At 43.0% G+C, this 58,850-nt stretch overlaps 2 protein-coding genes across 4 annotated transcripts; one reads left to right on the top strand and one right to left on the bottom strand.

The window, feature by feature from the left end:
• Window positions 1–8,352: 8,352 nt before the first annotated feature.
• Window positions 8,353–25,198, bottom strand: LOC125147534 (ATPase PAAT-like). Of its 2 annotated transcripts, none has more exons than XM_047824618.1 (6): window positions 24,873–25,198; window positions 24,074–24,280; window positions 22,969–23,041; window positions 20,207–20,413; window positions 15,419–15,873; window positions 8,353–9,696 (listed from the first exon to the last, which is right to left on the bottom strand). In XM_047824618.1, the coding sequence occupies exons 1-6, from the start codon at window positions 25,034–25,036 to the stop codon at window positions 9,462–9,464; spliced, it is 1,341 nt and encodes a 446-aa protein (XP_047680574.1). In that variant the 5' UTR covers window positions 25,037–25,198; the 3' UTR covers window positions 8,353–9,461. The 2 variants fall into 2 exon arrangements, with proteins under 2 accessions (XP_047680574.1, XP_047680575.1); XM_047824619.1 differs by lacking the exon at window positions 24,873–25,198 and adding an exon at window positions 24,462–24,741.
• CUZD1 (CUB and zona pellucida like domains 1) lies at window positions 25,114–58,503 on the top strand. Of its 2 annotated transcripts, none has more exons than XM_047824616.1 (9): window positions 25,114–25,446; window positions 46,941–47,091; window positions 48,980–49,194; window positions 51,100–51,250; window positions 52,015–52,232; window positions 52,936–53,108; window positions 54,158–54,546; window positions 55,337–55,605; window positions 57,946–58,503. In XM_047824616.1, exons 1-9 carry the CDS (start codon window positions 25,206–25,208, stop codon window positions 58,119–58,121), a joined length of 1,983 nt encoding a protein of 660 aa, XP_047680572.1. In that variant the 5' UTR covers window positions 25,114–25,205; the 3' UTR covers window positions 58,122–58,503. The 2 variants fall into 2 exon arrangements, with proteins under 2 accessions (XP_047680572.1, XP_047680573.1); XM_047824617.1 differs by lacking the exon at window positions 25,114–25,446 and adding an exon at window positions 43,403–44,924.
• Window positions 58,504–58,850: the final 347 nt, after the last annotated feature.

Genomic DNA, 58,850 nt, shown 5'->3' with positions numbered 1-58,850 from the left:
AGAATTTTTCTTCTCCATCCATTTGTCACAATTGTCAGGGGTACCTGGGAAGTTTAGGGCTGGAGCCAATCAAATGCATGCCACCAGCCCCAAACTAGAGTTCTCTGGCCCTGTCCCAAGTTCCTGTCTAACCCCTCCTCTCCTAGGATTGTTAGAAATGTAAAATCAGGTTGCAGCAAATAAGGGAGAGTGAACTACAAGCGTGGGTCACCCAGCGGACCGCTGCAGGCCCATCAAGTGCAGAGCATGATCGGGAAGGTGCCACAGAGGGCCACCCCCCAGGTTCTGGAATTTAGCTTCTAGCTCACAGGCTTAACTTCCCTAGGATGGGAACAGCACTGCTTCTGAGGACCCATCTCTCCCCCATTGGAAGATTCCTCTCTCCCAAAGTTAGTTATCTTTAGTCTGATCTACACTCCGTTGTGTGGGTGTGCCCCAGAATCTTCATACAGCTCAGCTCCCCCACAATCCTACAGGCCCACCTCCTTGTCCCCTAGGCCAAGCACAGTGAATGAGACAACACAGTGAGAGGTCCCCCAACGCAGGTAAGAGAGTGAGAGAACACTGTGAGAGGTTCAGCCTATCGTCTGAGTCTAAGACCCAGACTTGTCAGAGCCTCCCCCACAGTCTGCAGTGTCTGGGACAGAGGGAGGGCCCGGCCAACGTGCTGAATAAACTGGCTGAGGGTCACACTGAGAGGGTAGGTGAAGCAAAGCAGCACCCAGCCACCCAGCCGAGAACATTCTACTTATGAGCTCACAGCCCTAAGCCAGAAGGGGAAAAAAACCAAGGTTCTACACTCACCTGCCTTTGCCTTTTCCAACCCACTTGCCCTTCCTGGCCTCACCCAGGGTGGGGCCACAGGGCAAGGAATGACCTTGCTCAAGCAGAGAGCCCCAGGTATCCTATTTGAGGGGGTATTTTTCACTCTTACCCACATCACTCACTTCAATGCGTTGGCTACTTTGTAGTAAAGACAGATGACAACAGCCATCAGCACAAATGTGACAATCAGTAAGCCGCCACCAAGGGCGATGATAATCTTGAGGTCAAGCATCTCACACACACCTGGGCAGAGAAGTGCGGGTGAGCAGTGAACGTGGCTTCCCTCCCCACACACCCACCTAGCACACACTTCCTTCGGCAGGGGAATCATGAGCCCCAAACCACAAAGCCTTACATGTGTAAAACATGCAGGAATCTTCCCGGGGAGGCCTAAGAGAACAGGCTGACCGAGAGGGGAAAGGGTTTATTTGTGGATGAAATGCAACTGAAATGCAAAGTCCAGAGAGAAGGAAATCGGGAGAGAAAATGGGAAGAATTTCTCCCTTTCACAGGCCCTCTCTTGAGCAGGTAGTTTTACTCCCAAACACCTGGGTCTCATGTACTATGTTCCCTGATACAGTCAGGAGTGACCCCGTGCTGTTCATCAAGTTTAAAACTTGCCATTTCTGAGAATGACCAGGGAGATGTCTGTTTTCTTTCTTCCCCAAATATCATGCTGTGCAATGCTGAGAATACGCAAACCCACACTGTAAATAATATGTTTTAAGGAGGAAAAGGTCTTAATTCTCCCACTCCGATGGTCATCTTACGGTTTAAGGAGATTCTAGGAGCCCTTGTCCCTCATTCTGTCTCTTGAGGACACCACAGGCCCTTTGGCCATTTTTTCTGCTAAATACTGCCAGGGAGAGGTGTCTGGGATCAGCAAGTTGCTTAACACTCTGAACTTGGGGAACAGGGAGGCAAGAAAGAAGCCTAAATAATTTTAAGTGCTGAACATACTTACGACAATTAACCTGTCCAGATCTGGATGAAGGCCAACTAGTAAAAAAAAAAAAAAAAAAAAAAAAAATTTAAATTTAGGGAAGACGATATTTTATGAAACCTGTAATTTGAGAAAGAAGGATCGAATCATCCTTGCTAGGAGGAATTAAGATCCAAGGTTGAAGAACCCACTTTAGAAGCGCAGCCACCGTCCAGCCCCATGTCCTATGCCACAGGCATGTGACATCGACTCTCGGGATACCAGCTCTTCACGGAGTTCTGAATTCTGTTGCATGTGTGGGTACATGTTAGCACCCAGGAAACAGAAACACCATTTTGAGCCATTTAATTCTAAGTCTTTCCCTTTTCAGGTCTTACTTCCCTCACACTGATTTTCAGGATTTGACTGCTCCTCAAAAGCAGGTTTAAGATTTCAATTAAAAAAAAATAAAAAGATAGAAATACAGGGAGGCTTGGGGCACCTGGGTGGTTCAGTTGGTTAGATGTCTGACTCTTGATCTTGGCTCAGGTCATGATCTCACGGTTCATGGGATTGAGCCCCGAGTCAGGCTCTGTGCTGACAGTGTGGAGCCTGCTTAGCATTCTCTCTCTCCCCCTCTTTCTGCCCCTCCCCTGCTCGCACACAAGTGCACGCACACACAATCTCTCTCAAAATAAACAAACATTTTTTTAAAAAGATATGGGGAGGCTACAAACCTTTTTACACTTCAAAGTTCAGTTATAGAAGACTGGTTGACTTTATGCTATAGCTACACAATGAAATAACATAATGCCATTTACTAGGATTCAAGTATATGCTCATTGACATTGGAAGATGTTCACACTTGATTGGTGAGATACAAGGGTCACAAAAATGAAAAGTTGAATAGGACACCTGTTATAGTCAGCTGTGTATGACAGAGGCCCACAGCCAGCCAATCTAGTAACATTAAGAGGAGACTCTGGGTGCAGACGAGACGGCTTGGACTTGTTTCTCCCTGCCTCTCTATCTGAAGTATAACTGTAACCCCTGGAAAAAAACCAAGAGTCAAAGAAGAACTCTGCAAGTTGGAAAGGAGAAGGCCAACGGGGTAGGGACCCCGGGCCTGGAAGAGCAACACAACAGCGGAACAGAAACAGGTGATCCAGGCCGGTGTCTTCCAACTCTGAATCTGGCGACAGAAGGTGGCGCCAGTGGGTGTGCTGCTGTGGGATTTAATGCAAGACAAGTGAACATCCTCAAGCTAGCGCCGCCACAGTGGTAAGGTGCGTGGTGTGGCAGCCCCAACTGACAGTAAAAGGTCAGGGGAAGTGACCTGCTTCCTCACTGGTCCCAAGACTCCGCTCTTCTGGGGGACACTGGGATGGCCAGTTGACAGCCCAAAGGGGATCCACCATAAGAAGCATCTTTGTCCCTGTGGGCCAGATTCCCTCCTCCCACTTAGATCTACCAGATGGTGCTAGCCTGGGGAGTCTTCTGCCCCTTCTGGCAGCACTGTCAGGGACCTGGGGGCCCCAGTGACACTACAGAAACTGAACAGATCAAAACAGCACTGCAAAGCCTCTGGACATTAAATTGTCATTAGAACGTCGCCCCACAAAAGTAGACCAGGACCTGCATGCTAAATCGAAGCAGGGTGACTGCCTGATAAAATTAAAGATCTAAGTAGTACTTAGCCAAAACAGCCAGGATCAATGGAAAATCACCCGTAGGACCAAGAGACAGAGAAGTAACACCTGAATGAGAGAGGATCGTAAACTGATGCTATCAGCAAGATGAATCACATGTTGGAGTTATCCAAAAAGGATTTAAAGCAGACATCATAAAAAAGCTTCAACAATCAGTAACAAATCTTCTTGAAACAATCAAAATATAGAAATCTCAGCAAAGAAATGGAAGTTATAACAAAAGAACTAGGTGGAAATTACAGAACTGAAATGTACATTAACAGAAATTCAAAGAAAAAAGCAAAAAGCCTCACTGGATCGACTCACTAGCGGATGGAGATGCCAGGACCAAATCAGTGAACTTAGGACACAGCAAGAAATGTACCCGGTCTGAACAAAAATTTGACAAAACCTCAGGGACCTGTGGGGCCATGACAAAAGATCCAAAATTTATGTCATCAGGGTCTCAGAAGGAGAGGAGAAAGGATGGGGCTGGGTTTCCGAAGAAATAATAGCGAAACACTTGTCAAATCTGGCAAAAGACACAGATTCAAGAAGCTGAGAAAAGTCCAAACAGGATAAAGTCAAGAAAATCCATGGCAAGACACATTGGAATTAAACTTACAAAAACTAAAGACAGAGAAACAAACTTGAAAGCAGCGAGAGAGAAACAACACACTGCCTACAGGGGAACACACCAATTCAAACGATGGACTTCTCATCTGTAACCTCAGAAGCCAGACAGATGTAGCACATGACATTTCTCAAGCACTGAATGAGAAGAACTTCAAATTCTATACCCAGCAAAACTACCCTTAAGGAATGGACAGGGGGTAGGAGAGATGTTCTCAGATGAAGAAAAAGAATTTGTTCCAAACAGATCTACCCCTTAAAGAATGCTTAAGAGAAAAATAAAGTGAAAATCACTGAGCAAGTGATGGGGATGGAGAGGAGTAATTTAGGGAGGATCATCAAGAAAGGCCTTTCTGAGGAGGCGATATTTCAGGAGAGGCCTGGAAAAAGGGAGAGGGCAAGCTGAGGAAGTGCATTCCAGGCAAAGAAAATACTGAGGACAGACTCCTGAGACTGTAATGGGTTTGGTGTGCTCAAGGAACAAGACAAAGGCTGTTGGGGTAGAGTGGGATGCGTGCAGGGGAGTGGCAGGAGGAGACCAGTCAGAAAGATTAGCCAAGGATACCATTTGGTGGGGGTTTAAAGCCCTAGTGAAAAGCCTAGACTTTTTCTTTTGCTAGTTACAGAACATTTTTGCAGTGTGTCGGGGTTTTAGGAAAGAACCCACGTAAGCTGGCTACAGAGCCTGTGCTTTTAGACACAGACCAATGGTTCTCAAAATGAGCGGGCTTCCACGCCAGCTGGAGGGCTTCAGGAAATGCAATGGGTAGCCCCACCCTCAGAGTTTCTGATTCAGTATGAAGTGGGGTCCAAGAATCTGCATTTTAGTAAGTTCCAAGGTAATGCTTGATGCTGTGGTTAGCTGAACTAGACTTGAGAACCACTGCTCAACATGATTGTGACTTCCCTTCTGCACTTAAGACATGATATAGAAGAGGGACATCAAAATTGCCCGAATAGTAATGATATTAAGAACCATGTGTGTCGGGGCACCTGGGTGGCTCAGTAGGTTAAGCGTCCAACTTTGGCTTAGGTCAAGATCTCACAGTTCATGGGTTTGAGCCCCGCGCTGGGCTCTGTGCTGACAGCTCGGAGCCTGGCGCCTGCTTCAGATTCTGTGTCTCCCTCTCTCTCTGCCCCTCCCCTGCTTGCACTCTGTCTCTCTCAAAATAAATAAACATTAACACACACACACACACACACACACACACACACACACACACACACACGTGTCATTCTTACTGTTTAAGAAGACAAAAAGAGAACACGGTAGAGAAAGGGAAAGAAGAATTTAACATTTGCCATATAACATCTTCCATATACCAGGGGCGTCATGTTCAGAATATTATAAACCTTATCCCATAGCATGAAGGAGGCTGTGAGATCTCCCCTTTTACGGAAGAGAAAACAGGTCAAGAAAAAGGCAGAATCACTCATCCAATGTTACACAGCAGGTGAGGGACTAAGGCGGAAGGAGACTTCAGATCTGCTCACCCTGGTGTATTTTCCTCTAAGCCATCTTGAAAATATGTCTTCCAAGGGCATTTGGAGAAACACTGTCAAAATGGTAGAAAACCATGTAAAAGATGCTACGTTTGCTTTACCTTGACAGAGGTGGCCATTAAAGAAGAGCTGTTCCTTTTCACAGCCTTGGATTTCAAATGTCAAAGGGAATCAACTCGAAGTAGGAAGATCCCACCCCACAATCCACACAGGCCTGGGGAACAGGAGAGGTGGATTCCAGGCCCACCTTCTTCCCATAACTTGTCAAAATTGTTGGCAAAGCCATTCAGCTCCCTGGACCCATTTCAAGACAGTGGGCGCTGTGTGGTTTGACAATGGTGGCGGTGGCGGCAGCTGCTAGTCTTTGAGACGTTTCAACGTAAACAGACACATCACGCGTTGTAAATTGTGATAACGTAAGCAGTCGGTCCCTCTGCTGGTGGCTCATCTCCAGCTACACGTGTACTCTCTTCACAGTTTTCATCCCCATGGAAAGTGTGAAAGTGCAAACATTAACATTTTTGATGGAAACTCTACCAACAGGTCTCTGCTAGGGAAAGTCTGCAGGAAAAATAACTACGCTCCATTTGTCATTTCATGGTTCAGAAATTCTGACTCTCAAGAAGTCAAAGTTGCCTGAATCTTGCCCTCCTTCTCTTCTGGAACCCCTGGTTCTCATTTAAACATAAACTTTCAGGAGCATCTCCTAGATACACAAGGCTAACACAGACACCTGCCCTGGGTGTTTGAAATCGTGAGTCTGTTTCTTCAGAGACAGCCATTCATTAAAGCAGGGGTTCTCTGACTCGTGTGCATAAAAATCACCCGGAGAGCTTGTGAAATCTAATTCCTGGGTCCCACCACAGATTCTGATTCACTGGTTCTGGCATGGAGCCCATGACTTTGCCTTTCTAACCAGCTCCCACATGAGGCAGATGGACGGGGCTGATCGGACGGCTACGTGTTGAAGTGTATTGTGTGACAGACTGAAGCAGACTCTCTAGGTTCAGCCTGTTTCATAATAACCCTGAGATCCTTTGAAATGCCTACTCCTCCCTGCAATGCCATCTCAGTCCCTGAAATGTCTGCTCCTCCCTCCGGTCTCATTCATAAGATCTGCGTTGGGACTGGAGAAACTTCAAGTTTGACAGCTTCCCTAAGCGATTCTAACGAAGACTGGAGAGCAAATGATGAGAAATATGGACCTAATTTCTTAGGCAGTCAGATGTTACGTGGTTCTGCATTCACAGCACCCAGATTCCACTGCAACCCAAAGCAGAATGCCAAGAAACTCTGCAAGTGGGTTCAGGAGCAAAGCTCCACTCTGGTTTGCTTTCCGAGGCCCAGAGTTGAGGATGCCACCCTCCTCTTAAACTGCTGAATCCTTGGTATGGGCGGATCTCCAGAGTGGAGCAGTCAAGGCTCTCCGAAGCCAGACCCGGGCCACCTTTTCGGGCCTTACCTCTAGCCACTACCTGACCTGCATCCTAGGCTTCAGCCGGCCTACACCATTTTACACCCCCTTAGAAGGAGCCTTCGTGTTGGCTGTCTGTGTTTCACTTGTCCGGCTGCTTGCTTACTTACTGGGGAGGGGAGGGGAGGGACCGAGGGTGTCTTCACGAAGGCTGCATCCGAGCTGAGCTGTGAACCACAGTGTAGGGTAGGGAGAGGTGGGAAGCAGGGGAGGAGGGCTCCCGTGTGCTGGCACCAACAGTCTGAGGAGCCACGGGAGGGAAGGACAGTCGGGAACAGTAGGTCAGGCGGAGGTGGCTGATGAGGCTGGAAAGCTAGGCTGGGGCCAAATGAGGAGGAGCCTCAAACACTTGACTCTGCGGCCACACCTGAAGATGAGTGACAGGGCCGCAGCCCTGCACCGAAAAGACTGACAATCCAGTGATATGGGATGGAGACCTCAACGCACCCCCATGGGGAGGAGGGAGATAGAAAAACACTCCAAGTGGTAAAAATGTGCAAATGAAAAGACATAACCCTCACCTTGATTTAATTTCTTGATCACCACACATCCCCTGCAGCTACTTTAAACCGCAGCAGGCCTGTGAAGGTGCGTTTGCTCGTTCTGACTTCGCACATTTGGCTTTTACAGGTGGAGAAAAGTTACAAGGAGAAAAAGACTTCACAGAGACTTTGTAAATACTATGTATGGTCTCCTGCTTCTGTTGAGCAAATTCTGGCAGTATTTTCTTAGGAAATAACAATAAAGCAATTATTACAGAAAAACATACTCATGTACAGCAATTTACAAGTGTAAGAAAATCAGTATCTGTGAATATCTAATATATATATATAGTGCAGCTTAGGCCTTCATTAACATGGAAAAACTGAGAAATGGAAAATCAGGAATTAAAGCTCTTCTAAATTACTTCTAGTACCATAATCATGAATATTGTATTATTGGAATCATTTTATAAGACATACTTGGTGTTCTAATTGTAACTCTATTGAGATTTCCCAGCCAAAGAACAGACCGCAACTATCAGAAGCTGCCTAATTGTTAACGAAAGGGTTTGGCTTTAAGTGGCACACCCTTCTCCTGAGAGCAGGAGGAAATGCTGTTTGGGGCGCCTGGGTGGCTTAGTTGGTTAAGCCTCTGACTTCAGCTCAGGTCATGATCTCGCGGTTCATGAGTTCGAGCCCCGCGTCGGGCTCTGCTGACAGCTCAGAGCCTGGAGCCTGCTTCAGATTCTGTGTCTCCCTCTGTCTCTGCTCCTCCTCTGCTCTCTGTGTCTCTCAAAAATTAATAAACATAAAAAGAAATTTTTCTTCAAGAAATGCTGTTTAATGGCTACATATGTGGTGATTAAATTAGGAAAAGCTTGATAAAAGTGGTACAGAGACCTCCTGTCACTGAGGTCGGAGTGAGTCGTACATGAACATTGTATTGGTTCTCACTATTTAAACAACTAAATTCACCAAAACGTTAAACGAGTATAAAACATCTTTTTCACGTAGACCAAATATTAGATGAAATGAAACTATTTCTATTTACTCAAGACAGTTTCCAGAGTAGACGCATTTATTTTTTAGATGCAAATATACCACCCCTCAAGACATATGAAATCATTGTCATTTCTGAAAATTATGTCTGCCAGAGAGAACCGCGAGCTCCTTGATTCATAGGCCTTAATCCTTCTGTGAGAGCCTCAGTGCTTCACGCTGGAAACATATCAGAGAAGGGCTCTGGAAAGAAGAACCACTATCAGCTCAGAAAACAAGAGTTCCTTATGCTTTCTGAGTTTAGTGAGATCAAACTCGTTTTCCACCAAACGCTAACCTAAAGTAATAATCTTAACAAAGGCCAGTTCTGATTTTTCTCTCCTATCCACATAGAGCTCCAACATGACAGAATGCAAAATTAATGGCCCCATGTAAACTAATGTTGCAGAAACATCACATCAAATTTTTTATCTGAAATAAACAATATAAAATGTAATTATGTGATTGAAACTAAAGGTTGTGATTCTTAAGTACTCAGTTTTAGAAAAAGAAAAATGTATCAAATACTGTATTTTTTTCACACCCTTAAAACATAAGGTTTTTGTATAAATTAAAACAGCACTTAAATCAAACACATATACAATACAGACTCATGAATTGCAATAGAAATCCTTGAAAAGTTTAAACACTTAAAAAAGTAAATAAAAGTAAACAATAAAAATACTGCAAATAATTTATAACCCTATCGTGTTGTTAAATCTTAGCGCACAGTACCGGATTCACAGTAACAAGGAGAGCTAAAATGAACACTGAGGTCACCGTACGTCAGATGGTGATCCTCAAATGCCATTAAATACTTGCCTTGAACTTGTGGGGTTTTGGCTTTCTAATAAATACGTAATAAATATCTGTAGCGCACGGTCCGTGTCGAGCACTTATCTTTCTCCGTTTGAAAGTCTTTCCCCAGAGTCCCACTGTCGGAGGGCCATCCCGGCGGGTGGGGGGCAGGGACTCTGCAGCACGTCCATCAACAAAGCCATCTTTGTATCTATGTGCTTCTGCAGTTTATGTATCCGCTGATCAATGTAGTCCACAAGCTTCTTTTCCATCAGTTCCATATTTTTAGTAAGGACCTTTTCCAAGTAGGAGCACACAGGCTGCTCTTCCGTGCTACAAATAAATTAAAACACACACACACACAATATAACAATGATTCCTGATGTCATCACAAAAGCAACCAAACTCTACTAAAACAAGCAGCCAACACACATTGCCGAAATCTGCCTCCACAGCTGTGCTGTCTTCGTACAACATATTTCCAGGTTCCAAAAATACACATGGAACAGGCAACCACGACCCTGAGTGCCCAAAGTATTCTGAATCTTTAATTCTTTAACCATCTAAGCATACAACTGAAATGAGAATATAAAAATGAAGAGAATTTCTACCCTCAAAGAACAAGTCTTTACAAAGGCTCTGATTTTAAGCTCCAAATCAGAACAGATACTGTCCGATTTTTTAAGCTCTTCACATGTCTTCTAAGAACTTCCCTAAACAACCCTACAATTTAAAGTTTTGCCTTTTGTCACCATCTAAGTACCAGAAAGTTCTTTTCTAACCTAATGCGAAAACATGTAGAAATGAAATGTACTGGACTGGGCAAACAGAAATAAAAATAGTAAAAAGCACTCCAGTTCCTCAAGTTCACAACCAACCAACCAACACTTCAGAGTGTGGTCCACAAAACCCTGGGGTCGCCATGACTTTTTCAGCTTCCATGAAATCACAAGTATTTTTATCCTACTACTAAGATGTCATCTGAACTTTTCATCCTCAGATTCTCATGAAGGTACAGTGACATTTTCCAGAGGCCACATAAGGTATAATGTCACTGCTCTGATAATCAACACAAGTTATGGTTGTGTATTCTTCTGTTTCTTAGACTTTCCTAAGGTAGTAAGCTTAGGGTATAAATATTTTTTTCAGAGATTAACTCAGTTTGCTCTTGGTACCTCTATGGTCTTACTAGCTATTGATGATATATACTATAATGCAACATACAGGAGAATGCGACCAAAAAAACTAACAATGATTTTATAAATTTAAAATAGTACCATCGTTATGAAACCTTTTTAGAAAATATATTTTTCACAAAAATTGTCATATTACTATAGAATGGGCTTATTATTTTTAAACAAATGAATTTTTTATATATTCTACATAAATAAAGGTTCTTTAGAGTCCTCAATATTTCAAAGCGTAAAGACCAAAAAGTTTGAGAACACCACTCTAGAATATAGGAGGGGGTTTTTTAAACTGTGTTTTGTTTTGTTTTGTTTTTTTCCAAATAACTATAGATTTCACAGGAAGTTGTAAAGACACTGCCCTTCACCCACTGGTCCCAATGGTTACATCTCCCCTAACAATGGCAGAATACAAAACCAGAAAACTCATGCTGGCACAGTGCACGTGAATGCCGTTCTATCACGTGTGCACACATTCTCGTGAACGCCACCAGCACAGTCAAGATGCACAACTATTCCTTAACTAATGATCACCGACCGTCACGCTGCTCCCTATTGTCACCTCCACTCCCCTCAGCCCCTCCATCGCCAACACCTGACAACCACCAATGTGGTCTCCACGTCTAAAATCTTATTTCGGAAATGCCGTACAGATGTAATCGTACAGCGCGTGGCCTCTTGAGATTCTCTTGTCACTCAGCGTCACGTCCCCAGGAGCCACCTAAGCTGTTACGTGTGTCAGTGGTTTGTTCCTTTTTATTGACTAGCAGCCTGTGATATGGATATGTCACAGTTTAACTGTTCATCTATTTTAAGACATTCTGCTTGTTTCCAGTTTTTGGCTATTACCTAGAAATAAAGCTTCCATGAACTGTGCATAGGTTTTTGTGTGGACGTAAATTTCCATTTCTCTAGGAATAATGCTCAGGAGTAGGATTGCTGGGTCATGTAGTAACTGTTGTTTCCTTTTCAAGAAACTGCTACAGTATTTTTTATAGTGGCTGCGGCATTTTTACCCCCACTGGCAATGTAGAAGATCCAGTTTCTCCACATCCTCATCTGCATTTGGTATTGTTACCATTTACTGTGTTTATTTTAGCTTTGGAGTAACTGTGTAGCGGCATCTTGCTGTGGTTCTAATATTCATTTTCCTAGTAGCCACAAAGTCAATGATGATCATCTTATCACCTGCTATTTGACATGTGTATCCTTTCTAGGAAAATGGCTCTATGTCTGTTGCCCACCTTCTGATTGAAGTTTTTCTAATGTGAGTTTTGACAGCTATTTATTAAATATAAGTCATTTGTTAAACTTGTAATTTGCAAACATTTTCTCCCAGTCTGTAATTTGTATTTTATCCACTTATCTGGATCTTTTATGGGCATAATTTTTAAATTTTGATGGGATTCAAGAGATCAAAGTTTCCATGACTGTGATCTTGGTGTCATCTAAGGAGTCTTTCCCTGGTCTTAGGTCCCCAAGCTTTTCTCTTATATATTAAGAAAGCTTTATACCTTTATGTTTTGTTTTATGTCCACGGTAATTTTCGTATAAGGCATTTAGGTCATGGTTCACTTTTTGCCCTTTGGATATCCCATTGCTCTCGCACCACGTTAAAAAAAAAAACAAAACTACGCTTTTTCCACTGAATGGCTGTTGCACCTTTGTCAAAAATCAGTCAGCCATAATTGTTTAGGGGTACTTCTGTGTGCTCTATTCATTTTTTTATTTGAAAACAAGAGAGAGAGCGAGAGGGAGAGACGGGCTATGAGGGAGAGAGGGGCTATGAGGGAGAGGGAGAGAGAGGAGATAGGGGATTGGGGGAGAGGGAGGGAGGGGGGAGGGAGGAGGGAGAGGGGGGAGGGAGAGGGGGAAGGGAGGGGAGGGGGAGGGAGGGGGAGAGAGAGAGGGAGGGATGGAGGGAGGGAGGGAGGGAGGGAGGGAGAGAGAGAGAGAGAGAGAGAGAGAGAGAGAGAATGAATGAATGAATCCCAAGCAGGCTCCATGCTCAGTGCAGGGTCTGACACAGGGCTCAATCCCTTGAATGGTGAGTTCATGACCTGAGCCAATATTAAGAGTTGGACAGGCATTTAACCAAATGAGCCACCCAGGTGCCCTGTATTTTCACATTTTAGAATAATCTTGTCTACATTTATAAAAAATGTTTTTGAATTTTGGAAGGAATGCCATTAAACCTACAGATCAATTTGGGGAAAACGGACATTGTTACTATTTTGAGTCTTCAAATTCATGAACATGTATGTCTCTCCATTTATTCTGGTCTTCTCTCTTTCATCACCTATCTTATAATTTTCAGTCTATAGATCCTACACGTTTTGCTACATTTTTGTTTTTGCAATTATTTTTCATAGATTTATACATTTTACATGTATTTACATGTATTTTTATGTATCTCATTTTCTCTGGAGCATCTAATTTTGTCTCAGAGCACACTGGCTTCATAAAATGAGTTGAGAGGTCTTCCCTTCTCTTTTTTGGGGAAGTGTTTAAATTGGGTTCTGTAAAGGTTTGGTAGAATTCTTCAGTGGAACCACTTGGGCCTAAATATTTCTTTTATGTTAGTTTTCAAATTGTGAATTCAGAACTTTCAGTGGTTATAGGACTATTCTGTTTATTTCATCTTAGTTAAGTTTGGTAGTGTGTGTTTTTTTGAGGAATTAATCCATTTCTTCCAAACTGTTAAAGTTATGAGCATTAAGTTACTTGCAATATTCCTTTCTTTAAAAAGTTTATTTATTTTGAGAGAAAGAGCGTGCGCACGCACGTGTGAGGGGCAGAGGGGAGAGCGAGAATCCCATTGTGGTGCTCGACCTCATGAACTGCGAGATTACAACCTGAGCCAAGATCAAGAGTCGGATGCTCAACTGAGTCACCCAGGTGCCCCATTCCCTTTTTCAAATGGACTTAGAATGTGTAGTGACATCTCCAGTTACATTCTTTTTTTTTTTTTTTTTTTTTTTAATTTTTTTTTTTTTTCAACGTTTTTATTTATTTTTGGGACAGAGAGAGACAGAGCATGAACGGGGGAGGGGCAGAGAGAGAGGGAGACACAGAATGGGAAACAGGCTCCAGGCTCTGAGCCATCAGCCCAGAGCCTGACGTGGGGCTCGAACTCACGGACCGTGAGATCGTGACCTGGCTGAAGTCAGACGCTTAACCGACTGCGCCACCCAGGCGCCCCTCCAGTTACATTCTTTATATGGGTGATTTATATCTTCTATCTTTGCCTGTATTGCTAGCCAGTCTTACTAAAATTTTGTCAATTTCATTGGATTTCTTCATGGATTTTCTTTACTGTTTCCCTGTTTTCAATCTCATTGATTTCCACTCCTTGTCATTCATCTTCTTTCTATCTGCTTTAGGTTTATGTTGCTAGGCTTCTAAATTACAAATTCAACTTCTTGAATGGTTATGTAGGACAATTCTGATTATTTCATGTTTGTTGAGTTGTACTTTTGTGTTATTGAGACCTCTCCTCTCTTCTAATGTAAGCATTAGTGCTATCAATATTCTACTCAACACTTCTTTAGTAGCTGCATTCCACGGTTTGATCTACTGTATTTTCATTCATCTCCAAGTATTTTTAAAATTCCTAATGGGATTTCCTTTTTGAGCTGTAGAATATTTAGAAATGTGTTGTTGAATTTCTAAGTGTTTGGATCATTTTGCTGCTGCTGTTGTCTTTGTTACTGATTTCTAGTTGGTTTCATTTATGGTCAGAGAATATACTTTGTATGATTTCAATGGTTTTAAAATTGGTTAGGCTTACTTTATAACTCAAGAAATAATCTTTGTGATTCTTCCATTGGTACTTGAAAAAAAATGTGTATTCTGATACTGTTGGTGGAGCCTTCTATATGTCAATTAGATCTTGTTGGCTGGTATGTAATTCTTTAGTTCCAAACTATTCCAACTGCCTCACTATCAGATGAAAACTCTAAATTAAGGGAGATAAAACTGTGGCAAAGTGGGTAAGCCAAAACTATGACCTGAGTCCTGAATTCCTGAATGACAAACTACACTTATGTAAAGGATAGGGAACATACTAAATTCTTTTATTTTTTTATTTTTTTTTTAATGTTTATTTTATTTTTGAGAGAGAGAGACAGAGCGTTGGGGGGGGGGGGGGAGGGAAGGGACAGAGAGAGGGAGACAGAATCTGAAGCAGGCTGGGCTCTGAGCTATCAGCACAGAGCCCAATGCAGGGCTTCAACTCACGGACTGTGAGATCATGACCTGAGCCAAAGTCAGATGCTTATTAACCAACTGAGCCACCCACGTGCCCCAGGAACATACTAAATCCTTAACCACTGCTTAATCAAACCTGTGCTGCTAAAATATGAGATTATAAGATCAGGGGATAAGAGCTGGTATACTACAAATAATTATTATCCAAATATATATAGTTTTGATTATTCCAAAATTAGCCCAGGTCAAACATGATCTACAAAGAAAATCTATTATAATGACATGCTTAACATACCGAGCTCAAGAACAGAAAAAGCATAAATAAATAAAAACACAATGTAAAGCTTATGAGTCTACAACTCCTTGGTACTCATTCAAACAACTTTCTACTCCAACCTCTCTGAGGTTATAATCCTTCCACAAAATCCCTGAGAAGTGCTCAAAACCTCCACTTTCAGGCACTTCTTTCAAAGCAACCAATTCTACTTTGTATAATAGTTATTCCTTGTAAGTGTGTTAATGGTAAAATGTGGAAGCTCCTAAAATTATCTTTGGAAACACATTTTTAGGCAGTGTGCACGGAAAAAGTCTGTTTCCCTTCAGGCCATTCACACACCTACCTAATCTAAACCACATTTGTCTCAAAATAAAATACTTACGCAACACCAGCAATGTCTTCACCAGCCTTAGGGACGGTTTCCTGCCACTTGGTGTTACGTCCCACGCGGAGATGGCTAACGTGACTACATAAACTCTGGAGAAAAGGCAGCAAGTCAGAGTTAGGTATATTCGAGTTGTCACTTGCTTTCTTTGGTAGGAGAGAAGAAACCGCATTTTTGAGGTCATTCTCAAGAAGAACATGGCTTGGTGACACAGTTTTATACTCTTGGAGGCTCGTAGCCTTTCCGCCACCGGGTGGCTGCAGACTTTGATCGGTGCAAGCTTTCAAGTCTTCAGTCAGGTTTCCAGAGGTCAAGCCGGTTCTGAAAGGAAAAGGCGTGGACGGGGACTTGTCTAAGGCCCCCGAAGTAGATGATGACTGCAGGTCAATCCCACGTCTGTAGCCAGGATTTCCCAAAACCGACTGAAGCTGCTCGCCAACGGGAATACGATTCTGAGCAAGGTAAAGAAATACACGTCTCTGTTAACAGTCATGACAGCTAACTTTGGGGGTAATGACTGTGAGGCAGGCAACGTGCATTCTTTCATTTGACCCTCAAAACGTCCACACGAAGCAGGCTACGATTACTACCCCCATATTGAGTGGAGGAGACCCAGGCTAAAGGTCACTTGTCTACGGTAACACAACTGGTTAAGTGGCAGAACCGGGCATGAACCTGGGCCACCTAACTCCACAGTCCAGGCTTTTAATGATTTCTCTGTAGTTTCTCCCTAAAGGAAATATTAAATATCAGCATGCTTGGCAAAACTGCATTAACATTCACGTCTCCGCTACAAAGGCCTCCTTAATTTATGGCGATAAAATATACTACTCAACTGAGTCACAATAATTGGTAATTTTCTTAGAGTTAAATATTCCCCTACTTTCCACATATGGTAAACTACTCATTTTTACTTAGCCATGTCTTTTGCAATGAGTTTTTCATGGAGGCCACATAGTCACTTAAAATTAAATGTACTACATACTTTTGTGACCTTTTCAATGAATAAAATGAGCTACCTTTGGCTGTGTTTCTTTTCAGAATTTCCAGGAGAATAAGAGTTCTGTTTTGTGGCCTCAACCAACTGCCCACGCAGTATTATTTCCTGCGAAGATTCTGGCTTACTTTGAAGGGAAGGCTGTCATATCTCTGCTATGCTCTTCAATTTTTCCACAGGAGGAAAACATAACTAAGTGTTAAGACATAAGGCTCTATCCTAAAATCAAAACAATAGAACTGTATGATGGGTTCTTATCAGGATATATCACCCCATAGTTCCTGCTGTTTAAGAGCTTGTGAGAGAAGGACATCTGGGTGGGTCTGACTCCTGATTAAGTGTCTGACTCCTGATTTTGGCTAAGGTCGTGATCTCACATTTTGTGGGTTCAAGCCCTGTGTCAGGCTCTACACTGAGTGCTGACAGTGCAGAGCCTGCTTGGGATTTTCTTTCTCCTCTCTCTCTCTGCCCCTCGCTCCCCTTGTCTCTCTCAAAAATAAACAAATAAACATTAAAAAAAAAAAAAAAAAGAAGGAGGGGCACCTGAACGGCTCAGTCAGTTGAGTCCGACTTTGGCTCAGGTCATGATCTCACAGTTCATGGGTTCGAGCCCCACATCGGGTTCTGTGCCAACAGCTCAGATGGAGCCTGGAGGCTGCTTTGATTCTGTGTCTCCCTCTCTCTCTGCCCTCCCCGGCTTGTGCTCTGTTTCTGTCTCTCAAAACTAACCGTTAAAAAAATTTTTTTAGAAAGTCCAATGTAAATGTATTCGCTATGCAAATTTTCATTTTCTGTTATTTCTTAATATTCGGATCATAAGAAAATCATTGCTTTTTAGTCATTTTTCCCCCTCAGATCAGGGCTCTTTGGGTGATTTTTTTTCTCTGTATGAAGTATCAAGATATTCACAGGTCAGTCTATATGTCACTAGAGTAAATGAACAAACCTCAGGTGCCTGGTGGCTGTTCTACTTCTTTTTTTTTTCAATGTTTATTTATTTATTTCGAGAGAGAGAGAGAGAGGGCTCATGTGTGAGCAGGGGAGGGGCAGAGAGAGAGAAGGAGGGAGAGGGTGAGAGAGGGAGAGAGAATCCCAAGCAGGCTCCACACTCTCAGCGCAGAGCCCTACTTGGGGCTCAAACTCCCTAACTGTGAGATCATGACCTGAGCCAAAATCCAAGAGCCAGGTGCTTAACTGACTGAGCCACCCAAGCACCCCTTCTTCTACTTCATGTCAGTTTGTTCAATTCTTATTTTTACTTGTCCTATCATATATTATTTTGAAGTCACATTAAGTCCTTTTGAAAGCGAACAGCTAAATACATATTAAATAATCTAAAGAACTCACTCTGCCAAACTAATTCCACTTTGAAGAATCTACCCTAAGGAGATATGGGAACAATTTACAAAAATAGACACTCAAATTCCTTCTATGTGTGGCTACTCATGCTACCAAAAAAAAAAAAAAAAAATCTAAAAAGCTTAAAATATTCATGAATCAACGACTGGTTACATTGGTTACATACCACAGAATATCCATAAAATCACAGAGATATTGTTTTATTGCTTAATAAGAGGCCCATGATATCCTGTTAAATGGAAAATTTTACTGAGCAACATGTACAGTATAAAAGCATTTACATAAAATTGTGCCCGTATACTTACACATGAATATATAAAGAGCTATGTATATGTGTGGGTATATGTAATTTCATCCACATGCGTGTGTATACACACACACGGATTTCTGAAAAACAGTTTTCTCTCTCTGTATGTTGTAGGACTTATAAAAGTATGAATTTTCTATAACTTTTATATTATAAAAACCTCCAAGATGTATCACTTTTCATACTCAGAAAAAAATAAAATTATAAAGTCATTTTTATTTTAAAGGGGAAAAAGTCCCATAATATAAATTCTGAACAATTTAATGTTTTCTCTAAGAAAATGGGGCATAGCCTTTCATTCAGGTAACTTTAAACAACTGCTGTATGTTAGGTACTTTGATATAGAATTCCTACTTGGTTACTCTAAATTACTAGAGCAAAAAATAAATCAAAGCTAGTATATCTGAACTTCAAATACAAGAAAATAAGGAATAACTTTAACATTTACTGCGATACAACAAAAGTCTGTATTGTCACATCAGACCTGCATGACTCGTGAGTGTCAACCTTTAATAAAGCTTTCAAGGAAACAAGCAATCCCCAAGGCACGGGTGAAGCAGGGGGAGGTCTAGGATTCTGACACAGCACCCCATGTCCTTTCTTTCCCCTTGAGGACAGGCCCAGGCCCAGTTCAAATTGACATATGAAGGCTGTAAACAGTGTGTGGCTGACCACTTTCGTAGCAGGCATGAAACATCCCCATTTTATGCTCGGATAATCACATGGTTCATGTGGCATTTTCCAAGAAGCCATGCCTTAGATTCCAGAGATTTCTGGTTTGTTAACAATAATCAGTCCTAGACAATCAGGATCCACTCCACAAATACGGATTCTCCCACATTAGGATGTTGAAAAGGCGACAGAACGGGACCATCTTCCTTCCCCAGGGTGTCCCCCCGAACTTCCTCCCATGAAGCGGTGGGAGGAAAGCTAGTAACCACGCAGTGTCTATAGTATTAACCCGTGAGCGGTGACTGGGACAGTTTATGTAGAGTTTCTACATGCACAGAATACTCTAGAAGGATACACACCGAACTGTTATCAGCAGTTACCTCTGGGGAACGGGATGATAGCTAGGAAAACACTTTGACGTTTTACTCAATAACCTTCTGCACGGATTCAAATTCATGGCAAAGAAAACGAGTACAACTTAAGGAATAAGACCTTAAGATTTAAAGACATGTACCTCTCTCCAAAATAACTCTACCATCTTTTTTTCCCCCCAAGTCAAGTTTTTAAAAGATAGAAATCAGTGAACTAGTCATATTTAACCATTCATCTCTTCTATTTACAAAATCTTTTGCTTTTGAAAACTTTTTTAAAATCTTCAGTGTTTCTCCACAGAATCTTTGCACTGAAAGAGTTATTCTCCAACCGCAGTGTGCATAAAATTAACATAGCATACTTGTTTAAAACACTGATTCCTGGATCCCACTCTGGGAGACTTAGTAGGTGGAAAAGTGTGGCCAGGATATGCATTTTGTAAACACTGGAAAGGATTATGATATAGGCGTTCTGTGGATCATACTTAAAAGACACACTATTCCTAAACCCTTTCAAATAGTAGTCTCAGGAGCTTGACAAGTTCTTCCATTATTCTCAATATTCCTTTACACAACTCTCCTCCAATTTCCTCTTTATCTCTATACTTGAGAAAAACTTTCTAAATTGCTCAAAATAGTGCCTTATCTACCAACAAGGTGCTAAATGAATAAATTCATGAAAAACTGTGAGGGTCTGTAGTAAGGTATTTTGTACGAGGGGAAGTCTACAAAAATGCTATTTTACAAAAGCAAAGAAAAGATTTAAGTCAATACATGTCCTTATAAAAAGCCGTCCCTCTGAAGTTAAACAAAAAAATTTCTTTTTACATTTATTTATTTTTGAGAGCAGAGACAGAACGTGAGCAGGGGAGGGGCAGAGAGAAAAGGAAACACAGATTCTGAAGTAGGCTCCAGGCTCTGAGCAAGCTGTCAGCACAGAGCCCGAAGCGGGGCTCGAACCCATGAACCGTGAGATCATGACCCGAGCTAAAGTCAGATGCTCAACCGACTTGAGCCACCCAGGCGCCCGGATCACTCAAATTTTTACGAGTCCCTGGACAGAATCCATTTCTACCTACCTGCTGCTGAAATCTAACCATATCCATCAGTTGCTGAGCTCCAGGTGACAACTTTGACCCCATGGACTCCATGATAGTCTGGACCCTCCGGAGGTCTATCCTTGATCCTAGAGCAGGAGAGCTTGTTGAAGAACTGGCTGAAACCCGCCTCATGTGTACCACAACTTTACTGATGAACACACACTGCTTTTCACCAAAGGAGAGCAACTGTTACAAAACAAAGAAGTTTCAGAAAATGATAGTAAAAACAATCATCATTTAAAGTTACTCGTTACTCAAGAGTGAAGCATTCAAGAATCAAAAAATTAAATACATTTTCATGTTTACATTTTCTCTAGCATAGTCATAGAAAAAAAATTAAAATTTATCATGAGGCTCAGAAGTATTTAAATAAAAAAGCCCTTTCAAAGTAACAGACTACACATAAAATAGCAAATGGGGATGGGAAACACAAAATAACATTTACTCAGTTTTTTTTAAGGGATTAAAAATAAACTGTACCAATCTGAGAACTTCACATACTGCAACTTGCAATGTAAATATAAATATTTAAAGCAAAATAAGGCTGTCTAGAGCCCATGCTACGTTGCTTCTGAAATACTAAATGTAAGTCAGTGCGTTAGAAGTCAGAACTGTAAGGGAATGTCAAGGTGATCTAATATATAGCTTGCTACCTTACATATTTGAAAAATGAGTGCAGAGTGATTTTCTAACTTGTCAAAGGACACCCAGGTAGTAAAGGTCAGAACTTGGGACGTAGCTCTGCCAGCTTTTACCCCAGTAGTTTTCCCAGTGCTTCATGCTGCCTCATTTTGTCCATGTTTCTGAACCAAAAGACATTTTATGTGTGACATGCACAACAAAGTAGCGAAGTGGAAAGGGACTAGGATTTAGAATCAGACAGAACTGGGTTCCATGACGACTCTACTTAGAGCCTGTGTGATCCTGGGAAAAGGCAAAAACCTGAAATCAGGAGTAAAATGAGGGAGGGTAATAACGACTTCACATAGTTGTCCTGAGAAGTACGTGTTAAAATTTCCAGTACTGACCACACCGATTAAGGGCTCAAAACTGGGCACCAGTAGCTATTATTTTTATTTTAATTTTCATATGTTATTGCCCTGGAAGAAGTCCTCATAAGATCCCCCTAAATGAAACAGGTCCTTGCACTCCCTCCTACTTTCATAGAACAGTCACAAAACATTCTCCTTCAGAGACACACAAGCCCATGTATCACACAAAGACACAGGTGAACACAAGTCCACGATCAAAAAACTCAGTGTGACACGAAAGATTGGACTGTCATCAACAACTAAATAAACATCTCCTCAAATTTATACACCTACATTCCAACCTCCATGTGATCTCTTTCATGCTTTTTGATTCTCAAGTCTTCCTCACTATTGAATGTAGGACATATTTTGCACACTTTTGGACGTGTCTTGGCCACTATACTATTAGCAATATGAGGGTTTTGCTCCAATTTATTTTATTTCCGTTAATTCCTAAATGCTTAGTATAGGATCTGGGATCAAATGGCACTCTAATTGTTGAATGAATGAATCGCTTTATTTAAAAGACTTTAGAAGTTACTAGCGTTTACTCCTAAAACAACATCTTGGAATATTAACAACTTGGAAGGTCAGTTCTGTGACCTTCTCTAAGTAATAATAAGCACAGAGATAAAATATTTTAAAGGTTTTTTTTTTTTTAATGTTTATTATTTTTGAGAGAGAGACAGAGACAGAGAGCAAGCAGGGGAGGGACAGAGAGAGGGAGACACATTATCGGAAGCAGGCTCCAGGCTCTGAGCTGCCAGCACAGAGCCCGACACAGGGCTCGAACTCACTGAGAGATCATGACCTGAGTGGAAATCGAATGCTTAACTCACTGAGCCACCCACACACCCCAAGATAAAATATTTTAAAGATAAAAATAACTCAACAATTTACTGTCTTTAGTCTCCTTGTATAACCCACAAAGTAGGTCCAAACAGGTGAGGAAACTTGACCAAGGCTGTTTTGTTAGCAACAAAGCTCATTTAATAGTCAGGGCTTCTGATTTCCAGCTAAGTACTCTTTCCCTAGACTCTAATGACCTCATTAAAGTTCACTGTAACAATATTTTTCCTGCTGAAGACACCAGTCCAAATTTCTTGAACTCTGTACTGCCTTTGTCTGGAACTTCTCTGTGTTCTCTTTGGATGTTTTGGGACAAAAACTGTCACTTTCTTTGCACCTACGTTCTACATAAAAATAAAAAAATGTATTTAAACTCAGTTTTCCAAGGCTTAAAGCTAAAAGTACGATACCATTATATTAATAATAGCAAATGACATAGCATTGCCATAGCTAGTAAATGTTGATTTATTTTAAAAGAAGAATGTTGATAATTTTAAAGTTCATTTATTTATTTTGAGAGAAAGACAGTGCAAGCAGGGGAAGGGCAGGGCGGGGGTGGGGCAGAGAGCGTTCCAAGCAAGTTCTGTATTGTTCAGTGCAGAGCCTGATGTGGAGTTCAACTCATGACCCGTGAGATCACGACCTAAGCCGAAGTCAGAAGCTTAACCAACTGAGCCACTCAGGTGCCCTGAATTTTGGTAATTTCTTAGAGAAGAATTTCTTCTTCCATGTTTAGTATTTCTCAACTAAAACCAGGGACCACACTGGACTTACCACATTAGTGAGCTATCAGAAAATAAGTTTATGTAGTACAGAAACAACTGTAGTTTTCAAATTAGTTATAATTTAGTGATTACTTACCTTTATTTTACAAGCATGTGTGGAGAACTCCAATTTTAGATATTTTTTGTACAAAATAATCTTTTCACTTTCACTACAAATAAAAAAGAAATGAATTTTAAAAATTTTCACTCATTATCGCTTTTAACAGTTACGTTTGAAAATGAAGGTTTCCAGGACAATACATAAATCCTGAGATTCAGTTTTCCTGGTAAGACATGAAGAACTGTAGGTTCATACTGAGTTGCACTGGATAAAAAGACTACATCTGTCACTTACTACCTATATAAGATAATTAAAAAAGATAACAAATGTATAATCATGTAGCACAGAGCATATTTTAAAGCTCAATAAACATATCCATTATTTCCAACATATGTGGTATAATAAAACCGTTCATAGCTTGAATTTTATTAAAGAAAGATTAGGACAGAATCTTTTCAAGAATTCGGAAAAAAAAATCAAAAGTATAGTAACACATTCAATATACTTGTATGGCACAGTCTGGGGTTTGTGTACTATTTGTAATGGGCTTCCTACAAGAAAATGTGTTCAAAGTTCCAGCCTAATTAATTTTTGGAAAACAGACCATTCTGAGTTAAGAGAGACAAGAAACATTTATCACAACTTCAAATCTAATCAAAGTCCTTCACTAACTAGCTATGATGTTCTACCAACTTATCTGCCTTCTGTTAGCTCCCAATTTCCACATTTATAAAAACTCCTGAGGGACCCCTGAGTGGCTCACTTGGTTGAGCACCAGACTCTTGGTTCTGTCTCAGGTCATGATCCCAGGGTCATGGGATTGAGCCCCGAATGGGGCTCTACCCTGAGTGTGGAGTCTGCTTAAGATTCTGACTCTCTCTCCTCTTCTGCCCCTCTTCCCCACTCACACTCATTCGCTGTCTCCAAAATTAAAAAAAAAAAAAAAAAAAAACAAAACAAAAAACTGGGCTCATGTACACGCCAAGATTCCTAGCGCCTAAACTTCTATTCCTGCTGGTATGTTTTTCTCTTCTCTCCCTTAGTGTCTGGCCTCGATGTCAGAGAATCAGTAAATACCACAAACGCTGGGGAAAAACAACACTGCTTGGGGGGAACACTTCTGCACGAACAAGTTACAAACCTGTTATCCAGATCACTACAAACATTCTTGCCCCTACTGGTTCCACAGTACTCCTCTCCTAAGTATACTTCCATATTTCTTGCGGAACTTAAAATGCCAATAGAAACGATCTCTTCACCTCCGTTAGGGTCGCATCTCAGGTAAAGGAAGCAGGGGTTTTCATCTTGGTCACTGTTGAGGCTTCTTTTCAAAATCACCAGATCTTGGCTGAAAAGAATTGTTCAAACTGTCACACAGTGCACCTGTCCGAACGCTGCTCACGACCCTCCTATTGGGCCACCAGGACTTCTTCTAACTCCCTCCCATTGACCACGGCGGTCCCCGCACCCTCCCAAGCACCCAACAGACGCTCAAGACAGATTCACAAGGAGATGGGCACGCCACCCACCGGGGTTTTCCCCTCTGCTTTCTCCTCGGCTGTGGATTCAAGCCTCTGCAGTCCTTCTCCTTCAACATAAAAAGTTCCCTGGGCACCTACTGTGCGCACAAGAGGGGAGAGCAGAAGGCAACAAAAGGCCAACGCGGCTCTTTCTCATAATTAAGCGGATGGGGATTCTCGACAGTTCGTTTTTCTAACGCCCCCTCGGGTCGACAACAGAGAGGCCTCCGTCGGGTCGCCTGGGGGAGGGAGGCGGACCCCGGGGGCGAGCCGGCGGAGATGCGGGGCCCCCGCAGTCAGGTCCTTCCCGCACCCCGGGCCCCCCACCCTCTCTCCGCTCGGCCCCGCCTCCCCTCCCGGCTCCCCCAGGAGCGCCACCATCCCGGCGCCGCGGCCCCGGTCCCCGCCGGCCCTGCTCACCCCGGGTCAGGCGGCGCCAGCAGCTGCTCCCAGTTCAAGTCCGGGGCGCCGACACCAGCCCGGGTGAGATGGAGACTCCGGGCCAGGGCTCCGCAGGCAGCATCCCAGGAAGAGGCCAGCATCGGGCGGCGAGTCACTCCCGCCTCCTCGGCCCGGGTGTCCATGCTGCAGCCGCCAGCCGAGGCCAACCCCGGAACCTCTCTTCCACCGCTTGCGTTTCCGCCAGAGCAGACGGAGGTGAAAAAGCACAGCGCCTTCCGGCTCGGCAGGCTTCAATTCCAAGACCAGCCGCTCCTTGTCCAGTGGGGAAAGAACCAGGTACCGGAGACGCGCATGCGCGCGCCAGCCAGCTTCAGCAACGCGGTTCCAAGCCTGCCCGGGAAGAGCTCAAGGACAGAGCATGCGCTCCGACGGCCCCTCGGCCTACGAAAGGAGCTGTGCGCAGGCGCGGGGCGAGACTGGCGGGAACGCAGGCGGATCTTTCGACGTTGGTCCGAGGAAGTAGCAGGTGGCGTGGACGACGGTTGTCTGGCCGCCCGGGAGGGTTGGTCCTTCGAGGAGAGTCCATCGTCAGGTAGGAGTGGTGCCGTCGCTGCCGGCGACCTGGAGGCCCTGCTGCCGAGCCTCGCTGTGCCTGCGGTGGACGCCGTGGCCTTCCCGCCGACCGCAGACCCTGGGCGGTGGGTCGGGCCGTGCAGTTGGGGTTTCTTTGACCCCCACGCGGTCCCCCAGCACGTCGTCCCCGCGGGCGGCGGGTGCGTGGATGCCGGCAGCTGGGCTTTAGCAGGCGGAGGTTTGCACGGTGTCACCGGGCTGCAGTGCAGCCGGGGCGCCGTCCGGACGTCGCCCTGTGGGTGAGCCGCTGGCGCCAGGGCGGGACGGCGGCGGGGTGACGTGGCGCCCTCCAGCCTCGGCGCTGGAGGGGAGGTGTGGAAAGCGGCCAGAGGGGCGGCGGTGGCTGTGAGCAGAAACCTGTCCCGAGCAGAAGTGGGACCCCAGTGCTGGTGGAGTGACATCTGAGCTGGGACTTGAAGGACCTTTAAGCTTTGATTCCGGGAAAAAGGAGCTGATGGAACTTTCTAGTTGCCCCATGGGATAGGAAGGCAACTGGGGCCTCTCTGCTCCGTCCTGTCAACCTTACCTTGTAAAAGAACTGGAGAATTAGATTCAAGTAAAATTGGAATGTCAGCATTCTTCGTAGTTGGGCTGTCAGCCATGTATTTATGGTGGCATTCAGTCCGGAAAGTAGAAATCTTACTCTGCGCCATATTAATTTTGTTTTAGGACTGCATGTTCTGAGTTTTTTGTTTCAGTGCAAAATAATTTTTTGTTTTTCTTGAGTTCTTAAGTTATGTTAGAATATGTGCCCAGTGAGAACACGGGTTTCCCTCATGCGCGCAAGTGGAGTGTTCTTGTAAAAAACCAAAAAACAAAAAACAAAAAAACAAAAAAACAAAAAAACAAAAAAACCAAAAAAACCTTTGCCTTAACAGAAATGGCCGGAAGGGAAGAGCATCCCCAGGTTTCCGAAAGTTCTAGTTTTTCCACTTTTCTTTCGCAAAGGCCTCCATTAGTGCCTGTTTTTGATGACCGAAAGAAATGTGAAGAGGTTATTTGCTGTTAGGAAAATAAGACCTTGCTGTGTTAATGTAGGGCTTTCATAAAAGCTAGGTGGTGTCGTGGGAATTTTGGGAAAGCAGGAGATACTTGTAAAATACCCTTTTCATTCTTTTTATCTGTGGAGTGGTGTTAGAAAAATTGGAGTGTAATTTTTTGTGAGTAATCTGTTATCCAGAGTGTATATATTAGAAGGATTTACCAAGATTGAAAGAGAAACCCCACCGAGGGATCTGATATGTACAGCAATCAGAAAGTTAAAAGTTCTTAATTGTAAGTGTCCTAGTTTTCATGTTTGTAAAGATGAATCTAGACTGATTCTAAGGTGTCTAAACAGTTTTGTGTGTGTGTGTTTTCTCCCCCCTCCCATGTCCGGCTTCCTATGGTCATAAGTTAACATTGATCCGTGGTAGCCTATTTGGACAGTCCCCAAAGGAAAATACTCTTTTTCAGAGTTCAAGTTAATGAATAAGATCAATATTACCAACTGGGTGTTGACTTACATAAAACTGAAAGCTGTAGGTCAGAAAACTATAGAGTTCTGTGGTCCTTCCCTTTCTTTCATTCCCATATATCCAATAAACCACAAAGTCATGATTTCTTTTTCTTTCTTTCTTTCTTTCTTTCTTTCTTTCTTTCTTTCTTTCTTTCTCTTTTCTTTTTCTTTCATTCTTCTTTCACTCTTGCTTGCTTGCTTTTTTTAAAAAAATTTTTTTTTCAACGTTTATTTATTTTTGGGACAGAGAGAGACAGAGCATGAACGGGCAAGGGGCAGAGAGAGAGGGAGACACAGAATCGGAAATAGGCTCCAGGCTCTGAGCCATCAGCCCAGAGCCCGACGCGGGGCTCGAACTCACGGACCTGTGAGATCGTGACCTGGCTGAAGCCGGACGCTTAACCGACTGCGCCACCCAGGCGCCCCGCTTGCTTGCTTTTTTAAAAGAAAAACCTTCCTGTCTTTTTCCACCTCTGCCTCTTCGTTCTCAAGCACTAACTTTCATTTGAATAATCCCCAGAGTTTGTTCACTGGTCATTAGCTTTCATTTTCATCTTCTCCATTTCATTCTTTGCACTGTCCTCTGATTGTCCTGCTCCTAGTCACCATCATCTTTGTTCATTAGCTTAGCATATAAAGCCTTTCATACTCTTGTCTCCTGCCTGCATTCTGGTCTCTTCTACCTTTGCATATGCTTTTCTCTCTACCTACAATGTTTTTTTTTGTTTTGTTTTGTTTTGTTTTTTGGATAGCAGGGAAAATCCTCTTTACTGTTGAAAACCGAGTATAGACCTCCACTGCACTACAGAATTAATTACTAATTTTTCTGTGCTACACTTAGAAGTTTTAGGTACTATAACTCCCTTGTGGTTTGGGACTTTATGAAATAATTCTCATTTTTGTGTTCCTTACCATCTGAATGATTATTGAGATTAGAGATTATTTTATACTTGGTTGGACATATTCAGAATATGTTTTTGCATGGAACTGATAAAGGTAGCAGTATGAGTTCAGAACTTTATTACAATGTAAGAGGAGCAGAAAAAGGAGAAATGAGTAAATTCAATCTTAATGCTTTTTTTTTTTTTCAAAGCTAGAATGGTGGTTGCTGAGATTACCTTGGTAATGTGCTACATTACTCTTGTCATGAATTGGAGATTTTGTTTTTGTTTTTTTTCCCCCACATCAGATAAAGAATAAAACATATTTTTAAAAACTTCCCACCAATATCACAATGTAAGTTTTTGGCTTAGCTATTTTATTTTATTTTATATATTTTAATATGGAATTTATTGTCAAATTGGTTTCCATACAACACCCAGGGCTCATCCCAACAGGTGCCCTCCTCAGTGCCCATCACCCACCCACCCCTCCCTCCCACCCCCATCAACCCTCAGTTTATTCTCAGTTTTTAAGAGTCTCTTATGGTTTGGCTCTCTCCCTCTCTGACTTTTTTTTTTTCCTTTCCCTTTCCCCTTGGTCTTCTGTTAAGTTTCTCAGGATCCACATGAGTGAAAACATATGGATCTGTCTTTCTGTGTATGACTTATTTCACTTAGCATAACACTCTCCAGTTCCATCCACGTTGCTACAAAAGGCCATATTTAATTCTTTCTCATTGCCAAGTAGTATTCCGTTGTGTATATAAACCACAATTTCTTTATCCATGCATCAGTTGATGGACATTTAGGCTCTTTCCATAATTTGGCTATTGTTGACAGTGCTGCATAAACATTGGGGTACAAGTGCCCCTATGCATCAGCACTCCTGTATCCCTTGGGTAAATTCCTAGCAGTGCTATTGCTGGGCCATAGGGTAGATCTATTTTTAATTTTTTGAAGAACCTCCACACTGTTTTCCAGAGTGGCTGCACCAGTTTGCATTCCCACCAACAGTGCAAGAGGGTTCCCGTTTCTCCACATCCTCTCCAGCATCTATAGTCTCCTGATTTGTTCATTTTGGCCACTCTGACTGGTGTGAGGTGATATCTCAGTGTGGTTTTGATGTGTATTTCCCTGATAAGGAGTGACATTGAGCATCTTTTCATGTGCCTGTTGGCCATCTGGATGTCTTCTTTAGAGAAGTGTCTATTCGTGTTTTCTGCCCATTTCTTTTTTTAAAAAAATTTTTTGAATGTTTATTTATTTTTGAGAGAGAGTGAAAGACAGAGCATGAGTGGAGGAGGGGCAGAGAGAGAGGGAGACACAGAATCCAAAGCAGGCTCCAGGCTCTGAGCGGTCAGCACAGAGCCCGACCAGGGGCTCGAACTCATGAGCCGTGAGATTATGACATGAGCCGTGAGATTATGACCTGAGCCAAAGTCAGACGCTCAACTGACTGAGCCACCCAGGCACCCCTCTGCCCATTTCTTCACTGGATTATTTGGTTTTTGGGTGTGGAGTTTGGTGAGTTCTTTATAGATTTTGGATGCTAGCCCTTTGTCTGATGTGTCATTTGCAAATATCTTTTCCCATTCTGTTGGTTGCCTTTTAGTTTTGTTGATTGTTTCCTTTGCAGTGCAGAAGCTTTTTATCTTCATGAGGTCGCAATAGTTCATTTTTGCTTTTAATTCCCTTGCCTTTGGAGATGTGTCAAGTAAGAAATTGCTGCGGCTGAGGTCAGAGAGGTTTTTTCCTGCTTTCTCTTCTAGGGTTTTGATGGTTTCCTGTCTCACATTCAGATCCTTTATCCATTTTGAGTTTATTTTTGTGAATGGTGTAAGAAAGTGGGTTAGTTTCATTCTTCTGCATGTTGCTGTCCAGTTGTCCCAGCACCATTTGTTAAAGAGACTGTCTTTTTTCCATCGGATATTCTTTCCTGCTTTGTCAAAGATTAGCTGGCCATACTTGGCCATACTTTTGTGGGTCTAGTTCTGGGGTTTCTATTCTATTCCATTGGTCTATGTGTCTGTTTTTGTGCCAATACCATTCTGTTTTGATGAATACAGCTTTGTAGTAGTGGCTAAAGTCTGGGCTTGTGATGCCTCCTGCTTTGGTCTTCTTCTTCAATATTACTTTGGCTATTCAGGGTCTTTTGTGGTTCCATACAAATTTTAGGATTGCTTCAAGAAGAATGCTGGTGCAATTTTGATTGGGATTGCATTGAATGTGTAGATAGCTTTGGGTAGTATTGACATTTTAACAATATTTATTCTTCCAATCCATGAGCACGGAATGTTTTTCCATTTCTTTGTATCTTCTTCAATTTCCTTCATAAGCTTTCTATAGTTTTCAGCACACACATCTTTTACTTCTTTGGTTAGGTTTATTCCTAGGTATTTTACGATTCTTGATGCAATTGTGAATGGGATCAGTTTTTTTATTTGCCTTTCTGTTGCTTCATTATTAGTGTATAAGAATGCAACTGATTTCTGTACATTAATTTTGTATCCTGCAACTTTGCTGAATTCATGTATCAGTTCTAGCAGACTTTTGGTGGAGTCTGTCGGGTTTTCCATGTATAATATCATGTCATCTGCAAAAAGTGAAAGCTTGAATTCATCTTTGCCAATTTTGATGCCTTTGATTTCCTTTTGTTGTCTGATTGCTGATGCTAGTACTTCCAACAGTATGTTAAACAACAGCGGTGAGAGCGGGCATCCCTGTTATGTTCCTGATCTCAGGGAAAAAGCTCTCAGTTTTTCCCCATTGAGGATGATATTAGCTGTGGGCTTTTCTTAAATGGCTTTTATGATGTTTAAGTATGTTCCTTCTATCCCGACTTTTCTTGAGGGTTTTTATTAAGAAAGGATGCTGAATTTTGTCAAATGCTTTTTCTGCATCCATTGACAGGATCATATGGTTCTTTTCTTTTATTAATGTGATGTATTACATTGATTGATTTGCGAGTGTTGAACCAGCCCTGCACCCAGGAATGAATCACACTTGATCATGGTGAATAATTCTTTTTATATGCTGTTGAATTCAATTTGCTAGTATCTTATTGAGAATTTTTGCATCCATATTCATCAAGGATATTGGCCTGTAGTTCTCTTTTTTTGCTGGGTCTCTGTTTCGTTTAGGAATCAAAGTAATGCCGGCTTCATAGAATGAGTCTGAAAGTTTTCCTTCTCTTTCTATTTTTGGAAAAGCTTAAGAAGGATAGGTATTATCTCTGCTTTAAATGTCTGGTAGAATTTCCCAGGGAAGCCATCTGGTCCTGGACTCTTACTTGTTGGGAGATTTTTGATAACTGATTCAATTTCTTCGCTGGTTATGGGTCTGTTCAAGTTTTCTGTTTCTTCCTGTTTGAGTTTTGGAAGTGTGTGGGTGCTTAGGAATTTGTCCATTTCTTCCAGGTTGTCCAGTTTGTCAGCATATAATTTTTCATAGTATTCCCTAATAATTGCTTGTATTTCTGAGGGATTGGTTGTAATAATTCCACTTTCATTCATGATTTTATCTATTTGGGTCATCTCCCTTTTCTTTTTCAGATTGGCTTAGCTATTTTAAAGAGCAGTTTATTATTAACTTAGCATTTATAGTGTGAATCCTGACTGACTGTGTATTGTAACACAGTAGTTCTCAGATACTTTTGGCTTAGGACCCTTTACATTCTCATGGGTTGAATACTCCAAAGAGCTTTTGTTTATGTGGGTTTATATTATTAATTAAAAAAAAAAAATCAACACTTTTGGTTTCAGCTCTGACATGCCAAGAGTTTAGAATTCATCACAACTGTCTTTATCATAAGAGAAAAGCTGTTTCAGCTGAAAATCAATGACTTTAAAAAAATCTACCAGATAATTGAGGTCACAGGGTAAACAAAGAGCCACTCTGAAAACTGGAAAGAGGTAAATGCAGAAAATCACACTTGAGATTTGCTTATCAGGGACAGAATCTTCTGGAGGCAGTAACTTGTAGGAACACTTAAATGGTCATTAATAAATTGCTGGAAGCCAAGTGTGGACTAGCTAGCTAGGAGATGGAAACTCTCGAGAGCCCACATTTAGGAGGTCCCATACTTTTATGGGTTTTACTTCCAGGAGCCCCACCATATTTACACAGTGAAGATTGGAGAAGAATCCCCTCAGGCTTTCTGCAGTGGGGAGGGGAAAGTAACCATTTGGAAATACTGCCCACAGTATTCCTAAAAAAAAAAAAAAAAAAAAATTATGTTTATTTATTTTTGAGAGAGAGAGAGACAGTACATAAGTGGGGGAGGGTCACAGAGAGAGGGAGACACAGAATCTGAAGCAGACTCCAGGCTCCAAGCTGTCAACACAGAGCCTGACTCAAACCTATGAACCGTGAGATTATGACCTGAGCTGAAGTCAGAGGCTTAACTGACCTAGTCACCCAGATGCTCCAGCCCACAGTATTCTTAACAAAGGTGTACCCTCAGGGGAAACCACCAGAGTCTTTTGTGACCAGGGGATGAGCAATTAGACTACTCTGACCCCTTTAGCCTTCCAGTCAGCAAGTAGGGGCAGGGGGAAAAAAAAAAAAAAAAAAGACATTTTTGATGGTGACAGTCTAGGGACTCAGGTATGCTAAAAATAGATTTAGTCATAAGATTCTGGAATGCCTTCCTTCCTCAGTGCCTTACCAATATTAATAGGGCTTCAGTATAAAAACAGATGACAGTTGAAAGAGTAGGATGCACACTATTTTAAAAGAGTTTCTAGGGAAACCAAAGACGGGGGTAGGGGAACAAAAGCAAGAATACTGGAGGAAATTGAAGCCTCTGACACCTATAGTTACAGCAAATGTTAAACATAGCCTAACTTAACCAGATTAACATAAAACTCCACACTAACAACCTGATTACTTCAGTTCCTATACATTTCTCCAGATACATTATGTCTGGTTTTCAGCAAAACAATGCATGCTAAAAGGTAAGAAAAACTTAGGCTGAAAAGACAAAGCAAGCATTAGAACCAGTCTTACACAGACACAGATTTGGGAATTAATCAGGGAATTAACTGGCATGTGTAGATTCTATACTATAGTAACATGCACTGCTAGAAGAGGATTTCAGTTTGGAAGATCCTTCCTATTTAGGGCAAAACCTGACTCTTTTCATGGCAGTTGCCAGAACCATAGCAAGGTCCTCAGCTGAGCAGGAGTCTGAGGGTAAAGATGAAGATCCTGGGAGCAGAGCAGGAGCTGTGGAAGAGGTCTGGAGATGGAACCTGGGCCAAGTAAGGGGGTGCTCACAGGCTTATTCCAGTAGCCTGGAACCTGGTCTGCCCTCTGCCACAGATGTGCAATTTACAAGTAGCAGGGTGTTTGCAACCACCTGCCCCAGGCAAGAGCCACAGGATGGGCACTTGGCAAAGTAAGGGGTCTGGGTGAAAGTCCTTGTGGGTGTGAATGATGAAGAATTTGCCAGGAAAACAAACCCTGTAACCTGGATCACATCACAAAGTTCAACTCCTGGATTCTGCATACAGCCACCGCCTACTTTTTGCCATCTGGAACACACGGCCCCTCCCACCACTCTGAGAGTGCACAGGCATGCTCACAAGAGGGGCAGAGGAAGAGGGAGAGAGCCTGCCATGGGGCTTGACACTGGGCTTGATCCCATGATCTTGAGATCATGACCTGAGCCAAAATCAAGAGCCAGACACTGAACTGACTGAGCCACCCACCTGCCCCACTCTCAGTACTCCTGACCAGTCACTACATGTGAATTGCCAATGAGCACTTAGGATGAAAATATTAACAATAACCAGGCCCTTCCCTAAATGAAATGCAACCGGTTTGCATATCTTTCAGCTCCGAGCCAAAATCAAAGCCTCTGGATGATAGGTTTAGTGGGCACTGTGAATGGGGCACACATCATTTCAGAGGGTTGCAGAAAGGTTGAGGGGGTAGAAAGGCATTGGACCTGGGAGGAGGGGGCTGGAGGGATAGATCACAGAACCAGGCCTTAGTTCCTGCCCTGCCAGTGACTTGCTAGGGGACCTAAGGGAGTCACTTCTGCTCTCTGTGCTTCAGTTTCCTCATCTGTCCAAGTCTTAGTCATTGTCTTCTGGCCATCTCCAGTGAAGATCAGAAAAATACTGCTAAAACATATTGGAAGTAATAAGGCCAGTAGCTTAATGTTTCTGACTAATAAGTAATGAGTAAAATATTATATTTTAATGTTTATTTATTTATTTTGAGAGAGTGGGAGAGGGACAGAGAGGGAGAGAGAATCCCAAGCAGACTCCACACTGTCAGTGCAGAGCCCAACATGGGGCTCGATCTCATGAAAGCGGGGTCATGACTTGAGCCAAAATCAAGAGTTGGACGCCCAATTGATTGAGCCACCCAGGAGCCCCTAAAATATTCTGAACAATAAATGAAATAATAATGCTCATGGTTTACTGTTTTGTCCGAATTTATTGCTCTGTCTGAATTTAGAGGTTTAGATCAGGCAAGTTGTTATCAGATTGACAAAATTCATATTTGGGTCATTGCCCATGAAATGTGTCAGCACCTAGTGGACTCTAAGCCCTCTGTTTGATATTGGGGATCCTGAGTTTCTGCCCGGTGAAACATACCTTGATACAAGGCAAATTTTCAATGTACAGACTCCTCAAACGGCAACTAAGTAACCGCAGGAATAAAAGGAAACCAAGAAATGAAGTGGTCATCTCTGTAGGGAAGGTCTACATAACTTGTCTATTTAATCATGACTAAGCTCATTCGAGAACATGTCCCTCGGAATAGTTGCTGCTTCGATGGAGGGCATAGAAAAGAAGCTTGGAAAAAAACATTTTTGTAAGATAAAAATCAGAAAAACACCCCACAGTTAATTCAACTCCAGAGTATTGGGTTCAGTGAGAGTGAACATAGTAGGTTCCTGTACTCAAGACAAATGTCTGTTCAGAGTTAAAACAGGAACTGGAAATCCTTATGGCAAATGAAACTCAAATTAAAATTTTTATGTTTATTTTTGAGAGACAGAGCATGAGCAGCGGAGGGGCAGACACAGAATCCAAGCAGGCTCCAGGCTCTGAGTGGTCAGCACAGAGCCTGACGTGGGGCTCGAACTCACGAGCTATGAGCTCATGACCTAAACTGAAGTCGGATGCTTAACTGACTGAGCCACCTAGCGCCCCTGGAATTCAAATTTTTAGAGAGGTACAAGCATGTGTCATGGATACAGAGGAAAACGAGCAATTAACATGGGAGACAGATGGGAAGCAGTGAAGAATTTACCGAGGATGTTGCATTGAGTAAAGCCCTGCAGGGTTAGTATTATGGCAGATAGAGGAGGAAAGGGACTGGGAGAGCCATCTAGTCAAGGCTCAGTGGCATGAAAATGCATGGCGTATGGGGAAATGCAGTGGGAGATGAAGCTGGAGAGATAGACTGTGTGGAAAGGTGGACAGGGCCCCATCTAAGATGACACGTGAAGTGCCTGGGACACAAGATTTAAGGAGGCATTCACTTTCAGAGGCAGACAAGTGCAGGATTGGCACAGTGACTATGGCCATTAAGTAGAGGATTGATTTCACCATCTCCCATATAAGCATTGTCAACAATAGCTAAACAGAGCACAAATGTCCATTGACTGATGAAAAGATAAAGAAGATATGGTGTGTGTAAAGAATGAAATCTTGCCATTTGCAGCAATGTGGCTGGAGGTAGAATGTGAAATAAGTCAACCAGAGAAAGACAAATAACATGATTTAGCTTGTGGAATTTAAGAAACAAAACAGATGAACGTGTGGTTGGGTGGGATGGGGGGGGGGTGGGAAGAAGAAAGGGAAACAAACTGCAAGAGACTCCTGATAATAGAGAACAAACAGGGTTGATGGAGGGAGGTGGGTGAGAGATAGACTAGATGGGTGATGGGTATTAAAGAGGGCACTTGTGATGAGCACTGGGTGTTGTGTGTAAGTGATGAGTCACTGAATTCTACTTCTGAAACCAGTATTGTACTGTATGTTAACTAACTAAAATATAAAAATAAAAACAACAAAACCCCAAATCTTCCATACGAGGGACTTCTGCTTCTGGGAAGATGGAGTAGGTGTACTTTTATGCTTTCTACCAAGTGTGACTAAAAATCCTGGACGTTAGGTATAAAACAAACACAAGGCCTTGACAGGTGGAGAGAAGAAAACAGACAAGTTAGGAAACTTGAAATCCAAGGAACATGGTGGTGAGCTCTCTGGGTTTTGTTACTGCCTCATATTTCCAGACTTGGAGATGAAGAAGCAGCAACCTGGAAACACCAATGGGTGCAGACAAAAACAAACACAAAAAACAAAAAAAATACAAAAACAAACAACAAGCCAACAAACCAAAAAAGCAAAACCCTGTTGTCTCTAGCCAAAGGACCAAAAAAAAAAAAAAAGGGGGGGGGGGAGGGGGGAGCCTGACAAGACAGGGAGCCTGTATTCCAGCCAAATATCCCAGAAAAAAACTGTGGTTCACCCCCAGCCCCCCTCCCCAGTAAAGACTTAGGCTAGACTTTCACTCTCACCAGGCTATAAAGTATTGTCCCAAACCACCTCTTCCTGCCAGACTAGTGTCAGAGAACACTGGGTGATAACACCCCCATCGTGGAGATCTTGGGAAGTGTGAACTTTTCGTTTTGACCCAGTGATAATGAGGCACCATTCCGCTTAATTGCTGGGGTAGTATCAGAGAAGGCTTACTGGAAATTCAGGACTTTCACCTCCTGAATAAGACCACCTCCACTGTGGTATCAGTGGAGACCAAAACATGAGGGGATTTTTCTGTGGTCTTCACAGATCTAGTTGATCTCCTTGAGGTAAAATTCATGAAAGTGGCTCCCCTCCCAGATGAAACTTGGGACCCCAAGAATTTGTTTCTTCCATGCTGGTCCTCATTCAGCCTCCAGCAATTTATCAATTACCATTTAAAAATTCCTGTCAGTTGCTGACTCTAGCAGTGGCTTCTGCTTCTGAGAAGCTGTGATTCTCTATATTCACCAGTCTCTTCAGTTTTGGGGTGTCTATTTGCCCTGTGACTTCAATTCACTGGTTGACCTAGGAAGACATTATGATTATCAATTTGTTCAGCTTTTTTCTTATTTTGAGGATGGCAACTCCCAAGCTTTTTACATGTTGTGGTAGAACAGGAATTTCTGTGTTTTTATTCATCCTTTTTTTTTTCTGTTCCTCCGACTGGATATTCTCAATTGACCTATCTTTGAGCTCACTGATTATTTCTTCTGCCTCCTCAGATCTGCTGTTAAGCTCTTCTCATGAATTTTTCTCAGTTACACTTTCCAACTGAAATTTCTGTTTGACTCTTTACTAATTTCTCTCTTTGTTGATACTCTCCATCACAGTCATTATTGTCATACTTTAGTTCTTTAGACATGGATTCCTTTGAAAATATTTAAAATAGTTGATTTAAAACCTGTGTCTAGTAGGGCCAATGTCTGGGCTTCCTAAGGAAAGTTTTTTATTAATTACTTCACTTTTATCAGCCATACTTTTGTTTTTTTCTTTCCTTCCTTCCTCCCTTCCTCCCTCCCTTCCTTCCTTCCTTCCTTCCTTCCTTCTTCTTTCTTTTCTTTTTTTCTTCTCTCTCTTTTTTTTTTTTTTTGCATGTCTTGTAGTCTCAATGAAAACTAGACATTTAAAATAATATAACATGGCAACTCTGGAAATCTGATTCTCCCTGCTATCCAGAGTTTGTTTTTGTTTGGTGACTTCTCAACAAATTCTATAAAATCTGTAATCTTTGTTGTATGTGGACACTGAAGTCTCTGTTGATTAGCTTAGTGATCAGCTAATGATTGGACAAAGATTACCTTAAATGCCTGGAACCAGTTAAATCCACTAGTCTTTCATGAGGGGCTCTGTGTGCATGTTGGGGCATGCCTTTGACAATCAGCCAAGCAATTGAAAACTCTGCTATAGCCTTCACTTTTTGCTTGGAAAAAGCCTCAAGGTCAATCAGAGGTGAATGCTTAGGGCCATCTCATGTCTTTCTTGAGTATGCTCACAGCCTTAGACATGCACACAACCCTACACCTGTGCATGGCTTAGAGTCCCAGGAATATATCAGAGCTTTTCAAAACTCCTATGGACATCTAATTTACCAACTTTTCCTTTAAGCTGTTTGGCTACTCTGTGATTTGCCCCAGATGTTATCCACCTACCTCAGGCAGCCAGGAAGTTAAAACTATTGTCTGTAATTGTTTTTGCCAAAATCCCCTTAGAAGAAGACTTTTTGCACTGGGTGAACTCTTACGTTATGTCAAATAACAGACAGATAGCTTTGCAAGTGAGGATTTTCAGGTAACCAGCACACAGGTCAAATAATGACAGTTCTTTGGGAATAAGGCTTTGATAGAGCTTTACCTCTATTTTCCCTTTGGTGGCTGCATTGGAGCCTGGGCAGTTATTTTCAAGGTTGCCATGGAGCTGGAGAGTGAAGGATGGAACAATGCCATAAACCTTGCTGTTTATACTAAGATTCAGTTCTTCTTAAATAAATGTTTCCTGAGCTGCACCAAGCTTTTAATTTTCAGAGTCTGAAAAAGTCAGTTTTTCTGCTTAGATTCCTCATTGCTTTTAGAGAGGAAAGAATTTTCAGAGGTCTTATGCCACTGCGTTTGTTGATAACTCCCCTGCTGTTTGTGATTCCACCCAGGGTTTGGACAAAGCAACAAGGAATAACCCTTCATAGTTAAAATAGTTTCCTCATTTAATTGAACGAGCTTTGTTAGGTGTGAGTACTTCAAAATAATAGAATCCTGATTTATAACAGGCATCCTATTCAAATTACTTTCTGAAATCTTTTTGCCTTAGCCAAGAAGTATAATGTCCCAAAGTCTGTTAACCTATATCTGAGTCCTGTAGAATGACTACAACTATTATTCTATTGTGTTGCCACAACATAAAGTCTACCCAGTCTTCTATAATTGAACTTTTAAATATATGAGTATTTTTAGATATTAGACTCTCCACACTACCACACTACTGTCATTTTACTTTATTGAAATCCCAGATTTGCTTTTGATTAATGGTCAAGCCCTAAAAGGTTCTCTGAGGGAAGAAAACTTAAAAAGGTGAGACTGAGAGTAAATTATTTAGAATAGAATTTGGACATTCGTCTTGCTGTTGGTCCTAACATATATCTGAACATGGAATGGAATTCAGAACTCTGTGAAAGGGAGTTGGTGTCTGAAGTGTTGATGTCACACAGCCCATGTATGGCCTGACAGGCATAGAAGTTGGAGCTGGACATTGGCTGTGCATTCTGCCAGCTCTCGTGGAGACTATGCATCTAAAAATAAGCTCTTCAAACTTCGTATCTTAATTACTCCTAACAGGGATAATTAGAACTTTCTTTCTCAAATTAAAAGTTTGAGAAATTCCTGATAAGATGTACTGTTCCCTAAAGTTTATATTAATTGTAATTTTGTTTTACTGCCGGCGTTCATCGAGCATGGAAGAGTTGGAAAATAGTAAGTATGGGGGCGCCTGGGTGGCTTAGTCGGTTAAGCATCCAACTTCGGCTCAGGTCATGATCTCGAGGTCTGTGAGTTTGAGCCCCGAGTCGGGCTCTGTGCTGACAGCTCAGAGCCTGGAGCCTGCTTTGGATTCTGTGTCCCCGTCTCTCTCTGCCACTCCCCCACTCATGCTCTGTCTCATTCTGTCTCTCAAAAGTAAATAAATGTTTAAAAAAAATTTTTTTAAAGAAAAAAATAGTAAGTATGTTTTGGCAGTTGGATTGTTTATTCTTCAGTCCTTCCTCACTTTCCCCCAGTTTCAGGGAATAAGGTTAAACAAATTGCGTATTCCAGAAAAACTGGATTTCCTGGGAGGATTTAGAAGGAAAAATGGCAGTTGTCAGTGGAAGAATAGAAAACTGTTTTCCTGAAACATGTATCACTTACAAAATGGATTTGTATATGATCAGCATTGTTGAACATAACCTTTTTAAAAGTCATCCCCTTAATCGTTCCCATAGATTTTTTAGCTTGATATCGAGTGAGGACTTAATTCTGAATCTGAAAATGAATGTATCTCAGGAAATCCAGGTATTTGGGACTAAAACCATTTGTATAGCTGCGCATTACTTCCTGTGAAAGGAAGAATGGGACTCTTCCACGTTCTTCTTTCTTTCTGGATTTTGTATTTCAGTCTCCTCTCATTCAAACATAAACCCTTTCCCCCTCTCTGGGCCAGCGTAGGGTCCTAGGCTTTCTGGGAAGACTCATTTTGCATAAGGATCCATGGTTTGGGTTTCATTCTTTTTCCACTAGAGGAAGCTGCTGAGGTCGCTAGGTGGGTGTGTGGGGAGGGAGGCCACATTCACTGCTTGCCTTCGCTTCTCTGCCTAGATAAGTCTACTAAAGTCAACACAATAATTATGTTCAGCATTGCTGGCGGTATCCTGGTGGCCATGCTTGTGCTGATGGCTGTTGTCATCTGTCTTTACTACAAAGTAGCCAACGCATTGAAGTGAGTGATGTGGGTAAGAGTGAAAAATACCCCTTCGAATAGGATACCTGGGGCTCTCTGCTTGAGCAAGGTCATTCCTTGCCCTGTGGCCCCACCCTGGGTGAGGCCAGGAAGGGCAAGTGGGTTGGAAAAGGCAAAGGCAGGTGAGTGTAGAACCTTGGTTTTTTTTCCCCTTCTGGCTTAGGGCTGTGAGCTCATAAGTAGAATGTTCTCGGCTGGGTGGCTGGGTGCTGCTTTGCTTCACCTACCCTCACTGAGTTGACCCTCTTCCCAATCACGCTCTGCACTTGATGGGCCTGTAGCGGTCCGCTGGGGGATCCACGCTTGTAGTTCACTCTCCCTTATTTGCTGCAACCTGATTTTACATTTCTAACAATCCTAGGACAGGAGGGGGTTAGACAGGAACTTGGGACAGGGCCAGAGAACTCTAGTTTGGGGCTGGTGTCATGTATTTAATTGGCTCCAGCCCTAAACTTCCCAGGTACCCCCGATAATTGTGACAAATGGGTGGAGAAGGAAAATTCTAATCCTACACTTTACGTATGTCTTTTCTTAAGATGTTCAAAGGCACCTCTTTGTTTGGCCTTAAAAAATTCACCCCTGGACAAGGTCGCGGCCGCAGCCATCACTGCTGGGTCTTATCCCAACCTCCAATGCTGTGACGAATGTAGCTTGTATGCTGACTTTGATTCCCTGCCACCATGCTTCTGTGACGTAAACGAGGGACTCTGACTTGGGTGGGCACAAAAATCTTCATGTGCAGTCTTTCTTTCTTAGTAGAATGTTTTATTATTCAAGTCAAGTTTTATAATGTTTACATTATGTATTATGTAACATATTTATGTAGTTTTGAATAAATGCAATATTGAAAATAATTCTTTGCCTCTGGTGTTTGTTGTTGTTTGTTATAAATGCACTTAGGGACCCCTGGGTGGCTCAGTTGGTTAAGGTCCGACTTCAGCTCAGGTCATGATCTCACAATTCCTGAGTTCGAGCCCTGCATTCAGCTCTGTGCTGACAGCTCAGAGCCTGGAGCCTGCTTCGGATTCCGTGTCTTTCTCTCCCTCTGCCCTCCCCTGCTTGTGCTATCTCTCAAAAGTAAATAAACATTAAAAAAAAAATAAATGCACTTAAATTTGTGTACTAGCCATTTGGTGACTTGGGGCAACTATCTTGTAGTATTATATTGCAATATAAAGAGAGTTATCTCCAATGCCCAGAAGAAAAATATATATTGATCTTAGAGCGTTTCCAGTTTCCGACTCAGCAGAAATTCCCAGCTGGAGGAGCTCATTTGGCTCTTCTCCTCCCGAGAGTTTCACCCACTCTCATCTAGCTCCTCTCCTGCACAGTTCTGTCACATTGTCCTGAAGGAGGACAACTGTCATCTTGGAGAGAGTGGGAACAAAGTGATGGGACATGTCTGGGTTTAGGTTAGCTTATCTGTGTAATGATGGGGTGGAGCCCAATGGCATCTAAAAGACATTTCAGAAAACCTGAGATTCTCCCTCTGGCATTCTCCAAGCAAATCTTCAGAAGCAGATTCCCTCCCTTCTAGATCCCTTTAACACGGAGTCTTGCTAATTCAGCTGCCAGTGCCTGTAACTGCTGACCGGAACCCCCAGCTGAGTTGGAGAGGCCAGGATTCTCTTGGTCTCAGCAGTAGGACATACTCCTCTCCACTCCTGTTCATCAGCTCCCCTCTGTTCCTGATCTTTCCCCTGTCTAGACCCCTTTTTACTCACAGACTGTCCATCTGAAACTACATTTTGTACTTGTTAACAAAACCCTGGCTTTGTGAGCAGAGCACTCTCTCCAGAGGGCTTGGCTGATGAGGCCATTTCAGCACTCCAGTGGTGGAGAGATTTGCCAGAAGGGATGTGGGAGCTGAGGCTGCTCTCACAGAGCAGCCATTTGGAATGGCCACGAAAATCCCTGCAGGCTTCAGGATGAGTTTCAGGAGGCAAATTCAAGGCTGCATCTTCCCTGCATCTTGCCCTGAGACTTCCCATCTGGAAATGACCTGTCCCTCTTGAGTTCCTGAAGCACTTTCTCTGCCTCTGTCTGGCGTCTCCTGTTCAGGCCTGGTGTTTGGTGTTCACTTGCACTTCGATTTTCTCGTCGCTGGCAAGCTCCTGAGCCCATCCCATTTCCTTCTGAACCTCACCCAATGGGCAGTGCAGTGCCCAGAACCCTGGAGGCCCTGTGCAAGCACGTTCTGTACAGGAATTCCTTGGGAATACATCTGAAGTTCAGGCATCTCAGGGTCCACGAAGGAGGCAGGATGGGGCAAGGGCTCCGGGGACACCCGTCTGGTAGGCAGTAGGGACAGAGCGTACCCTGTGGGCTTCAGAGCTAGATACACTTGGTTCAAATCCAACTCTGCCTTTCAATAGCCATGGGCCATTGGGGAAGTTTCTTAACCTCTCTGAGCCTCGGTTTCTGTGATGTAAATTGAGGGCTTGCAGAGGTGATAGTGAGGATTAAGCAAAATAAGGTATACCAACCCCACAGGCCCTGGAATCCTGGGATCTCATGGTATTGCCAATGGCCTGAACTGCTTGTCTCCTGATTGCTGACCCAGGGCTCCTTCCCCTCTGTCAGCCCCCTCCCAGAAGAGTGACCATGGAGCTCTCACACCCAGTGGTGCTGGTTCAGGGAGCTAGGAGATCACGTCCATAGGAGACAGGGGGATGGTGTTAGTAAGAAAGTAGGGGTAGGAGTGGGGATCTGTGCACAGCTGAGGGTAAGGGGTCCTTAGTGATCAGAAGGGTACCTACCCTATACTGATGCCCCCTGCTCTCACATCAGGATATCCAGTCCCTACCTGGTATGTGGCTGCCCCAGAATTCTCTGAGCTGACAGGAACTGAGTGGGGCTGTGCCAGGGACCTTGGTGAGTGTCCAAGCTCCTTACTGAGCACAACTTGGTAATGTCACAGGTGCTGGCCTTGCTGCTGTGGCACTGGTATGAAGCCAGATGCCTGGTCCAGGGGCCTAACTAGGAATGGAACCCCTGGGTCACAGTCTAGTACTGTGCCCTGCCCAGGAACCCCAGTGTCCTAGAGCCAAGCAAGGGTCTCTGGGCTGCAGGACAGTGAGAACAACATGGAAAGTTGAGGGCACCTGGGAAGGGTTTCAAGCTATAAGTTCAGTCTGTATCCACCATTACCTCCACAGAGCTGCTGGTCATCGTTTTCCTGCTCAAAAAAGTTTCATCTGAACTTAGAATAAAATCCAAATGCCTCATCTGACCTACACATCCTTCATTATTGGACCATTACCTGCCTCACCTTAACTTACATTCTACTCCCCTCCCCTTTACTCACCTCTGCCACACTGGCCTGCCTTCCCTTATTATGTAGACATGGCCAACTGATTCCCGCCCCGGGGCCTTTGCACTTGCCCATTGTTTTGCCTAAAATGCATCCCTTAAGCCCACATGACACATACATGCCTCTGTCTTTCTGTGTTTGCTCACCTTTCATTTTCTCAATTGCACCCCAATATCGCATCCTCCCTGCACTCTATCCCATCACCCTGTTTATTATGTTCATAGTACCTCTCACTATTTGTAATTTACTTTGTTTGTTGTCTGTCTCCTCCACTTAGAGAATAAGTTCCATGAGGGCAGGGACTGCTTTTCTCACGTTCAATTATGAATCCCCAGGCCCTAGAGCAGTAGCCAACAAATAATTGTTGAATAAATGAATGAATGAAAACAGGGAAGACCCATATACAAGCTCCTTGTGAGCACAACTTCCTGATGTCACAGGCACTGGCCTTGCCACTGCAGCACCCATCTCACCTTGGACAACAGGATTCCTTTCTGTCATTTGTAAAACAGTGCCAAGGGGACTTTAATTCACCTGCTTCAGCCTCTCTGGACATAACGGTTAGAGTTCCTGAAGCCAAACCTGCACCTGTACTTTCTTTTTGCTCCCCACCCTGTACCAGCTCTTCCTCTCCCTCTGTGTCAGCACCCCAGCAGGCGTCAGAGTGACCTAGCTGGACCCACACTTTGCCCAGGTGCCACCCACCTCCCCCAGCTGATCCTTTGACTTCAATTGGAGGAGAAGAGCGGTGAAGGCTTACGATATCAGCGGTGCTACCTGCTTTGTGATCTGAACAAATAACAGGGCGAAGGCTCAACTCTAACTCGGTGCCGTGATGAATTACTCAGTGCCTGCTGCAGGCCGGGGGCTGGAGATCCCCTGCGAGGAAGTTTTTAGCTGGGAACTTTCTGTAAGCTTTCCAGGAATGAGCCGGAGAGGGAACACTCAAGTTGGGGGCTTGCTGATAATACACCAGTCACACAGCTGCTCCATTCCCACATAAATTTAGTCCTTGGCTGGTCACACTGACACATTTCCCTGAAGGTGGCCAGAGGGCTCATGCAGCCAGCCGGTTATGAAACACCGAGAAGTATAAAAGCCTGCTAGCCCTCTGGGCTGTTTTTCCCCTGACAGAGATGGAAGCTGTGAGCAGGCTTGTCCCCTTGGCCCTTTTCATGGTGCCGTGTTTGGCAGAGTTCAACTGGACCCAGTCTGAAGGTAAGAAACTTGAACCAGTTCTTTTTTTCCCTAACAAAATAGGGAGACTTCCTTCCAAGAGGCCTCTGCCCAAAGTTTTGAAGTTTTAATTATCTAATGGCCGTATTACAGAGAACACTTATTCATATGCTCTTGATGTGATTTCGAATCGGTACTAAGTTTTTTTTCAAGCCCACGTGACAATATACGTAAAAATATTTTTTAAAAAATCACAAAGAATTTTACCAGGTAATTTTACTACTGAGAAGTAAATACCTTGGAAATAATTATAAAAGTGCACACACACACACACACACACACAAAAACCACATGGCACATTTACCCCATTGTAAAAAGCAATGTGAATGTCCCTCATTCATTCTGTAAGTTGTAGATCCACACAAAGGTACGTACTTCTGCAGTTTCTTACAAGTAAGACTGAGCTAGAAGAAAGGTGCCCAGGATCTACCTTAAGAGAGAGAGAGAGAAAAAAAAAAAACTACCTGAAATTTGTGTAATATGATGTTATGTTTAAAATACATACACTTGAGCATTTTTAAAGATCAGGAAGTAGGAAAGGAAAGGTTCTGAAGTATTTACAAGAAGTTTTTAATGGTCATTTTTTTCCCGGATGGGTGATTATACACTTTTTTTCTTGGCTTTCTGATGTTTTTTTACTAATAAACATAATAGTAGTTATTGTTGGGGGAAAAAGAAATAAGAGACTACTGTTACAAGGACATAGCTCATCAGTCATAGATAAAAAGAAAATGAGAAGCTCTTGGTTTCTGAGTGGAGTTTTGAACCCTTAGTTGGGTTCCATTCTGAAGTATTTGATTTTTTTATTCACATTCTGTTAGAGTTGCCGCTGCAGCTCCTCCCCTCCTTCCTCCTCTTCCTTCTCTTTAGTAACAGCTTTATTAGGATATAAGCCACATACCATAAAATCCACTCTTCTAAAATGCAAAATTTACCGGTTTCCAGTATAGGCACAGAATTGTGCCACCATGACTATTTTCTAATTTGAGAACATTTTCATCACCTCAGAAAGAAACTCTGCACCCATTGGCTGTTTTTTCCAGTGCTCTCAGCCCAAGACAACCACCAGTCTACTTTCTGTCTCTATAATAGATTTCCCCAATCTGGACATTTCCTATCAATGAAACCCTACAATGTATGTGGTCTTTCACTCAGCTTAATATATACGAGGTTCATCCACGCTGTACCGTGGGCCAGCGCTTCATCCTTTTTATTGCTGAGTGATCCTGCGTAGTATGGATGGACCAGATTTTATTTGTTCATCATTTGATGGACATTTGAGTTGTTTCCCCTTGTTGGTTATTTTGGCTAGCGCGGCTGTAAGCATTAGTGTACGTATGTGTTCATTCCTTTTGGAGACATGCCTAGGAGTGGAATTGTTGTGTTATGGGAACTCCCTGTTTCATCTTTTGAGGACTTGTCGGGCGGTTTTCCCAGCAGCCGTCCCATTAGCTTTGCAGGAGGGTTCCAATTTTTCCATATCCTTGTCAAATTCTCGTTTTCTGTTTTCGACTCTAGTTTTGTTTCACATTCTAAATGGTGTGAAGTGGTATCTCACTGTGGTTTTCATTTGCATTTTCCCCGATGACTAATGATGTTGAGGATCTCTTCATGTGGTTATTGGCCTTTATGTCTTCTTTGGAGAAATACCTATTTTGGTCCTTTGTCTTTTATCGGGTTGTCTTTTAATGATTGAGTTGTAGGAGTTCTTTGTATATTGTAGATATAAAGCTTATTTTTAAAACCATCTTTCTGCATGCCCTAATATATTCTTTATTTTTTATGCGCCACTTATAGAGGAATCATAAATATTTTCTCTCCAAGGACTCTAAGAGGGGGAAATCAGTTGCTGGTGGCTTACTTTGGAATGAGTTAAATACCATTCACAATCACCTGCTGCTTGTATGGATAGTACATGTGGGAGGTAGATTCCCAACCCCTCGAGGAGAAGGGCAGGGGCTGCTGACTTTTCTCAGTGCCAACTGTGGTCTCTACCAGGCAAATCTAGCTGCCGGGCCACCGTGGGAGGCACCAGCCAATCGGATGCCCATAGAGCCCTAATCCTGCAACTCAATCCCAATGAGGACTGCACCTGGACACTAGAAAAACCAGAAAACAAAAGCATCAGAATCATTTTTTCCCACTTCCAGTAAGTAGAGGCTTTGCTTTCTAATGAGGGTGGTTGAACTCTGGCCATACCAAGGAGTCTGTGTCGAAAAAAAATCAGCTGCTCTTAGAGGTAGTGGTAACTCCCATGACCATGGTGATGGTCATAATGGCTGACAGTCACTGACTGATGACTGGGCCCCTGGCTGTGGTCACAGAGGTCCTGTGAGGTTAGTATAGTATCCCAGGCACAGGGAGATTGAAAACTTGTCTCAGGCCACGTAGTGAGTGGAATGACCATAGTTAGTATCCAGCTAGTCTAGTTCCAGGCTCCAGGTCCTGAAACACTAAACTCATGGTTTCAAAGTACGCATTATAATCAGCAGGGGAGCTTCCAGAAAGTCAGATTCCCAGGCTGCACCTCATATAAATCGGTGGGGGGGGGGGAGGGCAGGCAACCAGGCAGCAGTGTTTTTTTTTATTTTAAATTTTTTATTTTGAAATAAATATACACCCACAAGCGTTTTCTAGAAGTGCCCAGGTTATGGCAGTGCGAGGCCAAGCTGAGGACGGGGCGCTGCCCTACCAGACTCTCTCAGGGCTTCGTGAGAACTTCCCCAGTTAATCAGTCCTCTCAACAGCCCTCTGGGGTGGATGCGATCTAATCCCCACTCGGCGGGTAAGAAATCCCAGAGAAGTCACTTCACGTGCCCAGAGTCACGGACCGATACAGGCAGCAGAGGGACCGGATCCCGGCACCCTTGCTCCAGCGCCCCTACGCTCCCCCTCTGCCCGTGGTTCTAAACCGGAGAGTCTCAGAAGCGCGGGAGGGTTTTGCAGAAGCGCGGCTGTGGGACCCTGGGCCCAGATTCTGACCCGGACGGGGGTGGCCGGGGCCCGAGAACGTGCACGGGTAACAACTTCCCAGGTGCTGCTGGTGAGGTCAAGGTGCCACACTTTTGAGACTCGTGGCCTTTCACCAGGGAAGTTGGAATTCACTTCTGTTTGGCCCTGAAGGAAAAAAAGAAGGGGCGCTTCCGTATTTCCCAGAATTCAAGGGCTATTAATTAAGAATCACATATATTATCCCTGATGTGTCGAGAAAGAGAGGACGGCAGCGGGGCAAGAGCGAGGGAGGGGGGACGAACATTTCCCGTCTTAGACACTTCTGTGTGCCGGGCCTGTGCTGGTGCTCCCTGTTCAGATGATTATAAACCTCCCACAGGATAAGACGAAGGCTGTGATATCCCCATTTGCAGAAGGGAGAGTGAGGTGAAATCCTGAATAGCTCAGCCAAAGTTACGCAGCAGGGAAGGGGCTACGGTGGAAGAATTCAGGTTTGTCTACCCTCGCGGTGTTCCCTCTAAGCCATCTTGCAACTGTGTCAGGATTCGGGGGCCATCCGGAGAGACCCTGTCAGCATGGGCAGAGGACAATGAATCATCCGGGTCTGCCCTGTCCATGCAGGGCACGGACCGTCCTTATGGATGAAGACCGGGGGATGTGAGGGAAGGAAGGGGCGTCTGGGGAGATGCTACATGTCCCTTACCGTGAGCGAGGCGGCCGTGGAGGAAGAGTCGCTTCCCGTTTCTACGGCCTTGGGTTCCAAATGTCAAAGGGGATGAATTCTAAATAAGAAGATCCCACCCCACGGTTCGCACTGGGGCACGAGGAACAGGAGAGATGGAGACGGGAAGGAAAGGAGTCCTGGACCCGAGTCCCACCTCCCCCTTGACTGTACAGGATCACTGGCAAAGCAGTTGTGCTTCCTGAGGCCTTTACAGACTGATGGTGTGCGGGTTGATGTTGGGGGGCGGGGGAGGGAGGCCGGTCCGGTATGCAAACCGCCATGCCGAGGTGAATGACTGACTCCACGCCGAACCCCCTGGCCTGGTGGTTCGTCTCCAACCACACATGTGTTCTGTTCACAGGCTGGATCCCAGTGGAGGGTGTAAAAATGAAAACATTAAAGTTTTTGATGGAAACTCTACCAAGGGGTCTCTGCTCGGGAAAGTCTGCAGTAAACATGACTACGTTCCTGTTTTTGAGTCATCATCCGATACGTTAACAGTTCAAATAGTCACCGATTCCGTAAGAATGCAAAGAACTGTCTTCATCTTCTACTACTACTTCTCACCCGGCACCTGTAAGTAAGGACACGTGTATGTCCTCTGCACCTGCGAGCACAGAAGGTCACACACTCTCCTGCGTGGGTTGTTGTAACCTTGAGTCTGAGTCTGTGCCCTGAGAGCCCGCTGTGTGCGAGAGCAGTGGTTCTCTAACCTGTGTGCGGAAGAGTCACCTGGAGAGCTTGTGAAATCAGATTCTGATTCACTGGTTCTGGCATGGAGCCCATGACTTTGCCTTTCTAACCAGCTCCCACGCGAGGCAGATGGACGGGGCTGATCAGACGGCTACGTATTGAGGTGTACTGTGTGACAGACTGAAGGAGACTCTCCAAGTTCACCTGTTTTAAAAAAAAATTTTTTAATGTTTATTTATTTTTGAGAGAGAGAGAGAGAGAGAGAGAGAGAGAGAGAGAGAGGGGAGGGGCAGAGAGAAGGAGGCACAGAATCTGAAGCAGGCTCCAGGCTCTGAGCTGTCAGCACAGAGCCCGACGCGGGGCTCGAACACACAAACCGTGTGATCATGATCTGAGCCAAAGTCAGATGGTCAACTGACTGAGCCACCCAGGTGCTCCCAGCCTGTTTTATAATAACCTGAGATCCTTTGAAATGTCTGTTCAGGGACTGCTCCTCCCTCTGGTCTGAACACAACATGTTTGGAGCTATCGAATCTACATGTTTAACACGTCTTCCAGATGATTCTTTTTTTAAATTTTTTAATGAAAAAAATATATTTATTTATTTATTTTTGAGAGAATGCATGAGTGAGCAGGGGAGGAGCAGAGAGAAAGGGAGAGACAAAATCCCACGCAGGCTCAATGTGGTCAGTGCAGAGCCCTATGTGGGGCCCGAGCTCACAAATTGTGAGATCATGACCTAAGCTGAAATCAAGAGTCCAATGCTTCACCAACTGAGCTACCTAGGTGCCCCTTCCAGGTAATTCTTGATAAAGAAGGTCATCCAGGGAGCACATGCTGAGAATCTCTTATCTCACATCTGAATCTAAGACTGTCAGGCAGTCTGAGGCTACAAATACATGGTTCTGCATTCACAGCACCCAGATTCCGCTGCAACCCAAAGCAGAATGCCAAGAAACTCTGCAAGTGGGTTCAGGAGCAAAGCTCTACTCTGGTTTGCTTTCCGAGGCCCAGAGTTGAGTATGTCACTCTCCTCTTAAACTGCTGAATCCTTGGTGTGGGCGGATCTCCAGAGTGGAGTAGTCAAGGCTCTCTGAAGCCAGACCCGGGCCACCTTTTCGGGCCTTACCTCTAGCCACTACCTGACCTGCATCCTAGGCTTCAGCCGGCCTACACCATTTTACACCCCCTTAAAAGGAGCCTTCGTGTTGGCTGTCTGTGTTTCACTTGTCCGGCTGCTTGCTTACTTACTGGGGAGGGGAGGGGAGGGACCGAGGGTGTCTTCACGAAGGCTGCATCCGAGCTGAGCTGTGAACCACAGTGTAGGGTAGGGAGAGGTGGGAAGCAGGGGAGGAGGGCTCCCGTGTGCTGGCACCAACAGTCTGAGGAGCCACGGGAGGGAAGGACAGTGAGGAACAGTAGGTCAGGCGGAGGTGGCTGATGAGGCTGGAAAGCTAGGCTGGGGCCAAGTGAGGAAGAGCCTCAGATGTTAGTCCTAAGAGTGTGACATCATTTTCCGTGGCTAAGACCTTAGTGGAGGGTCTCTAACGCTGGGACAGGTCTTACAGTGTCACTCTGCCCTGCACCAGTGGCCAGAAAATCCAGTGATAAAGGAAGATGAAAATCTCAGTCTGCTGCCAATTCAGAAGAGGGCAATAGAATAAAATTCGGGGGGTCGGGGTGGGGATTGCTTATTGAGCTCAATGCACAGCACAGAAACTAAATGAAGTCTCTCAATGAAGTCTCTCTCGTGATTTATACTCTTGGTCACCCTCACATCCCTTTCAGCTATTCCAAACTGTGGTGGTTACTTGGATGCCTCCGAAGGATCATTTACCAGCCCCAATTACCCAAATCCACATCCTGCACTGGCTTATTGCGTGTGGCACATACAAGTGGAGAAAGGTTACAAGATAAAATTACACTTCAAAGACATTTTGTAAGTACTGTGGTCCATTTCTCCTGTTGGAGAAAGGCAGCGAGCCCCCCTCTGGCAAATGGGGAACCTGGGGAAGGGAAAAGATCATGTGGACCCCCTCCTAGATGAGCATTATTCAAAGAATGGGTGTATAAAGAAAATACCAGTAAGCGTCTGACTTCAGCTCAGGTCATGATCTCATGGTTTGTGGTTTCAAGCCCCGCGTTGGGCTCTGTGCTGACAGCTCAGAGCCTGGAGCCTGCTTCAGATTCTGTGTCTCCCTCTCCCTCTGCCCCTCCCCACTCGTGCTCTGTCTCTTGGTCTCAAAAATAAATAAAACATTAGGGGCGCCTGGGTGGCGCAGTCGGTTAAGCGTCCGACTTCAGCCAGGTCATGATCTCGCGGCTCGTGAGTTCGAGCCCCGCGTCGGGCTCTGGGCTGATGGCTCAGAGCCTGGAGCCTGTTTCCGATTCTGTGTCTCCCTCTCTCTCTGCCCCTCCCCCGTTCATGCTCTGTCTCTCTCTGTCCTAGAAATAAATAAATGTTGAAAAAAAAATTTTTTTTAAAAATAAATAAAACATTAAAGACAATTAAAGAAAGCACCAATATTATTGCATTGAAGTAAATGGACTCTTTTTCTGAAGATTCTGAGGTCACACCAGGGATGGGCAAAGCCCCAGGTTTGTCATCATAAGCCTGAGATCCCACCGTAAGGAAAACTCTTGAATCACTTAGGACTGAGACTGTTGAGAATTGAATTTTCACCAGAGGCCCTACTTCTCTAGCATAGAAGTGGACGAATACTGCAGATTTGACTTCATTGCCGTTTATGATGGCTCCTCCACCACCTCTGGCCTGCTTGGACAAGTGTGTGGCTACGTGAAGCCCACCTTTGAATCCTCGTCGAACTCGCTGACTGTTGTGCTATCTACAGATTACGCCAACTCCTACCGAGGCTTCACTGCTTCCTACACTTCAGTTTACGCGGGAAACGTCAACACTAGTAAGTCATAGCCCTTAGCTGTTTTGAGCTCTCTGAGGACGGTGCCCGTAGAAACTGCCCTTTAATTCTTAGCCTACCCGTGGCTCCCCTGCTTGCAAGCCTGTCATACATACTTTGGAACATCTTCGTGATCAGAAGCTGGAGGATCAGTTCTGTGCATTGCCTCGTACAAGAGGAAGGGAATGATTTTATTAACTTGAGAAAGATTTCTGTAGAAAACAGTGACTGTTTTCCTTATTGCCTTCTGTAAAGGCACAATTAAAAATAATAGAGTCACAGATTCAAGTTGCAAAAAAGGTCACGGTGAACGTCATAAGAGGTGGGTCAACTACTCTGCTGTCTCAGGCTTCTGATTATGGTTTAGACAAAATGGCTTTGAGTTTTTATTTTTTAATTTAATTTAATTTATTTATTTATTCATTCATTTATTCATTCATTTATTTATTCATTCATTCATTTTATTTATTTTATTATTCTATTTTTTATATGTAATTTATTGTCAAACTGGTTTCCATGCAACACCCAGTGCTCATCCCAACAGATGCCCTCCTCAATGCCCATCACCCACTTTCCCCTCTCCCCCGGCTTTGAGTTTTTTATATACTTCTGTGCGCATAGCTTTTCAAGATCCAAAGTTCAAGGTTGACATAAACATAATCATCCCTGTTTTGTTTTTGTTTTTGTTTTTGTTTTTTCTGAACAGCATCCTTAACTTGCTCCTCAGACAAGATGAGAGTTATCATTAGTAAATCCTACCTGGGATTATTAAAATATAGCGAGAATAACTTACAACTAAATGACCCAACTTGCAGACCAAAGATATCAAATGTGGTGGAATTTTCTATTCCTCTGGATGGATGCGGTACAGTCAAAAAGGTAAAGCGAGACACTGAGCTGGCTTTTGTCACTCGCCAGAGATGTGTTAGATAATGCCATGGTACTTGCTGGTGACTTTAACGAACAACTCCCAAACCTTAGCAGCTTCATGTGTGGTAAGCTTGTGGGGACATATAAGTGCACTCACTCATTTACGCACCAATGCCAAATTGCCACATTCATTATCAGGGTAACTGGAGGGTGGTTATCTTTTCCAAAAGGTGAAGAACTCTGACGACTCACTGCAGAAGTTCGAACATCTAGATACTGCAGGTGTAAGGGTCTACCAATAATACTTGTACAGAAAATGTCTACATCTCATATTCAGCAAACACCTAGCTGTATTTTTATGATCTTCTTCTTTCCTCTGTAAAGAGAGAAGATAAAAATATCATGCTTTGTTTTAAACATGAAGGACATAAGTTTCGTTCTACCTTTTCTAGAACTTGAAGATCTCAAACATTTGCAACCTGTAGGTCCCTTTAGGATGTATTCCCTAAACTTTTCACTCAGGTCATGAAACAACAATGTCATTGAAAAGAATGGGAGCTACTCCGGGGAATCAATAAGGATGGAAATAAATCGTTATTTTTTGCTCCACGTGAACAGCTGGACGATTATCTGCGCATCCCTAGGGAAAGCAGTCCGGGGAAACCCTACTGCAGGACTTCTGTCCGCGTACACTTGGGAAACCGCCCAGGGAGCCGCACTAACTTAATGCTACTTACGAAAGGCAATACATTGTAGGGTCTCGAGTCTTTCTAGGGCTGGAAATTTGCGTTCAAAATTGTTTTTAACGTAAAAAGTTCCGTCTAATTCCGTATTCCGGTCTCTCTAAGCCAAGCTCTGTCTCTCGTCTCACGTGTTTTCTTCCTACCCAGCATGTTTCTTAAAGAAAGCACATTTGAGCCTTATGGTATTCCAACATGCAAGCTGCTGACTTGCAATTTAAGATGATTGTGTGCCTACCCACACATGCCATGCATATCTATGTTCTAAAATATTATTGGACTTAAAATACAACATTTGAATTCCATCTTGGTCTGCAGGTAGAAGATCATTCAATTACTTACACCAACATAATCACTCTCATTCCGTCCTCCGCATCGGAAGTGATCACCCGCCAGAAACATCTCCAGATTGTTCTGAAGTGTGAAATGGAACGTAATTCTACTGTGGAGATGATGTACATAACAGAAGATGACATAATACAAAATCAAAATGTGCTGGGCAAATATAACACAAGCATGGCTCTTTTTGAATCCAATTCATTTGAAAAGCCTCTGCTGTCACCATATTATGTGGATTTGAACCAAACTCTTTTTGTTCAAGTCAGCGTCCACACCTCGGATCCAGATTTGGTGGTTTTTCTTGATACCTGTATTGCCTCTCCCACATCTGACTTTGCATCCCCAACCTATGACCTCATCAAGAGTGGGTATGTACTGATGGGTGATATGCTTTTCTGAGGATTAATAATAACTCGAATGAAGTAGTATTTTTGTGTATGGTTGTACAATTCCTGTATGCCTGCTGTATAATTGTTTTCTATACTGCTGCCATGGAGTTTAGTAAATTTAATTGTATTACAAAATACAGTTAGTGTATACTAGTGACAAATACTTTAAGTTAGAGCATTTCTACAGCCACAGCCCATATCCACTAGAATTTTAAGTATGTTTCCCACATATTTGCTGGTAGAAACAAATATATTTTTTGTCAAGATGCTTTGTGGTTTTGTTTTTGCTTCCCCCCCAACCCCCCATGTTGATTATTTTCAACAAAACACCAAAGGATTATTTCATTTGTTCCAGATTTAGAACACAGACCTAATACAATTAGTAAAGTATATGCGGCATTCTCTAAAAAAAAAAAAAAAAAAAAAAAAGGGAAGTTTTCCTCTTTTTCTGTAAGCTGATGGACTTTATATCAACCCTATTGGCACGTTCAAAACAAGTGTGTAGAGTAAGGCATTTGAGTTCGAATATATCTGAATTGGTTTTCTAATTAATTCACATAGACTAGGAATTTTATTGCTGGAGGGAACTTTGTCTTACCCAGGAATCAGATCTATAGCCTTAGCTCACTATGGTCTGAGCTAGACATTGTCTTTCTAGAGCAATTTTTGGACCCACAAATTAGTTCAAACAAAACTCTGTATCATTTCTTTTCAATATCAAAAAGACTGAACTGTAAATTTTCTAAATGTGCCATAAATTCTGTTCCAGATGTAGTCGAGATGAGACTTGTGAGGTGTATCCGTTTTCTGGACACTATGGAAGATTCCAATTTAATGCCTTTAAATTCTTGAGAAATCTGGGCTCCGTGTATCTACAGTGTAAGATTTTGATATGTGACAGTAGTGACCATCAGTCTCGCTGCAACCAAGGCTGTGTCTCTAGAAGGAAACGAGACATTTCTTCATACAAATGGAAGGCGGATTCTGTCATAGGACCTATTCGTCTGAAAAGGGATCAAAGTGCAAGTGGAAATTCAGGTAAAGAACAAGCTATTTCCTGATCTAAGAACACCTCATGGTTCATTAAATTCTGCTCAATTGTGTTCCTGCTTAAGCATGCACAGTATAGAGATTTATGATATCAGCAGCTAAGTCCTAATAAGCACACAAGATTAATTTTTCTATTAGTTGAAAAAATGTAAACCAGGTACATTTTAAGCATATTATGCACTGATAATGTACCATGATCCCTGTGGCTTTTGAGTATAAATATAACTTTCCCACTTCTAAAACCAACACTTTCTCTTAGCTTCCTGACTCCTTGTTATAGACAGCATGGCAGATAACAGAATTAAAGCAATGTATTTTAACTCCTATATGAGAAAATCCGATGAACCTGCATCCCACACAACCACCTTTTTGGGAAAAAAAAGCAATTTTTTTCTAAGAGAAAATACTCTATTTTTTTTTTTATTTTTTTATATGAAATTTATTGTCAAATTGGTTTCCATACAACACCCAGTGCTCATCCCAAAAGGTGCCCTCCTCGATACCCATCACCCACCCTCTCCTCCCTCCCACCCCCCATCAACCCTCAGTTTGTTCTCAGTTTTTAACAATCTCTTATGCTTTGGCTGTCTCCCACTCTAACCTCTTTTTTTTTTTTTTCCTTCCCCTCCCCCATGGGTTCCTGTTAAGTTTCTCAGGATCCACATAAGAGTGAAACCATATGGTATCTGTCTTTCTCTGTATGGCTTATTTCACTTAGCATCACACTCTCCAGTTCCATCCACGTTGCTACAAAAGGCCATAGAAAATACTCTATTTTTAAGATGGACCTACTTCTTTTTTTTAAATGTTTATGTCATTTTTGAGAGAGAGAGAAAGAGAGAGAGAGCAGGTGCACATAAGTGAGCACGGAGTCGGGGGTGGGCAGAGAGAGGGAGACAGAGGATCCGAAGCTCGATGCTTGAAGTCACGAACTGTGAGATCGTGACCTGAGCAGAAGTCTGATGCTTAAGCGCTTACCTGACTGAGCCACCCAGGTGCCCCCAGCCCTGCTTCTTTTTATTTATTTTTTTTATTTTTTTATTTTATTTTATTTTATTTTTTTTTTTTAATTTTTTTTAACGTTTATTTATTTTTGAGACACAGAGAGACAGAGCATGAACGGGGGAAGGGCAGAGAGAGAGGGAGACACAGAATCGGAAGCAGGCTCCAGGCTCTGAGCCATCAGCCCAGAGCCTGACGCGGGGCTCGAACTCACGGGCTGTGAGATCGTGACCTGAGCCGAAGTCGGACGCTTAGCCAACTGAGCCACCCAGGCGCCCCCCTGCTTCTTTTTAAAGGATTGAAACGTGACCCCTGCCAGGTCACAGGAGAATGAGGTGGTGGTGGCCACTCATGGACAAGCCACAACTAAATGGCTTTGGACGGACCACAGTTAAATAAAAGCTGCTTATGAGTTTATCTCATGTGAAAATTATCCTGGCATAAAAGAATCTTGTGACCTCTATGTTAATTGTTATTTGAATGGACTATGAAGGAGTAGGATTCTAGTTTGTAGCAAAACATTTCTAAGATAAATGCAAAAGAACACAAAAATTAAATCCAGTAACTTTATAAACACATTCACTAAAGATGATGCATCTGTGGATATTAGTCTGAAATTAGTTGAAAATCTGTGAATGAAAGTTACAGAAATATCGTCCATATTAGAAAGTACCCTTTTCTAGGGAGCCTGGGTGGCTCAGTCGGTTAAGTGTTCTATTCTCGGTTTTGGCTCAGGTCATGATCTCACGGTTTCATGAGTTTGAACCCCCAGTTGGGCTCTGTGCTGACAGTGTGGAGCCTGCTTGGGATTCTCTCTCTCTCTCTCTCTCTCTCTCTCTGTCTCTCTCCCCCCCTCCCTCTCCCTCTCTCTGTCCCTCCCCTGCTCAGGCTGTCTCTGTCTCTCTCAAAATAAATAAATAAAAACTTTTTAAAAAGTACCCTTTTCCTGTTTCAAGAGGAGAAACCAGTTGTTTCTCTATCGATCACATATATTTTGACAACTATGGGAAATAGAATCCATAAATGGACCCGCGCTTCTGTTTGACCGAGATGCTTGATTGTCACAAGTTTTTCACTTTATGTCAAGGAAACAAATGAACTACTTAAACAAACGAATGTAAGGGCATCTTGTCCTTTCTAAACAGAAACATAAACTGATTGAAATATATGCTCACTGTCGCTGTATGTTGTGTTGGCATTATATACCATGCGTGAATTGGTACATAAGATTCATATTTGCGAGGAGGTACACAATTCATGAACATTTTGTAATGCCATAATGTAATACTTTTCTTTAAATGATGTTTATCTTGTTTCCAATTACAGGATTTCAGTATCAAATACATGGAGAAGAAACTCAGAATCAACCTTTCAACAGTCTGCAACTATGTTTATTCGTGGCCCTTGCTCTGAATGTAGTGATTGTGGCTACGATCACAGCAAGGCATTTTGTGAAGCAGAGAACAGACTACAAGTACCAGAAGCTGCAGAATATGAACTAATGGGTTCAGCCTTAAGTGAGACACGTTTCTCCTGAACACCAAAGGAAATGGTACCCATTATGAATAAATTAGGGAGAGCCTCATAAGAGTGATGCACAGGTCTTGCTGTCATTGTGGTCAGTGTGCTGCCTTGCAGGGTGGTTGAAATGAGCGAACATTATGTAAGTTAGGTCTCATGGTAAAGACCTGAAGCCACCAAAATATTAAATGAATTGAAAGCATCCTTTTTCACAAAGCATTTTCAGTAAATAATTAGGTGAAAGGAAAAAAAAAAGACGTAAGTCTTCAGCATTAGATGTATTTATTTTCTAGATGCAAATGTGTTACCTTTTGAAACATATATGAACGTTATAATTTCTGAAACGAAGTGTGACAAAGAGAATGACCATCTTTTTTATTCATACACCTCACTATTTTAATGTGGAGTCTCAGCATCTTACAACTTAAACACATCTCAGAAAAGGGCTTTGGGAAGAAGACCCTGATTATCATAGGCGAGACTTCTGTGTAGTTTCCAGGTTAACGAAGTAAAACAACAGTTCTCCCATTTCCCATCAAACACCAAAGCCAAACATACCTGTAGCAAGGCGGAGTCAGTTCTGACTTAATATGTTCCTCTCTGCTGTGGCTGAACAAATATTAAAGACCTCAGTGTGAAGTGACTTTACACATACCGAACATCATATTGAATTCTTTGTGTTAGATGCACATTACAACTCTACCTCATCA

This window comes from Prionailurus viverrinus, chromosome D2 (assembly GCF_022837055.1).
Source record: "Prionailurus viverrinus isolate Anna chromosome D2, UM_Priviv_1.0, whole genome shotgun sequence".
NCBI lineage: Eukaryota > Metazoa > Chordata > Mammalia > Carnivora > Felidae > Prionailurus > Prionailurus viverrinus.
The sequence above is the reverse complement of the archived record's forward strand: the minus strand, read 5'-3'. Positions and strand labels throughout refer to the sequence as shown.

What these genes read in the sequence shown, in the direction of transcription:
- LOC125147534 (XM_047824618.1), bottom strand. Translation starts at nt 25,036, where the DNA reads ATGGACACCCGGGCCGAGGAGGCGGGAGTGACTCGCCGCCCGATGCTG. An exon ending in CTGGCGCCGCCTGACCCGGG is followed by an intron (nt 24,281 to 24,872) that starts GTGAGCAGGGCC and finishes AATTCTTTTCAG; the next exon opens with CCAAGATCTGGTGATTTTGA. An exon ending in GAAGACATTGCTGGTGTTGC is followed by an intron (nt 9,697 to 15,418) that starts GTAAGTATTTTA and finishes ATTTATTTGTAG; the next exon opens with CACGGAAGAGCAGCCTGTGT.
- CUZD1 (XM_047824616.1), top strand. Translation starts at nt 25,206, where the DNA reads ATGCGCGCGCCAGCCAGCTTCAGCAACGCGGTTCCAAGCCTGCCCGGG. An exon ending in ATCATTTTTTCCCACTTCCA is followed by an intron (nt 47,092 to 48,979) that starts GTAAGTAGAGGC and finishes TTCTGTTCACAG; the next exon opens with GCTGGATCCCAGTGGAGGGT. An exon ending in GATGCGGTACAGTCAAAAAG is followed by an intron (nt 53,109 to 54,157) that starts GTAAAGCGAGAC and finishes CTTGGTCTGCAG; the next exon opens with GTAGAAGATCATTCAATTAC.